General features: G+C 37.8%; 1 protein-coding gene across 2 annotated transcripts; it reads right to left on the bottom strand.

The window, feature by feature from the left end:
• Positions 1 to 21270: 21270 nt before the first annotated feature.
• LOC149779357 (progranulin-like) lies at positions 21271 to 39706 on the bottom strand. Of its 2 annotated transcripts, none has more exons than XM_089939972.1 (4): positions 39563 to 39706; positions 29932 to 30112; positions 21942 to 22103; positions 21271 to 21535 (listed from the first exon to the last, which is right to left on the bottom strand). In XM_089939972.1, exons 2-4 carry the CDS (start codon positions 30109 to 30111, stop codon positions 21464 to 21466), a joined length of 414 nt encoding a protein of 137 aa, XP_089796098.1. In that variant the 5' UTR covers position 30112; positions 39563 to 39706; the 3' UTR covers positions 21271 to 21463. The 2 variants fall into 2 exon arrangements, with proteins under 2 accessions (XP_089796098.1, XP_089796099.1); XM_089939973.1 differs by lacking the exon at positions 39563 to 39706 and adding an exon at positions 33905 to 34039.
• Between the last annotated feature and the right edge of the window lie 32383 nt (positions 39707 to 72089).

Consider the following 72089-nt stretch of genomic DNA (forward strand, 5'->3'; position numbering starts at 1 on the left):
ACTTTGACAGTGGAGGAAGAGGGAGCAGAGACAGCAGAGGTAGCCATAGTGTGAGAAATGTCTCTTGTGACACGAAAACAAACAAGACAAGAGTTTATATACTTTTTTCAAAACACGTTTATTGAATGTTTCAAACATGAATACGAAAGACAAAAAAATACATAAAAGCCAAAGGCTTAAGTACAAGGATAAAAGGCATATGATAACCAATAACGTGGAATAAACACAAGTGTCTGTACAACATGTTTTGGGTAATGTTCTGACCAGTTCTATAAGGGGGTAAGGTCACACAAGTGTCCTCCCGAAAGGGTCTTTCAGGCCTGTCCACGACAGTCCTGTCCTGGGTGACGGGTTCTTCTGGCACCGTCACTAACACAGGTTGAAAAGTCGCAAGGCTCACAATCGCATTCCACTTCAGAAGCCCCACACTTGAATTGTGCCTATCTAAACTTGTTTTGTGTTTCTCTGAAAGTATTCATCTTGTTCGCTCGGTCTTGGTAGTCACAATGAACTATCGATCTTGCCTAGGGTTCCTTTTTATATACAGACCAATACCGACGTGTCCATACGGTAAGGTGAAATGATTGGGAAGTCGCACTCGCTTCTGGTACACGATTTGATAGACTTTTTCCAAGGGTCGACTGACGATGTGGTGAGTGGGTAAACGTACAATCTTGTTGGGTTGATAGGTGGTCACTTTAAAGTTTCCATCCTCTCCCGATTGCAAGGCTTCTTTCAATACCCCAAAGTTGACCACACGAATGGTACGATAATTCAGAGTCAGTCCTTTCACTTTGCACGTCGTGTGCAATTCTCCTTGTGGGTCCCGGTATTCGTAGCCGTAATTTTTGGGACCACCACTGACGAAACTTAGAATCTTGTCGTCGGGATGTTCGTCTGTCCAGGCTCCTAAACGGTCTCCTTCGAAGTCAGGGTGCTGTTGACTCGGGTGATGGATGTAAATGCAACTGTCCATGTCAAAGTACAGGACACGTTCCCCTAACAGTTCTAAAGCTTCGTACAATTTTAAGCGAGCATGAGCTGTCACGTAAGCCGCAATGATGACATTTCCAAAGGGGTCGTCTTGTACAAAGTCCAGATCTTCTTCGTAATTGACCAAGATCAAATCCTCGCGAACGACGTCCACGTGTTTCATGTATTTAGTTTTGTCGTGAATCATCTGGAAGTAGCGGGAAGGTTCTGTCAAATATTCCGTCTTGGGTAAACAGGGTCGTTGTGCCATTTTACCCCACAAGCAATTTAACATCACTTTGGCAAACGACCGCCTGCCTTCGTTTTTCTCGATGTGGTCTAAAGAGATGCCTTCTTGTTCATATTATTTCTCTTTAAATGTCTTTTCGTCTTCGGATGTGTGACACCAGGAAGGATAGCCACTGGCTTCTTGTTTCAGTTTCAAAAAGGCATCCACGTAGTCGGCGAAAATGCCTTTCTGACTGGGGTCACCTTTGTGGTATTGTTGTGTCTTGGGAAAGTGGCAAATTTCGTACACTTCTAACAGTTGGTATCCCATGTCCAGAGCTTTGAACAATTCCATGCTGACCCAGGTTCCCGTCAAGGCCCGTTCTTCCTGGGTGTGCTGACAAGGTTGGTCTTGGTTGCACGTTTCGGCACAAGTACGGCACAAAGGAAATATCAGTTTCCTTTGGCAATGGTGAGGTAAGACGGGATGGTATAGGTTCGTGCGAGGCAAAACTTTACACTTGATCAAGCCTTCGTATTGTCGAATGTTTTTCAGGTCGATGTGTTCCGTTAACAATTGTGGGTGCCCTGCAGGAAAGCGACAATATTTGCACACGTAAGGATACAGCGAACACACGTCCAAATATTTGATTTCTTCTCCTTTCTCTTCGTCGGCTTGGTACAGCAAACAGGTGGCATTGGTCCTTCCTCCGTACAAACTATCCCTCGGGTTTAGGGGGTCCATCAGCTTGTAACTTTCCACGGCACGTTTAAACTCGGGATCGGTTTTCATACGGTGATCGTACTCGTGTTCCCACATTTCCACCACTTGGTATCCTTCCTGTTCTAACTTTAGGCGTCGCTGACAAGTGTCCTGGTACAAGTCTTCCATGATTCGTTGTAAAAACTGATTTTTAGTGCTACGATCAGGGTAACAGACGGGACATCCGTGAAATAAGCAACCGTTAAACTCGTACACGATCTTGGGGTTTTCTAAGTCCCAGCCATCGACCGAATACGTTCCGATGGTCTTTTCGCCTCCTCCGTTGCGGGCATGCTGAATCCATTTGTCTTCCTTGTCGCACAAGTAATGTAACCAACGTAGGGCTTTGACCGAGTATTGACGTTTGACATAGTGGGTCGTTTGAGGACTGATGACAGCCACGGTGTTTTCAGGCATGAATCGTTGTCGATACACTAAGGAACACGCTTTGGCAATGGTGCAAGCTTCTTTCAAAGGATCGACCCCTCCGTGTTCCATGAACAGTTCTCGAAATTTTCCACAGCAACGCCGTAAAATGTCCACGTCAGAACGACAATACTTTAGCATTTCTTCCTGAAAGTCGAAAGGGTCGGAGGCGTGAGTCTGGTACAAAGCGTAGAAAGCTTCTCGTTGTTCGGTACGCATGTTGTCGGGGTCGTAATAGTGAGCCTCAGGCAAATGGGGTAGAACGGCGTGTTGATTGGCTTCCGTATTGAAAAAGTGTAGAAAGTACCCTTTAGCCATTTCTGTCATTCCAAACGTTTTAAGCATTCGACTCAAAGGCATGGCCAAATAGCTCATCGAATCTTTAAACTGCACTTGTCCCACTTGCATGAAAATGATTTTGGCTCCGTTCAAAGTGACTTTAGGACGTTCGGTGCCTTGTTCCGTATAGTATCTCAAAAGAAACTGTCCATCGTATCCGGAGAAATTGTGAGCCATCACTGTGGCATGACGATGACAATCTCCGTAACGTTCGATGTCCTCTTGGCTCCACGTCTTGTCGATGGGACCTAAGACCCATTGGGCAAAATCGGCTAACGTGTTCGGTCCTCGAAAGAAATTTTCACGCCCTCCGGGAATCTTGCTGCAGTGAGGGCAATGACTGAAGATAGGTTCTTGAATGCACTTCTCGCACGCTCGATGAGCCACGCAGAAATTAGGAATGTGAATGCCAGTCTCTTGCATGCATTCGAAATCGAAAAAGATGAAATTGCCTTTCTTCTTGTGACCGTCCTCTTTCTCTGGTGGGGGTTGGTATTTTTGCACGTAGCATTCGTGTTCCAAGTCCACGATGTGGTGACAAATGTGACATTTTTTCTTTCCTGAACATACGTGTGCCTTGGCATTATTGGTACGTAGGCCTTGTCGACACGTAGGGCACAATCTCAGCAGTTGACAAGCACATTTCTGCTGTGAACCTTGCGTCTTCAGATGTTGTTGGTAACAGGCAGGGCTGACAAACCTGCGCAGACAAGCAGGACAATGTACTCTTTCTTGTCCTTCGCTCAGACAGGGTGGAGAGGCCAAACATCCTGGGCATTTCCATCCGCAATGTTTGTGTTGCTCTCGATTGTTATAGCCATAGTCACATTTCTCACAGTAATAACTGTATCCCAGGAATCCAGTGATAGTGGTAATGGTATCGAAATGGTCATCGTGATAATAGACATGAATGTATTTTTCGTCCTTAAAGTCTTTCCCTCGAAACAACAGAGGTCCGCGCATTTCTTGAGGGTACACTTTCAAGGTGTAGAGTGGAGCTAGGACATCTTGCAATTTCTGCATCTCAGGAATGCCACAGGGTGTGTCTTTGGACAGTCCGGCTTGTTGTAACAGGAGTTCTGCTTCGTTTCGTTGTTTGGCTCGGTCGGATCGTTGAATAGTTTTCCAGGCTCTTTTCCATTCTACCGTGTCGTTCTTGTTGGCATAGGTTCGTCCCACAACGATGGCTCGGGCTAAACACATCTGGTCTTGAGGATTGTGAATCTGGACGAGACTCTTTTTGGTGTTGCGAAGGTCGTTCACCAATAACACCTTATTGCGTTGTCCGGTCCCTGGAGGAGGAGAGACGTGGGCCATTTTCAGTGTGGCTTTACCATCGGTGATGTCAAACTGGTCATTAGATTGTTGTACGTGTTGAATCTTGTCCATGACTTTGGAAGGGGTTAGTTCTGCGGGTCTGCTAAACTCGATCCAAACAGGGGATTTCAAGCTGTCGTGATCTATGGATAGTGTCAAGCGATCGTCTTCTTTGGGTTGACATTGTCGCTTGAGTGCGGTGAGCAAAGAATCCCACATCTCGGTGATAAACCCTTCTGCTTTCTCCAATGGTACGTCGGACTTGAAATCTTTAAACTTCACTGTGTAGGTGTAAGCCGTGGTTCTAAATTTCCTAGAGGAGCGCTTTTCCGTCTCTCGAATGGAATAGTACTTTTCTGGGTTGACTAAGGGTGGTGAACTTTGTTTAGAGGGTTCGGATTCTGGTTAACTCATGTCCTCTTCAAAATCACTGGCATGAATTTTTGCCAAGACTTCAGCTCTGGTACGAGGCGATAGATCACGTTTCTGCCTCTTACTTTCTTCTTCTTTCTTCTCGAATGAATAGGATCGTTTCATCTTGAGTGCAAAACGTCAAATGACTCAAGTTTAAACACCATAGACTAATTTATAGTCATGGCAAACCAGCGTATATAAAAAGGGTGTGTGTCTTGTCCTTTCACTATTCATTTCACTCTCAAACCGAGCACAACGATGGAAGAGACTACCCAGATGGAACGTGTCATCAGAGCTTTGCGAGGGGTCATTAGAAAATTCTCTTCAGACCAGCCGACGGACTACTCTCCTTCCTTTCGAGATAAAAGTCAAGATACTTGCTATATCTGTCAGAAGAAAGGGCATTGGTCTTCAGAGTGTCCAGACCGTCAAAAAAGAACAAAAACAGGGGCTAGAAAAGACAAAAGTCAAGATACCTGTTATTATTGTCAAGAAAAAGGACATTGGTCTCCAGATTGCCCAAAAAAGAAACAAGAGGAGTCGGAAGAAAAGAGGGATTCTTCAGAAGAAGAGAGAGATTCTTCAGAGGAAGAAAGCAGCCAGGTGAATAAAAAGAAACAGGAGAAGAAAAGAAGAAGGGAAGAAAGTGAGGAGGAAGAGGAGGAAAAGACTGTGACGGTGAAGAAATTGAAAAAAGAGAGAGAGTAAAAAAAAGAAACAGAAGAAGTAAATGTAATTTATAAAGTGTTCTGTTGTGAATTGTGAATTGGATTGTAACTATGGAGAAAAGAATACATTAATTATATAAGGTAAGTGTCTTTGAGTTTTGATTTTAAAATAAGAAGCTACACTCACGCACTCATACACAGACATATACTATAAGGGTAAAATGGGGGGGGGGGTTGTTGATTTTTGAGTTATTGGCAAATTGAAAGGCTATCTCTTTTCGAGAGAAGTGGGTGGCCCTGAAAAGGGCTTTTTTTAGTGTAGGGGTGAGTTTAAGCAATCAACTTTAACTGCCTTAAGCCTTTGCCACGGCCGAGGCCTACTTCTGATGATGATGATTGGGTTGAAATCACTAAGGGTGGTACGATAGGCTTAGTCACAGGGTTGGCGTGTTTAGCTCGGGAAGGTCGTATTCTCTTCGGTCGTGATAAAGAAGTCTGATACATCATTTGTTTCAGACTTCTTAACTCCGCTAAAATGTCCAACAGTACCGTAGCCGTTTGATTTTCACCCTCTTGTTTCTTTGCTGCTACTTCTTCTTGTTGTTGTTTTTTTCTTACCTCTTCTTGTTGCTGTTGCTGTTGCTGTAGGAGAAAAGCTTCTTCCGCTTCCTTTTGTCGTTGCATAAATTTCTCCAATTCTTCTTTCTGTCTCTGTCTAAAATTCTCCACTTGCGGTAATGAAGAATGAGACGAAGGTTCCGGAACAAATTCTTGCGAGGTAAGAAAATCCGCAAAATCCCAATGTACCTCTTCTGAAAGTAAGTCCGGGTTCCCTTGGGCGGTCTCCACTGCTGGTGCACCCCAATGGATCGTTTTCTGAGTTTCCGTCATGTTGAATCACTGTCGCATAGATTGACAGCACACAGGCGCTAGCGAATCTATATAGACCACATGACGTCACAGACTGCTCTCTTCGGATTGGATGCGGACTGACTGAATTTTGTAACGCGTGTTCGGATTGGTGAATGAACTCAATCCGTTTCAATCCTTCCTCTACCTATAAATAAGCGCAGTTCACTGCATTGATTCACCTGTTCTCGTCGCCTCACGATGTGGACCACAGTTGAATCATCCACCCTTGTGTCTTCCATGATGTTTAGGACGGACATGCTCATGTATGTCCGGTCCAAGTGGACTGTTGTTGATAGGACAGATACTAGTCTATGGATGAGAAGAGTTTACATAGACAAGGATGCCTCAAGAGGGTACTTGTGTATGGACCTGCAGTTAGAAGGAGTTTAAGAAGAAGAAGATGTGACAGATGCCGTCTATGTTAATATTAATATTAACATAAACCCAAAGGCCCTTTTCAGGGCCACCCACATTTCTCGAAAAGAGATAGCCTTTCGATTGCCTACCCCTTTATAATTTTTTTTTTTAAAAAAAAATAAAAAAATCCCATGTTCAATTCCCCTTGTCCCTAGACAGACCCAAACTCTATTCCCCATGTTCAATTGCCTTTGTCCCTAGAATCGATATTTTTTTCCATTGTTCGAATGCCTTTGTCGCTAAAATCAATATTTCCTTTTTTTCCTTTCTCCAATGTTAAATTCCATTGTCGCTAATCTTACCCAGGGTTTTTTGCCCATGTTAAATTTCCACTGTCGCTAATCTTACCCAGGGTGGTTAATGTTAAATTTCCATTGTCGCTAATCTTACCCAGGGGGTGTTTTTAATGCTAATTCCCATTGTCGCTAATCTCACCCCTTTCACTACTCACCTTATACTTTTAATGTTGTAGGTCAGTTATAATTCGTACTTTTTATTGCGATTCATGATGCTTTGAGTAGAATAGAAAAATAGAAAAAGATGTTAGTGCATAAGTTGCAGTCGTAATGATCAGTTACCCGTCACACTGCCTGATGGGCTACACACCTGGGCAGCTCGTGGCACTGAGGTAGGTGATAGGTGCTGGTGTAGCATCGGCCCGCGCACTGACTGTACTCACCCCGATTAGGTTGTAAACCGTATACCACTCCTGCCCCCACTTCCCCACCTAGCCGAACTAAAAGTGGTGCCCATTAGCGTAGAGCCCAACGACAGTGCACGAGTATATATTAATTATTTAATTGATTTATTCTGTTTCTAAATTTAACCTTAGTGTTTTTTACTTATGTGCGCATCCTAGGTGTCCAGTCGGTCTAAGTATGGAAATATGGCTTATAATTTATTGATTTTGTCGATTTCCTTAAGGAAAATCAACATGGCATCAAAACGTTTGGTTGGGGTTTGGGTTAGACTGGTGAAGAAATTCAGGGTAGGTATATGAAGAATTACTTGATTTTATAATATTGATCAACTTTTTTCTTTGTTCGTCATATTTATGGCGTATGTTAAAAACATGCTTAAGGTCTTCATCATCAACGCAATTAGGGCACTTTGCTCCAGATCCACGATTAGCCAGGACATATTTCCCCATGCTGCTTGCAAGTAAGGTTTTCCTGTGTTGATTCAGTTAATGATCCGTTGATGATGCTTGATATTAGTTTTCGATGCTTTGATATTGCGACTCAGTGGGGTTTTTTTTAGTCGAGTACAGCGTACATCTTTTAAGGCATGTGTCCCATTGTGTTTGCCATTTGGAGACAATTTTTGCGGTTATCATGCTGTACAGCTGTACAGCTCAGGGACGCTGTAATCGATGTGGCTTAGTTAAAGTTTCCTTAGGGCGTTCTTTGCTGCTTGATCGGCCTTTTCGTTGCCTGGGATGTTAACGTGTGATGGAACCCACATGAATTCTACGGTTTGGCCTTGTCTTTCCATTTTGTTAATTATCAAGTAGGTTTCTTTGTGGAGGTTGTCACGTCCCTTAGAGTTGGCTGTTTCAAGTGTTTTGAGTACACTAAATGAGTCTTGGTCAGACTGGAGACTGTCTAGCTTTTAATGGTTCAAGCGCGGACGCGATAGAAAACATCCCTACGATGTTTAGAGTGAGAACGCTATGATAGTTTGATTTTGAGAGTGATGGATAGAAACAAGTCAAAGAGCATTTATCATCCAAAGAAACTGAAACAAACGACAGGCGCATTTTTTCAAAACACAGCAGAACTATCGATACAAACATAATTCATGATATGTTAAACAAAGTCATCACCAACTGAAGCAAGAATATACATTGAAAAGAACATTGAATGCTTTCAACAGTTTATCATTGCTTGCACGTGATGTTGCAAGTCTTAAGAGCGCGGTATTGAAAAACATATTGCTGTAATTAAATGGTTCATTTTGGGACTGATCATCGTTATGAAATATTTTTGGCCTCTGTATAATGTTTATCTTTCTATATATTTTACTGAAGTTCTGTGCGTCTAACTTCCAAATTCGTTTAGTGATAATTCCAACTCACCTTAGGGCGATTTTTCACTTGGTTCACATCTGTTCTCTCCTGTTTGAATACTAAGTAGGCAAATGATCAAATTGGGGCGGATATAGTTTATTTAATAATTATAAAATACATTTTGCATATCAAGGATGTATATTTATTTTCTTTTCGTGTTTAAAACCTCGCCGCAAACAGGATGCTTTTACTTTACAGATAGGTGGGACAATTAGGCAATTTCGGTACAACTCTACAATGAATTCATGCATATTTCAAATGGCACTTTATGTATTTTTCACGTACTTGTAGATTTGTTAGCATGGACTGGACGTGTCTGGTATGAATGTATCGAGAGTTTCCCAACACTATTGTCTCACGTGAATGAAAAAAAAAATACCAGGGACTATTATATGCACCAGATTTTCTTCTTAAAATTTGTCTAAGTAGTTGGTATTTGATGCTTGGGTCTAAGGGGAGATATCATGTTTCTGCCAAGTATAATTTGATAGCGGAGATCTCTCTCTACGAGTTTTCCACCGGGCAATCGAGGACATGGATTCTGGTGTGTGTATCTCCAGCTTTGGAAGAAAGATACACTCAAATCGCGAACAAGCACCAAGGCGTGTAAACGGGGACCTTCCAACAAATCATGAGTTTACGTTATTCTAGGCTAAAATAGCTGATAGAAGCAATATTTTACCATTTTCAAACCGAGGACGTACTCGGTTGGAGGTGTGTCCTCGGTACGTTTCTGTGTCATCTGAGGAATGTCCTCGGTTTACACCAAATACAAAACACACACACGCACAATATGTTTATTTTGTAAAAGCGAAAGGTGGGCCAAATCTATCATTTTTAAAATGATCCATGTTCTATCAATACTGTTCGCATGCTTTAACATAAATTATAATTCTGCAAAACAGATATAAAACACAATATGTATTAAATGCTGTACGTAGCAGCTACATTAAGAGACAAATCCTAAATGTATGTATGTATGTATGCATGCATGTATGTATGTATGTATGTATGTATGTATGTGTCGACCTCTCTGGTGGCATAGGTGGTTAGTGCGTCCACCTCGGATTCGGAAGATTTCGGGTTCGAACCCCATCTGAGTCGTATCAAAGACATAACAATGTTTTTGCAGCTGCCTGACTTGGCTTTCAGCATTAAGCGGTTCATTTTAGGACTGGTCGGCCTAGTTTCAGGTGCTACATAATGAAACATGTCTACGGCATGATGTCCCAGTGCTGCACATCAGTATGAACTTCGACAATGCAGATATCGTGGCGATATGAGTGAAGAATTGTTAAAACTACGTCACATATCTAAATCACAAACAGACACACATACATTTTTGTATTTGGTGGATATCGATAACTCGGGTATGGAACCGCTTACCGAGTATATTTGTTCTCGCAATGTTAGAGTGAAAATAAATACAGTCTGAGGCAGTAAATTAATATCAAATGGTAATGTATCAAGGAGGGAATTGTATTATCAATTCTAAAGAATATGAAATTTAGCAGTGCAAGCGAGGACACACACGTTAACACAAATATCCTTTATAATCCATGCAAACTATGGACGCACATAATTTGACAAAATCACGGAGACCATTGGTATATTATGACTAGCGAGGACATGTTTGCATATCTAGTCCAGTCTTAACAAACAAAATGACCGCTCCGGTGGCCTAGTGGTTAGAGCGTCAGCCTCGGATGCGGGAGGTCGTGAGTTCGATCCCGGTCCGAGTCATACCAAGGACTTACAAAAATGGTACTAACAGCTGCCTCGCTTGGCGCTCAGCATCAAGAGGTTAGTGTTAGGACTTGTCGACCTGGTGACAGGATGATGTGACTGGGTGGGACATGATGTTACATGTCTGCGGTTTGATGCCCCAGTGCTTGACATCAATATAAACTCTCATAATGCAGACAACGTAGCGATATGACTGAAAAATTATTAAAGCTACGTTACAAATCCAGATGACATTAACAACTTCATTGCAGGATTATTTCTAACACTATACAAATTAGATTTGGTAAGGATGTAACTTGTTGGTTATGGCTGCATCGCATATGGAGATCCGACGGGTATAACGAGATATTTTTGATGAAAAGTTTGAACATACCTTGACAGAATGCAATGAAACGGTGATACACCTAATTGTTTTCAAATTACATCATAACGAAATGATAAAATATTATGTATGTAAAGTTATTCTTATCTGTACGTCATGATTTTCATTATTTTGGAAACCATTAAAGTTGTATGTATTAACATTTCTTGAGATACTTATAAGTTATATATTAAATGTTTATTTCAGTAACATATCAAAATACTGACTTTGCAAAGGATAAGGCAGTTCTAGACGTGTATCTGTGAGGCAGATGATTCACACTATGTTTATATATTTGGCTAAGTTTTCATACTTTTTGCTTCATTAGCAACTATCGGCTGTACGGAACGTTGTAAACATTGCTTTCTAACTTTTTACAAACATGTTAACAACCATTCAATAGTAAAATATTTTAAAATATCCGAAAGCTCAACTTTCAGAGGAATCATAAACACCAAAATGCTAAGGTTTGATATATGCATATGTCATTTCATCAAAGGAGAGAAATGACTGAGATACCTTTTTTCAATAAAGGATAAAAATGTAAAATTTATCAGCCATTATGAACATATTGTAATATAATTTAATACACAATTTTTGAAACGATATTTTTTCCCCAGCAATATACTTACCCCATTACGGGCACTGTGCTGACGTGCTTTTAAACCCACTATAACTACTACATTACCAAAGATAAACGGCTGATGAATTTCAAATTGATTAAACTTATTTCCTGCTCTGACAAAGAGTAATGAACTGTTTAAATAATCCCATTTTAAAATGTTAAGACCTTTTCTATGACTGATAATATTAAACAAGCAACTATTAATAGAGATTACGAATATGTTATTATACATTTTGCAGAAATTATACACGCTAATGATTTCAGAAATAATAAAAAGTAATTAATAATAATAATAATAATAATAATCATAGTTAATGTGCTAATCTTGTCATTCACTAAGTGTTTATACTGCGATGATGTTTTACCCTGTAATACTCTAATTACAGGACTGCAGTCATTGTAGACGTTCTAACAATACAGCTATAAGTCGCTTATAGAAGCTGCATCAATATAAGTGAGCAAGACCCCTCAGTTTCAATACAGGTCAAGGGTAATGCGTATAATAAAAAATCGGATATCTGCAATACTTCAATAACTGGACTGATAGACGTTCGAACAATACAGTAAAACGTCGCTTCCAGAGGCTGTAGCAATATGAGTGTGTAAGACCGCTCAGTGACAATATAGATCAAGGGTACTGTCTGTGTGTTAAATTCAAGTGTAATGTGGATGATGAAATATTGGGTATATGTAGAGATTCAAAAATTCAGTGTTTTACTGCAGTCATGATTGACGTGCTAACAAAACCACGAACGGTCACTTTCACCGGATATTGCGACAATATAGATTTGTAAGACATCTTAATGTCAATACAGGTCAAGAGTACTGTAACTGATAAAAATTCAGATATACCTGCCTCTTTTACTATGTCTCATATATTTTTTTTATTCTTCCAACTTTGTTCATGAAAAATTCTTAAAACTTAAAGTTTTAAATCAATATTTTAGTCACGAGTGTATCTACTCTCGATGCAAATGCAGATTAAAGCTATCGCATCTAACTCAGAAGATGTATTACCTTTCTTGATAGTGATTGGACTGTATGTCAATTACTCTGAATCGAGGTGAGGTGGTAGTTTCTAAAACATCAAATCAAATGTTACTTTAATTTATATGTAAAGGCTACATCTGAAATTATGGAGAAAAAATGATTTTACATTTTAGATTTCATAGTAGCCAGGTTAAATGGATTGTAATTAACTTAATGTTATAATAGCCTTTTTGAACGTATTAATCCTTAACGTTCGTGAACATATACCACGCTGAATTTATATAAACGAAGACAAAATATTTATCTGTATTCTAACGAAACGAATTTGTATCACCTGAAATGGGATGGGAGGTTCTTATTAATATAAATATAGAAAAACTTGATTATTTTGTTGACATTAGTTCAATGTACTTATTCTTTGGCATCTACCTTCTTGGTCAGATTTCGGAAGATACGGGGAAGCATTTATTTTAAACGTCTGTATTTTCTTAGCTGTAGTTGTAATATGGACTATAAACATTTAAGAAGACATGTTTAAATAATTGTACTGTGAGAGTGGCGCGCTTCCTGCAGCACCCTTTCCTGTATTTCAATCCTCTCTTAATTTTTTTAATGAAAGTACTACTCACCGATTTCGTCATCAATTAATTTTATTTCCAAAGAATCGGGTTGCGTTCGCTCCCTGATAATAAATTTGGCAAGTTATTGAGGGGATACTCTTTTTCGTTTCATAGGTGGTTCGTCTGCCTGGATAGGAAGTGTTATACTTTTGTAAATACTAGATCTTACCATTATTTTTAATGAACATAAAAATAGTTTTAGGCAAGTCTTCAGGAAAGTTGTGGAAACTGACGCGTACTGTAGATTTGTAAAGTCAATGTTTCACAGCACTATTTGAGCTGTTATTGCATTTTGTCGTAGTCACTAAGAAAGTAATTAATACTTTTATTCTAATTTTTCATTGAAATTGGATCAAATTTGTGGAGAAATGAATGAAATATACAAGAAACATAATTAGTTCAGTGATACCTAAAATACTCAAACAGTATGCCATGCAGTGTACTGCTACTGGAATGTGGTCATGAGACTGGTCATTTGTAAGCATAAAGTGTTGGCAGATACAGAAGGAAATAATGTTGACTTGGCAGAGAAAAGTATAATTATTTGTTGACACTATTAAACTTGATATTTTATTTGCTTCAGATATGAATTCAGTTTTTACTGAAATAAATTAAATTATGATAGCATACTATTTTCATTGCTTGTACAGTTTATGAACAATATTAGTTAAAGCTCTCATCAACTCGTCGTGTGATGATACTAGAACAAAATTTGCTTGCAAAATATATTAGTCATATTCTACTCACTATGTTTGTGCTGCTTTCCTTGAAACTGTCCTTCATGTACTTAATATAAAAAAAAGTTGGTTACGAGAAGCCTACATGATCAAGCATCTACGGGCATTAAAACTTTACTCTTCTATCATGTCTAGTTTCTTTATTAAAATGTAGGATATGACAAGTTCGGCCTGTAGTATAGGTAAAGCTTTTAGAATCAAATTATGGCATGGAAAAAACTTAAACTGCATATGTATATATAATTTGGAATATAGATAGAAGAAAAGAGTAATGTTTTACTATGTTTCTACCTAAAGCATTTGGAATATAAACCGAAGAAAAGAGTAATGTTTTCCTAAAGTTTCTACCTCACTGGACAATAACAAACATACACCTCACACACACACACACACACACACACACACACACACATACACACACAGTGAGAGGAGTAGAACAATACAAAAGCACGCTTTGGTACAGACAAGGAAAACTATCCAGAATAACAATGGGAAATTTTATATAATTTACCTTTTGACTATCTGAAGATTATTAAATAAACGCTGACTACATTACGAAATCAAGTACTGGCTAGGAAAGGTGGATGCAGGTTTTAGAAACCGAAAGATTGAGAGATCAGCTATGCTTCAAATATGTTAACATTTTAAACGATTTACATTTTATTTGCATGCGTCGAAGGCATGGAAATGTAAGGGAAAACCAGCTGCAAAACGTCATAGAAGTTTTACCTATTTGAGACAGGCAAAGTCAATCTGATATTGTTTGCAAATTTGCAAAGTCTTGACAACATTGAAGTATATAAGCCAGTCCTCAGCCGCCCTTCATTTGCTCCCGGGTCCACAAATACGAACATGAATCAGGTTCTTAATGTCTAAATTATTAGAGGCAAAATGTACTGCCTCAAATCAAAGTAAACTTACCTAAATTGGTTATGCAAGCCTGAGCCAGACTATTTGAAGAAATGCACACATGAGCCAAAATTACTATCTGCTGACCATCCAAAGGATAATAGCGCTGCGGACTTCCGCTAGGAAAATGAGTTAGGACTTTCGTTAGAATAAAAATGTAGCCATGTGATTCGTGTGAGATTTACAGGGCCACAGCATGCAACAATGTGTCTCAAGATTTATATTTTAAGTTGATGAAAAGTGTATTGTGCAGTTTATTAAGTGCATTTGTATTACAAAAAAATAGTTAATGGTTAGTATGACAAAGAAATCATATATGCACGAGACAACAATTATGGTATGGGGCCCCGAGTGGCCGAGTAGACTAAAGCGCTCACCGTTCCAGATCACTGCCATCTCACCTTCTGTCTGCATAACTGTTTGAGGATGATAATTTCATTTTGTTCTTGAAGGCTATAGACTCAAATTTCAATTTTTGTTCTTAAAGACTAAAGACTCAGTATTGGGATATTCATGGATAGTGTTCCATGTAAACGCTTGTATGGTCATGGTGTCTTAGCTGTTTTCCCTCTTCGAACAAATATATCTGCAAAGTTGGTTAAACTCTTAGCAATGCACCCATTTTACGTCCGACATGTCTTAGGAGTCCAAGCATAGTAACTGACGTACAAGGTGATGGCTTTGTAGGTTCTACTAACGATGGACAGAAAAGAACAGTTCCAAAAAGCAAACATGACAGCGTCTTGACATTAAAGTGAACATACTTAGAATGCTGGTGAAATACCAGCCAGATGTTAACTGAAATGGTTGTAGTTAAATGTGTTATAGGGTCTCTATAAAGTCTGTTGAAACTGGAAATGACAATAAATTCACTAGTAAATTTATTAGTAACTTGATGATCCTATACAATTTCGCAGATTCAATATAAACTGCAAACTAATTACTGCGGTTTTTTTTTACTGTCTTGCTGAAGATCCTTCATTATTTAACTTCACGTTTAGAGCTTTCATAGGTCTGATATTGATGTCTTTTTCTGTGATTATGATGAAGCAGTGTTAGAACCATAATACCGTATAGTCACGGTAACTACTTTTATGATGAAGCAGTGTTAGAACCATAATACCGTATAGTCACGGCAACTACTTTTATGATGAAGCAGTGTTAGAACCATAATACCGTATAGTCACGGTAACTACTTTTATGATGAAGCAGTGTTAGAACCATAATACCGTATAGTCACGGTAACTACTTTTATGATGAAGCAGTGTTAGAACCATAATAGCGTATAGTCACGGTAACTACTTTTATGATGAAGCAGTGTTAGAACCATAATACCGTATAGTCACGGTAACTACTTTTATGATGAAGCAGTGTTAGAACCATAATAGCGTATAGTCACGGTAACTACTTTTATGATGAAGCAGTGTTAGAACCATAATAGCGTATAGTCACGGTAACTACTTTTATGATGAAGCAGTGTTAGAACCATAATAGCGTATAGTCACGGTAACTACTTTTATGATGAAGCAGTGTTAGAACCATAATACCGTATAGTCACGGTAACTACTTTTATGATGAAGCAGTGTTAGAACCATAATACCGTATAGTCACGGTAACTACTTTTATGATGAAGCAGTGTTAGAACCATAATACCGTATAGTCACGGCAACTACTTTTATGATGAAGCAGTGTTAGAACCATAATACCGTATAGTCACGGCAACTACTTTTATGATGAAGCAGTGTTAGAACCATAATACCGTATAGTCACGGTAACTACTTTTATGGCTACGAAGTGTAGTCATATCCATGTTCAGTAGAAAAATATACGAATGATTATATGAATATACAAGCTGCAGCTGTCCATTATTGGCAGATGAAAAATTAGGTTTGACCGTATAGGACAAACGTAAGTAATGTCCTGTTGATTTAACCCAAGAGAAGACTTGTGTAGAGTACTCTTATAATTCCAGCGAATTAAATGTTATGTCCAACCAGCTGCATATATGCCCATAAAAGATATGCAAGGAGAATTATCCATCTTTTGTTAAATTTTCTTTGGTTTGTGCAAATGTGAATTGGATGTGGATTGGTTGTGTGTAAGCTTTTCTTTGAAAACATTCAGTTCATTTACATCAAACTTTTAGTATCGATTGGTATTTTAAAGTACATGTATCACAAGATCAAGGTCTTTATAGGTTACTGCATTTGTATGGGAAAATATGAACGAGTTTTGGGATGGAATACTGCACGAACTTGTGAGTGCAGTATATCCTTCCGACAAAACGAGTTCATATTTTCCCATACAAATGCAGTAACCTTTTTATTATATGCTCATTTTTTTTATTCTACCTAAGGCTTAATTATATAAACAAAATACACTACAAGAAACAACGTAAATGAATGAATGCCGTATTCCAAACTAAATACACAAGCGCAGATTTGTCATTACACAATGACATCATTATTAATGCGCACATAACTCCGCCCATATAAATTTGAACTTAGTCGCGCGGTCGACATAACTTTCGAAAGAAAATGGCGTGTCTAGTTAAAATTGAAATTTGCAGTCATATTGTGAATTAATGCGTATTGCAACAACTTTTCCATTTGATCTGGAATGAAGATATTTTATTATTTTGTTTCGATTCGACGAAAGTTTGTGATTTTGGACTGGATTCATCTGTGCAAATTATACATGAAATACATCAGATTGAAGTGGCGCGGGAGAAGCGTGTTTACGTCTGCAAATGTGTTTCTGTTTCTGTCATTGAATGTTTGAAATCATAACGTGGGAAAAATATGAAGTCTTTCAATTGCAATTATCAAAAAGACGCTATGGAATTTAATGCTTATTTCATTTTGAGTGCAGTAAGGAGGATGCAATTGCACTTATCATCTAAATTACAGCACAATTTCGAAATGTGTAATCCAGATTGAAAACCTATGACATGGCTCATGTAATTCGGATTTGCAGAATTAAGAAAAAATATTTTGAGGAAATTCAGGATGTAAAACTGTAAGTATATTTTATTTTGCCATTCTTATCACCAGATAAAGAACACAGTATATGCCTTGTCACTTGTATGTTGTTTGTAAGGACCTAATCTTCCGTCTTTTATATAATGTAGCTAGCCTAAATCCGTAACATTGTATCAACGCAGAATGTGCCAAAACAGCTAGGGGGTTTTGCAGTCCACGAAACATGTTTTAGTTCATTCAGTAACAAATTTAAACAACCACAACGTAAAGAGCCTCTTACTCGAGTGTATATGATTTGTTTACACATCAAAAGTGCTGGCGTCTGCGTCATTGTTTGTTTACAATAGAAAGTAGTTCCTTTATTCAAGTGAATGCTATATGTGTATTGTCGCGCGCGTTCAGTATCGGGGAATATTGAACGATTCTGACAATGTAAAGTTAACGGGGAAAATAATGAGCATATAATAATATGCATGTTTCCACGTCAGTAGTTTGACAAAACCAATACGGTTATACTGCACATTATATTATGGTAATGTGCCATTTATAAACATACCAGAATTACATCTTTCTCTGTATGATAGAAGAGTTTTCGTAGTTATGTCTGTAATTCGATCGAACAATTTTAAAAAGATGAGTTTAATGCTAAATGCCCCCTCTCCCCTCCAATGTGAAACTAAAAAACTATTAAAAGCTAAAAAGGTGGGAAAATATCAGTGTTGCCATCATTCCAAATTAAAACACTCGCACAAGCAGATCCAAATGGTCATATTTAAATCATTCAATTTTATCATCAACAATTAATTTGAATTTTTTCTGGTGCTCCTGTTGGACTAGTGGCCTAAGCTCGTGCTTAGTGTGCTTAATGGGTAATCCTGCCGTGGAGAGTGTCACATCATTTGATGAACTGAAGTTTCAAGACATTATTGACATGAATAAACGTGTTAAGTAACTGTCACGTTGCCTGGCCGCGATTACGTAAGTCAAGAACAAAGGAATTGGTTAGAAGCCATGTATATATTTTAGACCCCGTGGCTATAGTGGTCCTGTTCGGAATTGTTACGAGAGCCCAGCTTGTTGGGTCTCAAAAATCACATGTGGACGTTGAAAGCTTTGTTCAAGAACAAAGGACCTTTATTGACGTCGTAAATCTCACCACGTTGACAGACGACCGGAGCGTTATCTGCTAAGTTGAATAGAACAGGGTAGAATCGATATCCAGTCGGAATTGAGAGAGGGTGTGGTCACCATTTCAACCCGAGTTTAACTGAATACGGTAGACTAGAAACCCCCAGTCACTGTGAAACATCGTGCTGAGAAGTTGTAGCAATAACTCCGGGAAGCCACTCGTGAATTGGCGGGAAAACTTAGGAAATTCTAAGGAAAGACAAAGCTTCGTAAAGGAAGCTTTTAGGGGACAGACTTCCGGTCTGGTTAGTTTAGAGTTTCTAGGAGAGAGACGGAATAGAGACTAGCGGAGCAATCGATTGTGAATCGAGTTCTAGTCAGAGAGCAGAGTCAAGGAGGAGGAGGAAAATGGAGTCGAGGAGGAGAAATTGGAGAAGAGCAGTCAAGGAGAAGGAGTTAGGAGGGAAGTCGGAAGGAGAGAAGGAATTGGCGATATAGGAGATACAGATGAGTAGAAAACAAGGAAAGGTGGAAAAGCAATCTCACACTATAAATCACAACATGCAATAGGCTATCACTTGGTCGAGAGGGAGAAGAGTGATTGGGAAATTATCATTTGAATATTGAATTGTATTAAATTGTTATTCTTTTGAATTTAACCGTTGTATTCTCAATAATTTAACTGTCGGCATTGCTGGCTGGTGGTTCGGAGCTTTACCTCTCTCTATCACTAATTTCACCTCCTACAACATCGAGCCTGGATGGGACTTCCATGGTAATTTAAATAATATATTGGGAGCACCCCACCCCAACCCTACCAAACCCCACAGTAACCATACGCTGATGCTTTTTGTTTTAAAGTAATGACCACTCCATGTATATGCAGATGTTCTCTTGCATACTCAGACATAAATGCATACCAACCACCTATTCAAACAAAGAGAATATGGTGTTAACCTTGTCCAATATGCACAGTTTGAGATTAATGCAAACAAATTCTTTTGCGCGACTTGTAACATATTACGTTTGAGGTGTGAGACCTTTACATTACACTACATCTACAACAGGCAATTCTCACCGTTGCGAACATTTCTTATACCCTTAGCAAAATATCAGCCTGTATCAATGGAACTAGTGTTAAGTTACGCAGGGTAATAGTGATTTTTGGTGCGCTGTGCGGTCACACGTTCACGTTTCTCGGTTAGTGATGATGGGGAACTCGGAAATCTAAAATAGCCTCAGTATAATTAGATGGTATTCGGATTTGAAGACTGAAGAAAGGTGAACTTATGATAAAGTAATTTTGTCTCCACATGTTTCTAAGATAATTTATTAAAAATAGTGGTGAACAAAGAAACAATACAGGGGTCGAATAATTCTTCAGTATTTTCAGTGTTTCGATTATTTCTGGTTCTTACAATCTAGTTTCAGATGAGAATAAAACATAGGCCTAATATTTGAATATATGAGATAACATTGTAACATACTAGTACAATTTAGATATGAACGGTAATTTTACATTGTGCAGTGACAGAATGTGTTATTGGAAACAATATCGATAACTAAAAATTATTGTATAATAGGTCAAGAGAGTTACAAAGAAGACAAACATGGTTAAATATGAATGCAAAGGAAGAGACAAAACAATCGAAACAGAAGAATCTTTGCGGCTAAAGAAAAACGACTCCACGCAAAGAAACCGTTACCCACCATTTTAATTTGACCAAGGAGTAATTTGCAATTAGAGAATGTAAGCAATGACATGTCTCATTGATGCAGTGGGTTTTTTTAAATAAAAATTATCCTCTCTCCCTCTCTTCAGCCTTCTTTCTCATTTCTTTTGTTCTGATATCCAATCAACTACTCGTGTGATTCTGTCTTTACTCCTACATCTACCAGGATTTGTTGATAGATCGTGATAAAAACTATCCCATATCATGGTGGAATGTGACGGAACGCCATCTCTATTCTCGTTATATCACCCTGAACAGGTCGAATAAGATATTTATCCCATACTCCATATATTTAATAGGCAGTTATTCACCGTTGCTCAGGTCAATATGAAGCTTTATGAAACATTAAACTCTATATTGACCGATGAGAAGCGGGGGGTTCGTAAGAATACTGGTCATGCAACTTTATATCCACAAAAACAAAGTCTATAATTTTAATGCATGAATTACATCACAAGTTATAAATTCAACTTATTTCAACAGTGTACTGAAATTGTCATTTGAACAGTATAAAGATTAAATATAATGAAGTATCGTAAATTACATGGCATAGTGTCTGTTACTTAAAATCGTGTCTCTCATGCCCCAGACCAGAATAATTATAATTAGTGATAACATTCATCTGCTTTTTATAATTGTCATTTATTTTCAGTAAATGCTGTTATTTCGGGGATTACAGATTAGGTATTTCACAAACGGAAAAATAAGGATATTAGCGAACTTCGTCTCATCATTTATGATGCCACAAAGTGATAAAATAAGACTGACATTGTAGTCTTGTAGTCGTTTCCAAAGTACATGCAAAAGAAGAAACATATTAGAAAGATTTGTAATACTGGAGTACGCATGTACTAATATAAAGACACTGAGAATATTGAGTCCGAAATAAATTAATATTTGAACAGCCAACACCGAATGGAAATTATATCGACTTTATTATTATTATTATTAAAATTGTTTCCACAGACGACATACCTTTAGATTTCTAAATTTGAAATATTATCATAACTTATCAAAAACTCTGAGTAGATGCAACATTAATGTTAGTGTGCTTGATAGTTAGTTCTCTGAATATCGTTGGAGCAAGGAACAAAAAAGATCGAAGTGCGTTAAATGCAAATGTCGAAAATACAAACAGTTCCTTGTGGACAGCAGTGCGCCTCGTCGCTGCAGCAAGAGCCCTGAAAGTAATATTAATAGTAGTAGTATAGATGGTGGTAGGAGTTGCTTATTAAACAAGGGTAGTTCATATTTGTAGGTATTTATATCGTTTAATAGTTGCAGTTTGTTGCTTTTATAATAGTCATTGCGTTCTTTGTTGGCGTTATAGTACAAAAAGACGTAGATGAGGAAGAAGTAGGTTTAGTCATGGTGTTGAATGATGTCATTGGTTATAACCAATTCGATGCAATATGATTGTGACCTCGCATACATACATATATAAGTACGTATATACATACATACCTGCATACATACATACATACATACATACATAGGGATAAAACCTTCTTAAATGTTATCGAACCGGTCTCTATTGATTCTACAAATTTAATTCCATAAACAATACGTATTTGTTGGCGGACTTACTCCGTCGTACGGACAGCATCCCCAGCCACTTCCAGTGGAACAGCAAGTCTCATCTCCTGGACAGGTGTATGATGGATCTGGACAGGGCGAGCTTACTGTGATATTGGCAGCCCTAAAAATGTTAGTTGGTTTTCTCTCTGGTACGCCATGTGTTCTCTGTTCCTAGTTATATACAGAATTAGGTTATTTAAGACAAAGAAGATTCACTAATAGCAGTAAGGCAGTCAATGTCTATCAAACTTTAAATCATCAAAATTTAGACGTATAATAGCAGGGAATTATCAATATAAAGGAACTTTTTGTATACAGCCAACTTAATAATTGTTATTTTTTTGTTATTGCTGCTTGTGTGGCTGTCTTTGATAATTGATATTTAAACAAGGCGATCATTTAGAACAAAACTTAAATAAATCAAGCCTTAGTAACAGTATTAAACGCAAGTCACGCTTGGTGAGTGTACGGGAGTGTGTTGAAGGGACAGCACCTCCGATGTAGGAAAATCGTCCCTATTCAGGGATAGCGTCTACTTTTGGTCCCAACATGCACCCAGCTTTCACCTGTGCCTCTAAGAAGCTGTGACATGCGCAGCAGCCACACCTTGATAAACCGTTTCGACTGGCGTATTAAACCAGGTGAGGGTAGCCGTCGGGTCTTAAACCCTCGGTGAGGTAGGGCTTGCCTACCAAAGGATTTGAAATTTGGATTCGGAGGAATGCGCGGAGGAAACCGATACCCTGTTCAACGGGCATGAAGGCGATTCGCAGCAACGAGTTGTTAACCGTGTAGAGCATGACGAGTACATAGGTAGTCCTGGTCGTCCAATGCATCCGATTTCATCTCCAGCCGTCTTGACCTTGTCTTATCACTGGATCCAGATGATCCTGGATGAGAGAGTGAGGTCGACGACGCGCAACGCTTCCTCACTTTAGTCTAAGTTATCGCGCACGTCACTTGCTCATCCTCAAAGTCCTGTGGCGCAAAGAGAGCGACGAAACGGCAGGTGTGAGTACACTGGCACCCGTATCTGCAAATCTGTACACTGGCAGCTTAGATCGTACAGTCGTTCTTCACTGACACAGAGCAGCAGTGGCATTCGTCAGCGCTCTGAGCGACTGAGCAGTCCATTTTTAGGATTCGCACTGCTCAACTCTATAGCATGAAGAAGGGTCTAGAAAAGGTGCCATGAAATTGTCTGCACCATCGTTCCCTGACAGCGGCTGACGGGGACCCTACATCAGCGTTGGAAACACTACAAAGAAAAGGATGAAGATGGATCCTCCAGCCTCGACGCATGGAACGTGTGTACATTTTTGACAGAAATGATGCTGACAGACCTCAGAGGATAACTACCCGTATTGGCAGAGAGTTAGCCAGATACAACGTCAACATTGCAGCCTTGTGTGAAACCCGACATGTGGGAGAAGGCAAACCTTGTGAAAGGGGCGCTCGCCACACCTTCTTTTGGAGCGGATGAGGAAGTGAGGAGCGACATGAGGCTGGAGTCGAATTTGAAGTGAAGTCAGTGTTTGTTAGCAATCTACTGTAGTTCCAACAGGCGTGAACGACAGGCTTATGACCATACAGATCCACCTGTCTAATGGAAGAAAGCATGCCACGATCGGCAGTGCTTATGTTCCAATCATCGACGATCCGGAAGAAGTAAAGAACATAGTTTATGAAAACATCACCCTATCATAATCTCTGTTCCAAAATCTGACAAGCTCATTATCCTTGGTGAGCTCAATGCAAGCGTTGGCTCTTACAACATATCTTGGGAAGAGGTTATTGGAAAGTATGGCATCGGCCGCTGAATTAACAATGATCTTCTATTGCTTCAGACCTGTGCAGAGCATGAAATGCTCATCACCAACACTGTCTTCAACATCCTTAAGTGCAACAGGATCATATGGATGCATCCCCGATCTAAGCACTGGCATCTCGTCGACTACGTGATAGGAAGAGAGACAGGCAGGATGTACGGGTGACCAAGACTAACCACCCCCTTGTAGTCTCCAAGCTAAACAGTCGTATCAAACGTAAGGGACGCTCGCAAGTCAAGATTATTAAAAAAAACGGCTGAATATCGCCAAGAAGAAGAACTCTAACTAAAAAGGACCTTTGTCAGCTCTTATGTTCCGTGTTTAGGCTCGAATAAACAGCAGCGCAAGAAGGAGAGAAAAATCAAGCTTTGAACAATATAACAAATTATTTATTTCCCTGGAAAAATACTGTAAAAATGCGGGGGGGGGGGGCGGCGGGAACAGCTTACGGTTTCAATAATCAAATACAAAAATAATCCAAGGATAATCCACGATTAATATTTTAGAAGTCCTAATAATAAAATGTTCTTATGAATTCAAGTTCGAGTTCCGACGAAGAATCCAAGATAGAAGGCGATGACGTATGCTGTAACCTGCACTGTGTTGAAGTCTACAGTTCCTTATAGAAACACAATAATTAATCCTCCGGTTTTTCGAAATCCAAATAAAATTTTAAGAAATGACTTTGTTCAAGAATTATGTATGAGTAGAAAATATTTCCAGAGAAACGAATTCATCATTTAGAATCCGAAAAATTGAAATAAAACTAAAAAACTCAAAAATTCAATACTGGTCACAACAGAAGAAAACAACTTGACATCAAGTGTTTAAAAGCCCCAAATGTCTGATCTCTCTCTCTCTCTCTCTCTCTCTCTCTCTCTCTCTCTCTCTCTCTCCATCACTATTAATACTAAGTATTTCGCAATTTTAGAAATGCCTATTTGCGAAATTGATTATCACGTGATCATATTTACATATAAAAATCACGTAACCCCTGTATGTCATTGATAAGAACCAATCATTTCGCTTCGAGAAAAAAAGTTGTTTATTTGACCCTCAATCAAGGCCAGGAACTAAGTTAAAAACTGAAACAGTGTTTCTATGATTAGGCATTTATGGAAAGATTCACGTCAAACTGAATTTTCTGGAAAATATCAAATTCCTAGTAAACAAAATTGCATTCCATTGACATGTAAAGAAAATAAAAAGATTCCACAACCCACAAACAATCAAATCAAATCAAACACAAATTAAATCAAATATAATTTAAATCAAATATACGTAATACAGCACTCTAGAAAACCGTCTTCAATCCACCCTCTCGACACCCAGAATGTGGAGGAAGCCTGGGCGACCCTTAGAGAGATTTTCTACAACACCGCTACAGATATATTAGGGCCCTCCTCCAGAAACAACAAATGGTTTTATGAGAATTGCGACAACAAGCCTCTACAAAGAGTACCTAATTAATGCAAAGGTCCGCCTCAAAGAAAGATTTCTTCAATAACATCCGTAGGACTGTTCAGAAGAAATTCAGACAAATGCTGGACTCTAGGCAGTGTAGCAATGCTGACGAGATCCAAAGCTACGCTGACAAGCAGTATATGAAGATTTATGATGCAATGAATTAAGTCTATAGCCCCTGGTCATCAGAATCATCCACTCTCCTCAGTGCGGACGTGAACACGATGATCACTGACAAATAGAAGGTTCTCGAAAGGTAGGCTAAGCACTTCAACTGCGTCTTGAAATGTCCAGCATATATCAATGATGAAACTATTAATCGTCTGCTCCAGCTGCCAGCGAATGACTCACTGTATGTTTCACCAACCCAGTTAGAGACCCAAAAAGCTATACGTCCGCTGTCTAGCCGAAGGTTCTTGTCTCAGACTCAATCGTAGAAGAGATATACAAGGAAGGCGGTGTAGCTATTCATCAATTCTTGCAGCTCATGTGGCAAAAAGAAATGATCCTACAGGATATCAAGGACGCTACTATTATACACTTGTATAAGCGGAAAGGAAATCATCAGACCTGTGACAAACACCTAGGTATATATTTGCTCTCCATCGCAGGCAATATACTCGCCAGGATTCTCCTCAACCGGCACATATTACACCTTGACCAAGGACTCCTACTAGAAAGCCATGGCAGATTTCTGAAGGAGCGTGGAACCATCGACATGGTGTTCGCTGCTAGACAGTTGCAGGAGAAGAGCCAGGAGCAGTATGCTGACCTTTTATCCACCTGTGTCGACCTGATCAAGGGCTTCGACACTGTTAGTAGATAGGGCCCGTGGAAAATCATGTCCAAGTAAGGATGCTAAAGGAAACTTCTTACCATGGTGCGAAATTTCCACGACGGCATGGAAGGTTGTGTCCGAGACAATGGTGAGACGTCTGAGCCCTTTCCTGTCTCAGAGTGAAGCAAGGCTGTGTACTGGCACCAACACTTTTCAATCTCGTGTTCTCAGCCGTGTTCATTTCAGACATGGTGACGTGGGAATCCGCATCAGATACCGTATTAGTGGCACAATGTTCAACCTCAGGAAGCTTTAAGCTAAAACTAAGGTAACGGCAGTCATCGTCAGAGATTTACTATTTGCTGATGACTGCGCCCACAACGCTGTCCCTGACGCTGACATGCAATGCAGCGTTGACAAGTTCTCTCATGCTTGTACAAACTTGGCCCTCACGATCAACACAAAGAAGACAGAAGTAATGTATCAGCTAGTCCCAGGAAACCTTATGATGAGCCAAGCATCACAGTCAACAGCCACATCATAATGAGCGCAGTTACCTGGTTCACTTATCTTGGCAGCACTCTGTCCCAGAACGTCGTAATCGATAACAAAGTTGATGCACGGATGGTAAAGGTAATCGCAGCCTTCGGTAGACTACACGCCAATGCCTGGAACAGAGGAGGCATTAGTCTACCGACAAAGCTGAAAGTGTACAAAAAGATAGAACTCCGTGGACAGTACAGAAGCGCCATGAGAGGAATATCCACACGATTTGTCTTAGAAGACGTCTCGACATCAAGTGGCAAGACAGAATCCCGGATACTGAGGTCCTTGTTCAAGCAAGCCTGTCCAATATCTACATCACCTTAATGCAGTCACAGTTGCGATGGGCAGGCCATGTAGCCCGCATTCCAGACCACCGGCTTCCAACAAATTCTTTTATGGCGAGCATGAACAAGGAAAACGCAACAAAGGAGGCCAGAAAAAAAGCTATATAAGGACACCCTGGAAATGTCATTGAAGAACATTGGCATTAGCCATGACATGTGGGAGCAGACTGCCGAGAATAGTGTCGTGTGTAGCTCTGTTATCAGGAAAGGTGCTGAAACTTTCGATGCCAACAGGACATCCGCAGCAGAACAACGGAGGCAGACTACAAAATCCCGAGCCAGTAACCGTACAAACTGCGTTGATGCCATTTCCTGTCCACATTGTCATAGAACAATCCGAGCGCACCCGCAGGCCATTCGTTCCTGCTATAAAAAGGATGACTAAAGTGTTCTCATCGACGCAATTGACGAACATATATATATATATATATATATATATATATATATATATATATATATATATATATATATATATATATATATATATATATATATATATATATATATATATATGTATGTATGTATGTGTGTGTGTGTGAGTCTGTGTGTGCGTGTGTGTGTGTGTGCGTACAGCAAATCTAGCCCAGAACTGTATTAACACAATTTATTTCATGCTTTTCAGAATATATGTTAAACAGTGCGGTACACATAGCATTGTTGTATATGACTTTATGTAGTCAGTGCTATATGCAAAGATTTGGTTTTATATTTCGGAAGGCTTTGCTCGTGAGCAAAAGAGTCTCAGAAAGAGCACATACTCCAACTGAAGGAGTAGGGTATTCTGATTAGATCCATTCAATCATGTGTGCTTGTATCTAGGATATATTTCTAATAATGCCACGGCCACTGTAATCACAGTGAGTAACAGGATACGCAGCACCGGGACAAACTTCGCGCAAGTTCCTATTTTTTAAGCCGTTTACATCTATTTAGGTTTTAATGGATTTAGGTTTTAATGGATTGCGAATTAGAAGAACGATTTACTTACCATCAAATTGAAGAACACTATAACGTGCAACACTGAGCTCCTCCGAAAATGAAGATTTGACATCGGAAGTTCTCCAATCAACATCGTCAATTGTACGCTTTGCAAAAACATATTAACATGCTCTTTTGAAAGAAGTGTTCTTAGTTTCAAATTACTTCCAAGAGATGTATTAGATTGACTTAAGTTAGTCATGAAAATTAAGAAGGTAAGTGGGCCACTTTGTTTGGAACTAATTTCTTACTCCTAACATACATACGTTACCTCAGTGTTAAACGGTGTATGGATAATATCCTAAACTGGATAGTAAATCGCCTGATAGGAGAGTCTCTTATTTCGCGACTATGACTGAAAGTGAGCATGGGACTGCGCGCATTAATGGGTAGATCTGAATAACTTTTGACTCCGTTTTCAATGTTAATCTTTGGGAAGAGAAACGACACAACGTCGCACACAAGTAATGCAAATAAGAAACAATCAGTGGCACAGAATAATAGTGAACCAGATTACCGGCAGAAATAATACCAGCGTACAGGTTTCGATACCGTAGTAGAGTAATGGAAAACGTAAAATAATATTTAAATTATTTTATGGATAAACAATAAATACTTTATATCGCTATAGTAAATAGTTCCACCGCGTCAATGAGCCATATGTATGCGTCATCATATTTGTTCCGACCAAAACCAGGCCTACAAGCTGTAAGGTATCACTGCTTGCATGACATTTCTTCAACGTGGATAATGACACGGAGAAAGTTCCTAAATATAAGCATGTCCCCTGAAATTTCCCCTGGAATGAATTAATATCAAAATCTGGATAGCATGTCAAATATATAATAATTATAAGATAGCAGTGAAGTTCATCCCCAATACACCATCCTTTTATAACAAGAATTCAAATTCACAAAATACATGAGTTCAGTGTATGGTAGGCTCTGTCTGTCAACAGGTTCACCAACATATTACTGCAGTTTAAAAATTTCGATAACGTTTTTACACACTATTAGAGTCTCAGAAATAAAACTAGAATTTCCGCACATTCGGCATGTTATCTACATTTTAAAATCAGTTAGTTACAAAGAGAAATTCAACGATATTTACCTCAAAGTTAGTCAGTACTACAGACTTTTTCGTCTCAGTATCCGTATTTGATAACGTATATTACATATTCTTAAATAATACAAATCATTCTCTGGAACCAAAATCTGAGGCAAATAATGGACCCATCAATTCGAGCGAGAGATTGACATCAAAGACATCTTTAAGCTAAATGTTATTTTAAGACACACACGACTCTTAGAAAAAACAATGACACTCGACTCGAAATCTGCCTATATACAGGTGTAAATCAGGAATGTGGTCCATGGGCACATTCACTGAGCAGTGGTTATCTAGTGCACTAGCTGGGATTAAATGGATGTTCATGTATTCTATTTTATCGACGATTTCGTGTTCCATTAGGCTATCCACCCGGACACCCCAAAAACGAGGATCGCACATACACGATGAAAATTTCATATATGATTATATAACATTTGCTAGAATGGTGCTGACAAATTCGAAAATAAATTCCAGAGAGTTAGGAAAAGGTATTAAGGTTAAACGTATTTCTTATAAGAGACAAAAGCTACATATTAATTTGAGTACTCCAGTAACCCTCACTGCAATCGATCGTAATCATATTCTAACATAGCTATGCATAGGACCTCTGGGATTATACATCAAACGATGTGAACACTATATATATTTTACATCTGGAATTTTAGAACTACAGGTGTGTGTGTGTGTGTGTGTGTGTGTGTGCACTTGCTACACGACTTATTTACTCAGGACTCTGTGCAATTCAACTTTGATACAGGTATCTTCAACAATGTCGCACAGATATTTAATCCATAAGTTTGCTTTCCTTTTATAATTAATCCTTTATTATGACCGTGTGTCTAGCATGGATAGTACTCCCTTTCCTTATTCTTGCAATGAACTCCTATTCGAAAACACGGATATACAGTACAAAATGATGCAATAAACTAAACATGATGTGCGTGAATTACCGGTGCATGTTGAAGACAACATCCAAACTTCCCGCCTTCGAGTTTGCAACATATATGATCAGCCGGGCACCTTGTAACCTCGTCAGAACACATCACAGTAGTCTGATGTTCCATATTTTCGACAAAGTGTGGATTTGCCAATATCATTCCTATGCACAGCACCAAACAAACAAGTAACATCCTATAAATAAATGAGGAAAAACATGCAGAGAGAAGGGCATAACAGATATGAATATTTAATATTTGACCTTTTTTTGACAGTTTTATCTATCCCACCACATATTATTTGGGACAACAGCAGTGAAGAAAGTCTTGCAGTCGAAAAAATGGCTACCCATATCCATCAGAACAGGTCTTTCACGAAGTACAAACATTAATTTACCAGACATGAGGAATTGACCAATTTAAACAATTAGACAACTAGAAGGATTTGTAGATATTGAATGTTTTCAAATTCATACATTTTTGAAAAGTTACAGTGCTTAGGGTAAAGCTACCCGAGAAACAATTGGAAACGTCTGTTACAACTTTCAGTTATAACAATATTTCTTATGCATTTTTTTTGCGGGGGGGGGGGAGGGGCGCACAGATATTGTTCCGTTTATAAGAATAAGCCAGTTCTTGATAGATGTGCTTGTCGTTTTCTTAAAATTAAATAAATCAGATAAAGTTAATTCAGCTGGGTATGTTTCATTAATATCACTATTCTTTATAACTAGGATATAAATAAAAGTTAAAGGAAGTTTTAACGAAATACGGTTTAAGAAAGCTATCACCATTCTTATTTAGTTCATTATTCGATAAAGTTAATCAACATGTTTGATACAGGTATTGATATGATTTAATACATTTGATTATTCTCTTAGAACCATAAATTGTATTACAAATGGTTATTATATAACAAGTGAAAGAATCATCTTATGTCTACAAAGTATATTGGTATATGAAGACATATGATGCCAATTTGCATTTGACAGTGCTACTAGTTCTTTAACTTTCATTTCATGTGACACATGCAAATTTCCTTGATTTTTTAATGAACCTGTCATTCTGATTAGGTTAGAGCAAATACTATTTTATATTTAAATATTCTTGTATAAAATTATATGTCCTCCTGTTGTAGATATATACATATCCACATATGACATTTATATTTCCTCTCTATCTATAGTTATTTTCTTTTTCCTCCCTTGCTTTTCTTTTGTTTCTTCTTGTTTATTAAAGAATATAGTCCAGACATTATGGAATGAGTATATGCAAACGTTTTCTGCACTCTTACAATGAGATAATCATTTCGAGATGCGTATGTATTAAGAAGAAACTATATATATATATATATATATATATATATATATATATATATATATATATATTTATTTATTTATTTATTTATTATAGTTCACCCGACAATATTAGATTGGTTTCTCTGAACCAGTCTATTATATCACAACTAGTATTACATGATACAATACTAATAAAGTTTAAGATACATATCAAAACATCACGCGTCATCAGGCAGCAAAACAAGTGAGATTTTATATCCACTAGACTATTAGGACACATCAAGCATTTTAACTCTCAAACTGCATATTGATTATCCACCTTTTGTAAACACAGGATGATATCCAGGACCCAACCTTGGGATTATTGACCCGAAATCAACCGATAATATGCTGACGATTGAAAGACACAATCGTACGAAAGATCGCCTGCACAGAATGACGCCGATACGTATTAAAACAACACCGTATTTTCGCCATCGTGGATGTACGGAAATGGGTACAGGATCATTTCTGAAAGGAAGCTTATTCCATATTAAGATAATATCAATGTATAGGTGAATTGCTGCAAATCGCGTACTCATCACAATCATTTGCCTTGACTTCTCATTTATCGTACTTCTGAGCTTAACACAGCGGTCATAATTCTAAACTGGCACGTAGCATTTAGATTGAACTAAACCAAGTATAATATTGTAAATGTCTAATCATATTATGAACATGTGCATATCTTAAGCATGTGCGCAAAATGAAATATATACATAGACCAACAGTTTCTGTGTAATTGTTTTGATACTGTTTACTGTAAAACAGCTGAATTTGAAAGGAATACAAGTACATATAAAGAAGAATAAGATCAAATAAATGGTACATGGCAGGATCAGGTAATGTATATGCGCATACAATAGTATGGTACATTTTATTCTCCAACGTCTAATTGTGCATAAGGGGATGCAGCAGATAAAATTTATTTAAAAAAACGATCACAAAAATTATTCAACAGAATCTATGTTTAAATGTACGCAGAAAATCTGAATCAGTTGGAGAAGAAAGCTTACTTTGCATTATAATCTAATGGGGTTAGCAACTTTGTCATAAAAAAGAACAAGCCATTGTTTGGAAGAATTAATGATGCTTTTTTGTTTTCTTGCGTGGAAGTTCTCTGAAGAATTCTGAGTCTACAAATTATAAAAGTACGAAAATACTCCAGTAGCATAAAATTTCATCAGATCATTTATTTATAGATGTAAGGAAACTACCACTCATATTATGCTTATAAGAGGCATCTCTATATGTAATGGCGCTCCATCCAATTTGTTAGGGATGCAAAATTAAATGCTCCATTGAAAACACACTCACTAATCTATCTTTCTATCTATATATCTATCTATCTATCTATCTATCTATCTATCTATCTATCTATCTATCTATGTGTGTGCGTGTGTGTATGTCTATAGGGGCCGCGTTGTACTGATTGGTCTAAAGCGCCCACTTTTACAGATCAATGAAATCTCACCACTGTCAGTGTGGGTTCGAGTTTCGCACTAGGCCAATGTTGGTATGTGAGAAAGCTTGTCAGTGGCTTCCTGTGGATAGGTTGGTCTTGCCAGGTTTTCTCCGGGTTCTGCCTCCGTAAGTTATACCGGCCGCCATGTATCCGTTGTTTTCACGTGACGTAACGAAACGAGCGTACTTCCATATCCGCCACTTTGATTCCTTACCCACGCAAACCGACACCTAACAACATTGTTCTTCCCACAAATGGTGAGGGCTGTCTCACTTTATGCAGACGGATATAATAATACATCAGATTATGTTGTACATGTCAACCGCACGAGACTTTAAGTAAAACATTGCAATTTCAACCATCGTTGTAATTCTTTCAAAAACAAATAGATCGATCAATAAACAGACTCATAAACAAATGGATATACAAAGAAGTAGAAACATAATGATTTTCAATTTACATAGGCTGAAATCAATTATTTGGTTAATGTTCAAGTTAAAGAGACAATCGTTAATATAAAATTTCATATTTCTATTTATATAAAAAAATTCAAGAATACTCGGTTTTGACAATCGGCACAAAGTCACGTTCCATTTGGCACATATTTTCTGTTAAATAAACTGAAAATATCATCCTAATTTTATCATCTCCACAAGTACAATATTTGACCGTACTAATTAAAACTGGTTTGTCAGCTGTCTTTGGCACTAACACTTGTTTTCGCAAAAAAACTATTTGTACACAAACGTTCTGGCATAATACTCATGCCATCAGATTTTAATTATGTAACTGATATTGTATCACGAACATCATTGTTCGGAAATACTCTTTGACGATGAGAATATTAGGGTCATCACACATAATATTTCAATAAAATCTCAATATTGTCTGTTTGTCAGAAATAACTGTATTTCTGTTTAATAGCAATATGCGTGATTACGGCTCAATTTCGCTATTTTGGTTTTCGATATAAGCCAGGGAACTTTCAGATTTAGCTTTGATTTTATTTCAAACATAATCCATGTATCGGTTCTATAAAGTAAATATCCTTATCGACAATTTAATCAGATTATTATCCTGAATATACGTGATGAGTAATTTTGACAAAGGTTTCTTAGGGACTCAGAAAGGTGCGCGCGCGTTGCATGGTGTTTCACAGATTCTTGCATGGCAAAAAGTTACTTACCTTGAATAAAAAATATGACCGACGCTTCAGTGTATCAGCTCGTAATTTCTCCTGGATTTCTATTGTATCTTTTTCTTTTGAATTAGCGCGTAGAGCCAAACTAAGTCGTATAGACAAAGGACCGGTTCACGTGATCGTAACATGCAAACAATGCCAAGTTGCATAGTTACGTCTTATCATACAACAAGTATAGTGGATGTCGTGCATGTCGTGACAAAGGATAAGATAATACTAACTGAGATCTCCAAGTTCAATATAAATTAATTTTACACAAAGACATTCCAGGATCAATAAAACTCTTTTTTTATCGTTAGACTGTGCACAATATTCTTTAGCAATACGAGAGTTTTGCACGAATCTGTATTGCCTTTAAAGACCAATTTGTACTATAAAAGATAATATTTATTCCATCCATTGGAAAAAACAAAATCAGAGGTTAAATGTCTTCAGACATAGAAATGGTTTGGCTGTTTTATGTCGTCTTAGTCATGTTTACTTTGTGCGACTGTAGCTTCATATAGAGGTATTCTGGAATAAGGATTTCAAAGATAATGTCCAACGTATAGACATCTTTAGCAAGCTGCGATATCCATGTGTAATGGCTCCGTTATGATATGCATGCATGTATTTTTAGACACATAAAACAATTCCTTCTACTAAAGAAATTGTATCCGTTTCTCACATATGCCGCAAAATACTATGACCAGAAAACCAAAACATGAACCTTTTATTTATTATTTGAACTACATTCAGTTCCACAGCTAAGACTGGCGTCTCTCCATTAACGTATCATGTTCAAAATTAAAACAAAGTTAATTCCTGCTATTTATCACCTTCCATGTAATATCTGGGGTCATTGGAGCATACGTGATCTAAGGCGCTCGACTTTACACGTCAATGACATCTTACCTCTGTCATCGTGGGTTTGACTCTCGCTAGGTCAACGTGGGTATGTGAAAAAGTTCGAAAGTAACTTCCTACGGTTCCGGTGTTCTTACTGGGGTTTTCCTGGGTTCTTCCTCCACCAGTTATGTATGTTTTCTGAAAACCGGCGTTAAATCGACAAAACCCCAAAGAATGGGTAAGAGGTACGTATTAACCATATGACTGCTGTACTGATTACAATCATAGACCTTTAGCTTACATTTCCATACAGCACACAACATGACGTCCGATAAGGCGATAAATTTACCAAATGTAAATGAACGTCATTGTACTACGCAATTGATCGGCATTATTTATGAAAGTCGAGGGTTTCAAATGAAGATAAATTCAATTTAACATGGTACTCCTTTCAAATGAAACTTTTGGCACCCTTCGGAGAAAATCAATCTTTTATAGGATACACACATATTGAAAGTAGAAAGTAGCTCTTTATCATTCCTTTTCTGTGATAGCATTTTGAAGTTCATGACAAAAATTGTGGCCGAAATACATTTACCATCTGCGTGTAGTTTAAGGTTACACGTGCAGTAACAGACGCTTAACAAGAGGATGTTGCAGACAACCGCCAACATTCAGCTGTTGTTTGGGTTTAACATTCGGTTAAAAAACTTCGACAGGCACATGCATGTAGTGAGTGTATTAATATCTGTTCTGAGTGGTGACATGGGTTCAACGCTTTCTGAAATGCCGCTTATTGTTATTAAACAGTCATGTCAATACATATGTCCACTATTCGTACCTGTGTCGTGTAAATTATTAACAATATAATGTCGACTCAAAGTCTTTTGCAGAGAGCTCAGGCAAATATTGGCACATGTATGATCGTTATTAACACAATCAGTTTACTCAGTAATGAAATCATACACAGAAATATCTACAAAATTTAAACTGGATGAACACGGAAATTGTGCTAGAGCAACAGTTTCAATGTTTCGAAACGATTAACGTCAACAAATTCTCACTCATCAAATTAGCAAAAATCCTGTCCTACTTTAGAACAATGAAATTATCCTCTTATATTCAGAGTGGTACATTATTGATAAGAACCGGTGTGACCGAGATTTAGAGAGGTCACAATTGAAATAATTATTATTAAACAGATAAGAACATATATGTTACGTATTTCACAAACAGAAAAAAAGGATATGAGCAAACTTTATCACATCTTTTATTATGTTAACAAAGTGAAAATTTAAGACTGATGACATTATAATCGTTTCAGAAATAAATGTAAAGGAATAAATCACATACAAATATGCAGTAGTGGTAGTATCACGCCAAAGAACAAAACCGTGATTTTTATAAAGCAGCAAATTACAGCTATCAAGCTATACAAATAGCTACAAGTATAAACTACTCTTATTTCATAAGCAACACAGTGTCTAATACACACCAGGATTTGTAACTCTCAAATTACAGCTTGATTATCCACCTCATATAGCTAAATGCTCATGATAATATCCAGGACCCCAACCTTGGGATCGTTACGAGTTTTGAGTGTCATTCGTCCGTCCATCCAGAATTGGATGAACACTATTACACATGTAGGTGCCACTCATAAGTATATTATAAGTCGAATTCACCTTTTTCATACATATATAAATGACCGGACTATATTTTCGGAAAATTTAGGTATTTTCATACTTTAAGACCCTTTTCGACCCAGAATTTTCCAGTGAGCATCCTATTAGCATGATTACTAAGAAACATAATTCCCTCTCCCAATTATTGGTATATATCTTTTCGTGCAGACATGGCTGATTCCAATTTGATTATAACGTCAAACTAAACTTTTCTCCAATCGCGTCAGTTTTCTGTGCACCTTTTACATAGATTCTTTCGCTTTTTATATATATTTGTGCATCCCTTGTATGCACAATTACACAAAACCCACTCCAACTAGGCAAATAAAATGTGACCAGTATATTGTTTCGTATATACATAACATGGTCCCATCATTGTGCCATTTACTACTTATTTGTCTTGTTTATTAGTACGTTTGTATTCCGTTCTAACTTAAATCATTTTATTATCAACACAATTACACAGAACATATTGATCTATGCACATTAAATTTAGCATGCTTCTTTAACATATGCAAATGAACGTAACATTCTAAGACTTGTACAATATTATATATGTTTGTATTCTATCCAATTGCGTCGCTGCCAGGTTAGAATAATACCTGCTTTGTGAAGTTCAGAATAACGGGATCACCCCATAATTACGGTAAATCAGGAGCCACGGTAAATGATTGTCATAAGTAAGAGGTATGCAACAGTTCACGAAACCATTGGTATTGACTTAATATTGAATATGCTTCCTTGCAAAAATTTCATCGTACCCATTTCCCTATATGCATCATTGGTAAAAAAGGTAGTGTCATTTTAAAAAATCTTTGCGTCACTCAGTGCAGTAGATATCTTGTACGATTGTTTCTTTAAATCATCAGCACATTATTGGCTCAATAATCATAACGATGACGTGGTTGGGATCCTAGATATCATCGTGTGCATAAGGGTTTTCAAGTTGGATAATCAAAATTAAGTAAAAGAGTTAAAATGATTAGTGTGTCAAAATATTTTAGCGGATATGAAATCTCGCTTTTTTTGCAGAGCATACCGTCTGATGTACCGTTATAATTTGATATATATTAAACTTTACTAGCATTGTACGGTCAAATGCTCATTGATCTATAATAGCCTGATTCATATAAACGTTTCTAGTGTTTAAGGATACACTGCTTGATTCACTGTTATAGTTTATATATATATATATATATATATATATATATATATATATATATATATATATATATATATATATATATATATATATAGTTCCTACTCAAAACATGTACATCTTGAAACGATTATGGCATTGTCAGACTGCGGATAACTTTTAATATAACTCACTGCCTAATTTTCTGGGCTATATTTATTAAGAAAAAGAGAAATAAAACAAATGCTAAGGAAAAATAGGAAAATAAATATAGATAGAGATGAGATATAAATGTTATATGTGGACATGTATGACAGGAGTACATATCTTTTTTATAGAAGAAGATTTAAATCTAAAAATTCTTTGTCCTAACCTAATCAGGGTGACAAGTACATATGGCAAAAAATCCAAAGAAAATTGCATGTGTTATATGAAATGAAAGTTACAGAACTAATAGCTCTGTCCAATGAAAATCGCCATCATGTGTCTTTAAACACCAGTAGACTTTGTAGACATAAGATGATTCTTTTACTTGTTGTATAATAGCCATTTGCAATACAATTTGTGGTTCTAGAAGAATAAGCCAACATATTAAATCACATAAATACCAATGTCAAACATGCTGATTAATCTTATTGAATAATGAATTCAGACAATAGCTTCTAAAACCGTATTTTGTTAAAACTTCCTTTAGCTTTTGTTTGTATCCTAGTATTAAAGAACATCGATATTAATGAAACATACCCAGGTGAATTAACTTTATCTGGTTTATTTAAGTTTACGAAAACGAAAAACACATCTATCCCAAAATGGTTCATTCTTACAGACCAAAATAATATCTGTCCCAAAAAGGAATACATAAGAAATATTTTTGGACCTGAAAGTTGACAGATTTTCCCATTTATTTCTCAGACAATTTTTCCTTAAGCCATGTAAGTTTTCAGAAATGTATAAATTTGAAAACATTTTTCATCTACAAATCCCTCTAGGTATCGGCGTTTTGTTTACAATGTTTTGTTTATTTTGTACTTTGGTCCATGTCAGATAAACTTGTAAAGGAGTGTTTTCTAGTTCGCTAACCTGTTCCGATGTATTTGAAACGTCTCAGTTCCTTTATACTTTGAAACTTGTTCCCTGTTCTTATTAATGACAGAAAGACAAATCCATTTGATTCGATTCATTAGCTGCTAAGATATTGCCAATTTAATAAGATGGTATTCGGTTATGAAGACTAGAATATGGTAAATAAATAAGAAATTAATTCACTCTTGATTTTCAGTGTTTTATTTATTTCTGGCTCTTACAATCCAGGATATATGACTGTCACGGTAGTCAGATGACTAATACGCTCATGAAACCTAATATATCTATTCTATCAAAAATAAATTTTTATCACAAAAAGTCGGCACCAAATTCCAGTTTTATAACTGTTTTCGTAGATATTAAGTGGCTTATAGATTTATAGGTTTAAAATCATTTTTCAGCACATGATAGGCAATATATGACGGCCAGTATCACTGGTGGAGAAGGAACACGGATAGACCCCGTGAAGAACCACTTAATCACGGGAAGCTACTGGCAAACTTTCGCACGCCACAATATGGCCGATCTGAGACTCCAACTCACGATGACACAGGTGAGATATCAGTGATGTGTAAAGGCGAGCGCCTTAGATCATTTTACCTCCAATGGTCTCGGATAATCCAGGAAAGGTGAAGAATAGCAGAAATTATTTTAATTTTTAAACTCCTACGTTAATCGAGAGAGGCCAGTCTTGTTTGTGGAACTGGATGCTTCGTCGTTATTGTTAGTCACGCATAAATAAAAGGTTCATGTTATAGTTTTCTCGTCATAGCATGTCGTGATACACCTTTAAGTAGAAAACCGATTTATGCGGTTTACAAATATATGCATACGCATCGTAAGCACAGTCTATGTTTAGCCTATCGTGTGCTGAAACATGGCGTTATTACATGGCAAAAGGTTACTTACCTTCAATTAAATGTCCGGAACAGGAATATATCAGTTAGACTTTTCTCCTGACGTCGTGTGCTTTGCGTCTTTTTTTTTTTTTTTTGTTGAAGAGCCAGCTATTTACGTCTTATTTACTTATGAACAAATCACGTGATCGGAAGGTGCAAATAACGCCACATTGTATAATCAAGCAATATCATGCAGTAAACATAGTGCGTGTCGAGGCAAAGAAAAAAAATCACACTGAGATCTCCAAGTTCGATATTAATTAATATTACAAAAAATCGTTTGAGGATTAATGAATCACCGTTTTATAGATGTAAAAGCAAATGTTCCTTAACACTTTGATCAATTTGCATATCTCTTTTTATGTTTTAAAGACCGATTTACACCAGCCAGTATTCTATTTAACTTATCCGTAAGAAACAAGAAAATCAGAGGTTAAAATGACTTGTTATGACACCGAACAGCAACACTGTTTTACGTGCAAACATTCATACAAAACACCATTTTATTTTATCCAAAGAACAAATAAGAATATATTTTGTAAACAGAGACTAGATCCATTTATTTAATGCAATATTGGTAAAGTTCCAATTACTAAATGCCTGTGTATAAACAAGTTCCTTCACTATAACAGTTACAATTATACAATGTAAAGTAACAGATGGCTTAATCATATAAGAATGTATGAGCGTTACTGCAAGACTTCTGTTATGCTTGTTTGAGTATTTCTGTTAAACAGGGATTGTAAGTGTCCTTTGTGTGACGTGATACCTGAAAAGGTAAAACAAAACTCTTTATTTTTTCCTTTCTTTCTTTCTCTCTTTCTTTCTTTATTTCGTTTTGTCTGTGCAAATATATTCGTTACATTCCCTAATTCTTTCTTTATGTCTCTGTTTATCTAGCCGACTTGTTTTTATACTTTGTAAGGAGCCCAGAGATTAATGGCACACATTATTGAAATATTTGATCACAACTGAAATATTTGTTCTTGGACTTTTTAATCACTATAGCACTACTAGTGATTCAACTTGTACTCATAATACATCAAAGTTATTTTTCACAACACTAAAAGAGCTCGCCATCATGTTTTTAAGATGTATATTTTATTCTATGATAATAGGAAACTTTTTGTTTACAGTAGTTTAATCGTTAATCAAAGAAGTCCATTTTTTACTTTAAAAATGGTTACGCATTTATGTAAATTTGACCAATCGCCTGGAGCTATAATACCGCTATTGTAATGTAGATTTGTAAACTTCTCTCTCTCTCTCTCTCTCTCTCTCTCTCTCTATATATATATATATATATATATATATATATATATATATATATATATATATATATATATGTAATGTGAAAAATATACATGATATACATGTGAACCGCAGTCTAGAAGCAGGAAATGCTGATTCATTACTTTAGCTGCATTTATTCCGCTTTTTGTGTGTTATGGATCAAAGAGAGGATCATAATAAGTCAGATTTACATTGTCTGTGAGCTAATCTAATCGTAATCAAGCGTGTGGGCCCAGATTAAGTCCTAGACAATAAGACCTTACATATTCCGTTTTCTCTTCAAGATCCAGAATAGACAATTCCCTTCACTTTTTGACCGCTTTTCTAAGAATCAGCAGCAGAGAGGGTGAACAGACCATAGAATTCCGACAAAACAAAATAAAACAAACAAATAAAATCATCTCGTAGAAAGGTCCAGATTTTTACAATTAACGTTTCCTTGAGATGTTTTATTTCTGTAATGGCCGATTATACTAATGAAACCTCAGTTCGAAATAGTAGCTGAAAAAAAATAAAGTACTCTACGTGTTTATTTATTTTTTTGTTTATTTTTTTTGACGACCAACGTTGGTAGGTACCCTCTCTGCTGCTATTAATTTATGTAAATTTACCACCATACCAAGTTTGATGAATATTTCTCAACGCGTTCTCGCTGTCGTTTCTCCTCATCTCTTTCATCTTTATTTGTTTCATCTTTATTTGTTCTATGTTTCAAGTAATATTCAAGTTCTGATGGTGGTTTTTCTATTTTTGGATTTATGTTCTTTCTGTGTTTATAATATATCATCAAACTTCTGTATCGATCTCCACCGCAATTTTTGCAAATCTGATATAATCCTCTAACGCCGTTGTTACATCCAACACAACTTCGTGGACCAGCATGAGGATTTTTCTTTATAAGATAATTATGTTTTTTGCAATATTCTCCACGGCATTTTTTTTCACATTTGTTAGTGGTTCCTTGACGCAACCACGCACAGTTGTTCATTATATGAATGATATCTTTTTAATTAACTTTACACCCCTTCTGCTGATATTAATTAAAAGATTGTTATATTAAAAAATAATGGTACATTCGGAATCTCATACTGCAAGAATAGCTCGAGAACGATTAGAAGCAATTAAAAAATTTCTTCCTGTCAGAGACTCATTCAGAAAAAATCTGCAAGCGCAGCAAGAAGCACAAGTTGAGTATGAAGAAGAAACTAAAAAACTGTTTAAGCCCGTCACTGCAGCTACTAAGAAAGTTACAACTGTCATCAAAGAGGATCTTCTTCCGGTATCAAAACAAACTGCAGCGCAGACTGAGGAGATAGCAAGAAGAACTAGACAGACAGGGGAGATTTTACAAAATCTTCCAACTAATATAGCTGTGGCTCAACCTCCACCTGTTGGTGAGGAAATACTTGAAGAAATTGGAAAACTTCGTACTGATCTCGCCGACGTGCAAACAAAACATGTATCTAAACCCAAACCAGCAGGAGAAAACTTAGAATTAATTGAAAGATTTAACGAAGGGGTTGTTGATGATATTAGAAATACTGAAAGAGAAAAATTACCTGAGATGATATTAAATAATATATTTGATAAATCTAGTATTTTAAAACCCCGTCATGAAAAAACAAATGATGATAATTTCATTAAATGGATATATCGCGTATATTACAACAAAAAACAAGCTAGAGGTCCAGAATACAAAAGTCTTGATAGAGAAGTAAAAAGACTTTATAGAGAGAGACTGGAACAACTAAAACAAGAACAACCCTCCCAGCGGAAACTTCCTCCACCTTTACGTAAAATAATTTCTGCGCCGGAAATGACATTTACACCGGTAGATTCACCACATGGATTTCGAAGAAGTGACTCACCTGACACACCCCGGGTCATCACTGAAGTACTTACTCCGGTAATGCAACCACCAGTATTTAAAACACCTCAAGATGAACCTAAAACAGGGTCTGGTTTATGTCCTGATAATATCATTAATGATGTGTCACGGTTAGAGGTTCTCATAGGAGGAAAACGTGCCGGAAATAATTCACCAGAAATAATTAATGAAGCAGCTGATATTTGTCGGCGATTATTTCAAGGTGGTATCATGGATATCGGAGTTTACCGAGAACTTATCGATGAACTTGTTGATGACTAGTTGTTAGATAAATGGTAAATAAAAATAAGATGATAATACATAATAATCATCGCAAACCTGTACAGGTCAGAGCGGTAAATTCACGATTACCAATCTACAGAGCTACTTACGGAGATGGACTTGGTGATGTTATTCAGGGATTATTTACAAGGATAGCTCCAAAAGTAGCACCCGTTGCAAAACAATTATCGATGAAGGCCATTGATATTGTTCGTGATAAAGCTTCTGGTGCAATTGTCAATGTTGCTGGTAAGGCGTTCTCGGCGATCAAAGAAAGACTAGCACGATTATTGCGACGAAAACGACAACCATCAGTAAAATGACCAAGTACTTAGGTGATGCCTGCAGATGTCAGTAAAATAATAAATCAAGCTGCAAATCAAAAACTAGCAGCGTTAGCAGATCAAGGACTCGGTGAATCTGGAAATAATATCTCAAGTTTGATATCCGGAAGTGGAATTTCCCGAACGCGGTAATCAACGTGTTAGACGAAAATAATTATAATAAAATGTTCAAGCGCGTATCCGACACATCATTTGACATGGAAGCACCCGTCCTTAAGGATGAATCGGTACGTGATTATCAGTTTTATTCTTATGACGCACGAGTACAAGATCAACATGGAAGAACTGAACTACAAGTTCATGACACAAGTAGATACTTTTTACCCGCTGATGCTTTTCTTGAGGTAGAAGGTACAATTATAAAAACGGATGATACTAATTACGATGGTGCAGTAAAAATTGGTTTTGTCAACAACGGGATCATGGCATTATTTAGTAGCGCCACATATATGATTGATGGAAAAATATTGAATCAATTCAGAATGATGTCGACGTTGCTACAACAATAATAGGATTAGCAAGATATTCTGATGATTATACAAGATCAGCAGGTCCCACAATGATGTTTGTGAAAGATAACACCAATCACTCTGAAAGCGATCCGTATAATATAAGACGACCAAGAAACAATGCCAATACCGGTGATGCTGATGTGGCGCCAGTGGTTCATGGTTCTAACGAAAATTTCAACCTGGGATTTGCAACGCGCAGAAAAATGTTGCTAGAAGCCGATAGAAGATTTTCATGTACAATTCCACAATCGCGTATTTTTGGATTTTGTAGAAATGTTAGAAAGGTCATTTATGGAGCTAGACACACGGTTGTTCTTGTAAGAAAGGATGATGATAAAGATGCTCTGTGGAGACCCGCTGGTGATGCTGGTAAAGTAGTATTATCGAAACTTTCACTGTGGATGCCGGTAATGACTCCAGCGATAGCAGAAGAACAAAAGTTGATTTCTTTCATGGACACTGGTGGTAAATTCTTGTTGTCATGGTTAACAACAAGCACGGATAGCATGCAAACTAACGTTAACGGTCAGTTTACATGGCATATAGCATCACAACAGGGTGCTTCTGCACCACGACATATTTTTATTGCCTTTCAGAACCATGATCGATTAGGCTACAAATTCGCTCTCATATGATATTTGATAAACTAGGTATCACAGATATTTCTTTACGGATAAACGGGCAACAAGAACCAGCAGAGAATATACAACTAAATTATGAACAGAATCGTATTGGACGTGCATATCATCGTTTAATGTCATTCATGGGACGTGATCAAAATGTTGATACTGGATTGCAAATATCGCAACATGATTTCAGAACTTTATATCCGATTTATTATTTTTCACTGGAACATCTTGATCTATCAAAACAATCTGTCGTTGATATATATCTCAAAGCAACATTAGTTACCGGTAATGTTGATTACAGAGCAATCGCAGTCATACTTAGCGATAAAGCCATGTTACTTGAAGGTGGTAGTGGTCGAATGAGAGTCGTTGATGCACCAGTGGAAAATCTTTAATTATTCAGAAAAATATTATTTATATAAAAATGTCGTATAGTCATGTTAATGTTACTCTGACTCCTGGTCAGGTAAAAAAGCTTCAATCAAAAACCGCCAACAAATGCGGAACTAAAATATCACTAAAACGAGATCAGATTAGTGGTGGTCCAAACAAATTATCGTTGACAAATAATCAGATTAAACATTTCAATAAAGCCCTGGAATCAAAAACTGGAGTTCAATTTCATCTTTCTCTGAGCGCCATCAAAGATATGGTTAAAATAGGTGGTATATTTCCACTTCTTGCGGCTATTCCAGCGCTAATAGCTGCTGCTGCTCCAGCCGTAGCAAAAGCAGCCGCGTTAGGTGCTGTTGGAACAGCTGCTGGAATGGGTCTAAAGAAAGCAACAGGAAATGGATACAAAAAAGGGACGCGGCTTAAGATTGCCAGGATCTCGTTGGGGGAGAGGTCTAAGGCTTCCACGTTAGACGTTCCAGCATCAAATTTTGATTTACTTGATGCTGCTAAAAAATTAAAAATAAAAGCCTTTAGAGGTGTTTTTATGCGAGATCAATTACTGAAACAACCAAACAAACTCGAAACAGGTATTATTAATCTAGACTCGAATTCAGGACCCGGTACTCATTGGGTATCATACGCGGTTGATCCACGTGGAATCGTTTATTTTGATTCGTACGGGTTAGCTCCACCCGTTGAATTTATCAAGTATGTTGCACCACTTCACGCAAGAACCTCTGGTTATAAAGTTTGGTATTCAACGCTACCCACACAAACAATGACAGATCCGCCAATATGCGGCCGTGAAGTAATTAATGTACTCGACGCTATATCAAAATCATCCAAACCACCACATGAAGTTGTGCATGATTATACAAGTAACCGATTCGTTGCGCGTAAAGCGTTTTAAACAACAGGTCTTATTATAATGGTTGATATTTACGGAAGAAGATCCTCACGCGTTAAGAAAAAGTTCGATGACGTTGATCTGTCGAAGTATGCGACTAAAGATGACCTCGCTGATATCATGAACCTGGCTGGAGTTGACCCAGATGAAGTTGTTATTTTTCAAGATCGATATGGTAAACTAAAAACGAGCAATATCAGATGGAATGATATAGTTCGACGAGTACTCGGTGCAGTTACGGATGATATTCCCGTGTTTACTGACAGCGGCAAAATCAGAGATTCAAGTGTATCATTAGCAACAATTAGAAATGAAATTGCAAGAAGCGTTGCTAATCGCGTGAAAAACACCGGCGACACAATGACGGATGAACTCAGCATGAACGGAAATAAAATAGTAGTTTTAAGAGATCCAACATCTGACGAAGACGCAGCAACAAAAAAATACGTCGACAACGTGGATGGAAAACTATCCACGCTGCGGGCCGAGTATGATGTTCACGTGGGCGCTTTTGCAAGATTTCGAAGAAATTTTCAAAAAACCGACGAATCCATAGATAAATTCTTTGGCACTCCGCACGCCATTGATATAAAACTCGTTGATATCAAAACTAACCTAGACACGATCAAACAAACACAGCAAGACATCGTAGCGGGAATTCCTGAGATCGTCAACAAAACCAATTTGATTAAAATCTCAGCTGGAATAACTCCCGGACATATCACAAACATCGTATACACGGTATCATCGGGTTTTGCAACATGGTCGCAGCAAAATAAAACTATCAACTATACCGCATCAGTAACTGGCGTGTACAGGTTGTCCGTGTTCAGTGCTGCAAAATTTGAAATATTTACAACGTTTCCATGGCGTCATTCAACGGATAGGTTTTCCGGGGTTGAATCTGTTATATTAAATAGCGGAACCGAAGAAATTTTTATCCTGGAAGCAGCTGATGAGAAATTAACCGCAACATCTTACTGGTGGTGTTTGGAATTTGTAGCTGAAACACCTCAATTGGTTACTGCATAAAAATATATGGATGGTGCACAAAACAGGTACAATCAAGCGCGTGAATGGCAGGCGGCGCTAAAAGATCAAGTCGATCAATATACAGTAAAAGTAAAAAAATATCGACGACGATTAGTTATCGTTGATGTGATTGTTTATTCAGTATCCGCTGTTGTTGCTGGAACCGGTGTCATATTATCAGCGCTGACAATGATGTCACCAGCAGCTGTAACTATTTGTATTTCAGCAGCAACAACTATTGCAGGTGTGCTTAATATCATCGCAAAAAAAAATATGTACTTGCACGAACGAAAAATTATCCGATTACATAATAAAATTACAAACAGCGACGGTAGCATACTCGAAATTATCCTTGTTGTTATCAGCGAGTCTCAGTGATGGAATTATATCTGATTTCGAATTTTCAATGATGACTAAAATATACGACGAAGGTATCGGTATTAAAGATACAAGTATTAATAATGAGAGAATTACTCCAGCAGATCGTGACCAACACAACTCCGCCAAAGATAACGATGATCTCGGTAAGTTCGTCTAATCCTGAATTTAGTGTTAATTTTCCTACTGCAATTCCAGTAAAAGAAATAGCACTAGCGCAATTACGGGTATATTACAGCTGGCCAAATATCAGATCAAAATCATTTCATGGTACACCAGCAAATAATTCGCTTGTATTTGCTAGTAAAAATGAAAACGATGGAACACCTGACTGGGTTGTTGTTGGAATACCAACTGGCAGTTATGAGGTCGAACAAATCAATGAGGAATTTCAGCGTAGAATAAAATCAATAACCGGAAAAGAAGCAAAAATATCAATTAATGTTTATGAACCGACCCTGTCCTCGACGATTGAAATACATTCTCCCGATTACGTCGTTGATATTTATCAATCTTCAATCAGATCCGTACTAGGTTGACCTGAAATTCCCCCGGTGTATGAAGGACTACCAGAACCAACTCGGGATGATTTTACATCATCGAAAAGTTTTCATCATAATATTAAAATGAATTATACAAGTTTCTGGTGGAACATAGAAAAACGTGTATGGGATAAACGGGATCAATTTCGTGTCGAGAAAACTGGTGAGTACTACTGGCTCTTACACAACGTTGATGGCGGTAATTCATTTTACGATTTGAATATCAATAATGTCATTCATATCGTAAATTCAGATCATGAAGAACAACTGGTTGATTTACGTATTCTTTTTCATGAATATTTGTCCGATTTGACATCTACGCGTGAAGAAATTATTAAACGAGTAGAAATTTTAAATAATATAGCTGATACTATTGAATATTTTCATAATAGAATCATAAACCTGGTTTTTGAATCATCGGGTTATAATAGAAGGTTTTTCGCAACCAAGTACAAAATATCCGAAGCTGACATTGTAACGTTTCAGTTTCCTGATTATAATCCAGATAAATTAAGAAAATCTGTCAATGATGTCATTGATGAGTTTTTTCCTAAAATACTCGATGCGTGGAAAAAACTAGCACCACATCCAACCGTTCTTAGATATGATAATAATCCACATGGCGGCGGCAGACACGTATCTCCGGGAATCGTTAATATAACATCGACATTCGTGGTCAATCTGGTTTGTGACGTAATCGAAGGCAGTTATCAAGTGGATCTCGGAAGATCAAATCAGGCTCAACAAGGATATATTTTATACACATTTATACCACAAGTTTCCCCCGGAAGTTTAATCGTGCAGGAACCAACTAATCCTGTGTATCTGCGGTGTCACAATAATATGTTAACACGAATAAATTTTAAGCTCACAGACCACCTTAATCGCTTAATTGACATACGTGGAGAAGAACTTATGATAAATCTGTATGTGAAATCTTAAATATTATGTAATGTACCACACGTGAGGGTTTTTATACATGACAAAGAAGTACTTGAAAACACGGATCAATTTAGTTATTGATGAACACGGACACGAGGATTTCTTAACAGTTAGATGAGCTCCGTCGAGAACATTTGCAACAGAGATTAGAGTCACTGCTGTATTAAATTCGATCAACTTAAAAAAAATAATATTTCAAAATAAATAAAATATTTTTTATTACTGATATGGTGATTGGTACAAAATAATCAGATTGTGTGTTTGGTACAAATTAATCAGCCTTGCAAAAAAATTTATTCTGAAATATGTTTTTATTCAGAAATTTTTTTTTTCTGAAAATTTGATCATTTTACATAATTCTAGCCCATCAATTTCTGATCAAAGATCTGCACGTGGTCAGCGTTGACAGGGACCCAGTTACCAAAACTTTCATTTTCATTTTCACCAGAATTATTACTTTGGATCGTCTCACCAGTAACGGGGTTACTCGCTAACATAATTTTTCTTAATAGTCTTATGCGAGTACTAATTGTTTTCTTTTCCTCGTACTCGTGGGATAACAGCGATCTAATTCTTTCTACTGCGGCAGAGAGAGGAACGAATTCCTTCACCTGATTATCTTCTACGGTAGCTAGCGACTGAAACATTGCCGCCTGAATCCGTTTCATGAGCTTGTATTCAGATGATAGTATGTGTGTTCCTTGGTTTTTACGTTCTTGTAAAATCTCAAAATCAGAAACTATTTTTTTCAGGATTTAGTTCATCGGATATATTAATTCCATCTTTTTTCAATTTTTTAATAGCAACAATTACATCATTGATATTTTCATGGTTCATTATGTAATATATAAATCTTTAAAATAAAAAAAAAAATATTTCCCCTCGAGTCTTTAGCAAGTTCAAGGGGGGTGGACAGCACAAACATATACGCTCAGCAAAATCCCACCCACAATAATCAATCCCGTGGGTGATACGAAAATATGTATCAACCACCGGTCGATATGATGGTTGAATTTTGCTGAGCGGGGGTTTTGCGGTTCCCCAATTATTATAAAAATTGCAACTATGCGCACCACCGACAAGTTGTCAGCCATGGGGATTCGATCCTGGACCGCGAGCGTCACAGTCCAATACGATACTGATTGAGCCATCGAATCTTGTTGCAAACATATGTTTCGGAAGTTAATATATAGCTAAGGAACCAATTTCAAATATACTTGATCAAAATACAATTCTGAATTCAAGAAATACGTTTTCACCAAACAAGTTAGATTTATAAAGCTGGATTAAGGAATTTCCTATTTACCATACCACGCCATCTATGATAGATCATCTAACTGTTAGATGTTTTCATCCTTCCTATGACTATTACGAGATTTTCAGTCCTCTCTATATCTGTTCTATGGAGAAATATATATTACGAGATTTCCCACTCCTAAATCTGTATCCATGAACATGGTCAAGGGAGTATTTAGTTGTTAATATTACTCGATAAAAAAGTAACCACACATACGCACACAAATACATAATCACACATACGTATACAAATATATATCATGTATATTTTGCTCTGAACAAGGAAAATGCAACTGATTTTTAATTCCAAACACTATATACACGTATTTCTGTAATCGAGTAAATACATGCAGGATCCCTGTACTGTAGATCGAAAATTAACCCGCCACGATCGATACAGACTAGACGCTGGATTCTACACTCAGTAAGCTGGAATATAAATGTCGGTTTTCTGTAGTTTAGATGTAATGTATATGCTGTATATGTGCTGTGTTGTTCTAAATGTTTCACGAATAGAACAGAAAAATACACGAACTGCATATTTTTGTAAGTTAGAAACCGTAGATAATTATCACCATATACCGAGGACCATAAAATTACCTCCCTTTCATGAGTCAAAAAATAAGTAGTGTATGGGGGAAATTCTGTGACATAAATAAAAAAATTAATTCGAGGTGGTAATGATAATTATTGATATCGGAAGGTGATTCTCTGTTTATATTTTTTCGAGAAAGCGGTTTTATATATATTTTCTGCTACTTTTTGTAATATCAAAATATTTCGCAGATGAATGCATCAAACGAAATATAATTACTTCGCCAGTTTCTGTGTTTGTGGAATTTACCGCCCTCTTTCCGATTGTTTTACATCTTCCTGTATTACCACATGCAGAGTTCACGCTTTGCGTGACAACACGAAGGTTGGATAAATAATTGTGTTGAGGATCCCCATCAATATGATCAATAACAAGACCGTCATTGATCATCCCATTATGACATTCATACGTGAATCTATGACACAGATAATGTTTCTTTCCTCCCTCGTATGCGAACATTAGATAACCATGATTATTAATATAACCAACTGGTTTTTTTAACCTGCAGTGTCTGATGACACCATTAATATCTGATTCATAGTTTGTTATTGTGGGATGTGGGACAAATTTATTTACTCCATATATACAATAATATTATTTGTTTAAATCATTGTTTGTCTGAAATCTTGATATATAATCCTCCAGGGATTTTATAGCGTTTTCACCATTATTATCTTTTTTGTCATAATATCTTTTAAGTTTTCTGAACCGTTTTCCACCGCACTTTCCACATAATCCTGTTTTTCCTCGCACTCCAATACCACACCGCATGGTTTTGGTCCTAGCCTTCCTCGTCGTATTTTTGTGAGTGCATCCAACAAAATTCCTTTCTGCAGGATTTGTTGCATCGATTTACTGAGCCGATCATCAACCATCTGCACTGAGACATTGTATATATATAATTGTTTTTATTTAAATATTTGTTTTAATTATATGAATGAGTTTGAGAGATTATCCCAAACTAGGCCTGTTAAATATAAATTCAACCTCGACAGATTATCTCCATACTTGCCAGTGCGAGATTTGGTTGATCCGAAAAATAAAAGTCTGATCTCGAAAATTCACGACGCCAAGAAAGAATTTTACACGGATGGTGCATCTCATACATGGTCAACGTTCAAGATTATACGCAATACTGTCAAGGACGCCACAATGAATGACAAGCGAGCGGCAACTATCATTAACTACATCGCTGAATACGAGGGCAATAAAAAATATTTCTTCAGAGTAAAATTTATTGTATTAACAGAAACAGGTAGTTGGATTATCCGTGACAAATATGATCCTGTCCTTGGTAATAATAAAACTGTCATATTAAGTAAAAATTCCAGACCGGGTCTACTGACGGGTATTGACAAACCGTATTATGAGCGAGCGTATCCTGTAACAGCGGTTATTTATGGAATCTATGAGATAAATAAAAAACCCAACGTTCATAAACTGGCACCAATGAAATTTTCAAGGTTAAATTGTGTAGCCGAACGAGTAATAGAACACTTTACAAACGCGATGCGTGGAAATAGATTAACTGATTTAAGGTGTGAAAAAATAAACTCGTGGGCTGATTCAGTTAAGGATACCGGTGCTACAATAAAAGATGTTGCTGAACTCGGAAAAATATTAAAATTTCCAATAGCAGTATCAACAATAACGGGAGAGGTACTGTACGAATCGAAATATAAATCGAATGAGCTCCAATAAATATTATTGATCATAACGCGCATGCATGGACTAGCGCAGTAACAATATTTCCACGTGATCGAACTGTTAGATTTTACCCCTCAGATATGAGTATGTTTGATTTTATTAACGAAATAAGTAAAAACGATCCTGTATCGGTATGGTTATTTAAAAGTAATGAGGAAGGTGAATTTGATCAGTTTGTCAGACCAAATGGTGAAATATATCGAACAGAATCCCTCCATAACGAGATGAAAAATCTCGCGGAGAAGTTTTTAGACTGCAAGCACGCGGAAAATACTGACAAATTACTAACTAATTGTTTTACCGTTCCATCTGTTGCGGCTCATTTTGCTAGAGAAAAAAATTCATGGAAACCAACACGATTTGATTTACTCGAGGACGTACGCGCAAGTTGCGTCGAATACGGACATGGCGGATTATGGAATACCAAATATAATTACAATGATGTTATTTCGGTTGATATGGTTGCATGTTATCCGGGAAGTTTTCTAGGATACGGAGATTGTTCTGTATACTTTAAAAGATTTGGTCACCCAACAAACGAGATGACGCGAGTGCCAATTAATGGACCATTACCTGATTTTGATCTGACTGGATTCGCTTGTGTTGAATCATTCGAGTTTAACGAAAATCTTCACAAGATTTGTTATGTTTGGTTTGGTAGACATTTTTGTGAAAAACGTTGGGCACCTATAGTTTTATTACGATATATGCTAGATTGTGCGATACTGACATCGTTGGTGGTCAGTGAGGCGATTATATCATATCATGCACAGACCAAAGTTTGGTTGCCCATGTCAGATTCTATCAATCTCGATGAAGTTATTAGCGAGTTTAAGGAAAAATATCATGATGTTTCCGAAGATGATATTCCTAAAATTCTCGAGATTAAACTCAAAACCGCAAAAGATCTCGGTAGAAAAATTATAGGTAAATTTACTCAAGGTGGTGCATATGATCATAAAAGACATCACGCACGATTAATTCTAGATGATGCCGAGTACGATTTTATAATTGCTGATACAACAGCGAGAAATATATTTGTAAATCGAGAAAGTGTTTATTTATCCGACGGAACAAAATTGGGTACGATCGTCAGTTACATAAATGACGTCTCCCCACAGTATACTCATCTAAGATCTTCCATGTTGGCTTATGCTTCCATAAATTTATTATCGATGATTAATAGATTTCCTGAGACCGCAGTCAGAGTCGCAACAGATTCGTTTTATATTTCAAGTAAATATTTAGAATCTGTTATGAAATTTACAAGTAATGATGAACGATGGGGTTCGTGGAGAATAAAAAAAGAATTATTACACAATTACACAGAATCAGCAGATGTTCCAATGAGAGATTTTTATCGTAAGGGTAATAAAATATCAGAAATGTCGAAAGCGCCATCATTGAGTGATCCAATAACTAGATATAAGACAGTATATCTCAATGGACCTGGTGGATGCGGCAAAACGACTCGAGCAATTAATGTTTTTAGAAATTCAGATATGATCGTGCTGACACCCACACATAGACTTGCACGCGAGATGAAAGAGCGGCAAGTACAATCGTGCACGTATCATAGTTTCTTTCGATGGCGCGGGGATACATGGACTCCTGAACGCATGGGAGAAAAATATATACCTAAAATAATTATTTGGGACGAGATATGTACGGTGTCATTGGATACATTAAAAACGTTTCTTGATTGGTTGTTGACGAAAAATACCGCTATAATAATGTGTGGCGATCATGGTCAACCGCCGCCTTTTGTTGGACCATCTCCACATGATTGGTTAAAAAATTTCGTTTATTATTACGAAGAAATAGATGATGATCTTAGAGCTCTCGATGCAAATTTAAAGGAGTTTAAAAAATTAATCAGATTACAATCAAACAAAAGTCAGTGTGAAATAATACGTGGAGTGATCTCAGAGACCTCAATGAGTGATTTTTTAAATTTATGGAGACCCAACGATTTGATCGTAGCAAGCAGAAAAATAATCAGAGACGATTTACAACAGCAGTTATTTCAACTACATAAAGAAAAATACTCAGAATTACCCATACCGTTGTGCTATAGACCATCAGATACACGAAAACAGAATATTAATGTTGATATTCCAGGAGAGACTGAAAAACAGAATCTCGTATTAAATGATATTGTCGCCGTTGATATCAGTGTGGTCGAAGATGCATTACGCGCTGACAAATCTCCATGGGTGTTGGGATACGCCATGACGATCCACTCATCTCAGGGATTAACTATTTCTGACACACGAGTCTGGATTGTAGACGATCGTATCGAGTGGTCAAATTTAGATTATTTAGCGGTATCGAGGGTCAGAAAAATATCTCAATTACGTAGAATTATTATTCCTGAAATCGTTGATAAATTTAACATCATCGATGATGATATAATAAGAAAAAAATTAATCGGATACAAACAATCTGATAAAAAAATAAACGTGACTTTGATCTTGATGTCGAATTTATTATTGAGTTAAAACAGCAGCAGAATAATCATTGCACAAGTTGCAATTGTATAATGCTGTGGAGGTATTCGAATAATGATTCAAGACAATTTACCGTAGATAGAAAAGATAATAGTCGCGGTCATACACGAGAAAATACCATGTCGACCTGTCTTGAGTGTAATCGACGTCGGGGTGCTGGCACTAGTGCTAGTTAAGTGATCGCGGTGGTAGTTGTGTATCCTCGGGAATTATTTGTAATTGTTCACGTACAAATCCACGTCGAGGAGCAGCCGAATCTAATCTGTAGATTGCAGGTCTACCTGAGGATCTTGTCACGGTGGATATTTTGTGTGTGGTAACACTCCAAATAGGATCAGTCGCTCTCGCTTTACCACCTTCAAGTTCACCAGGCTCATATAAATATCTAACTGTAACATCACCCAATATTTTCTGTTTTTCAACATCTTTTCGTTGTGTTGGTATATTTTTTTTTGTAATTGCATTAATGGGTTTCATGTTGGTTGTTCGTGTAATCTCATTATTTAATGCAGGTATCACGCTTGGTAATCTTGCAACCCACTCGCGAGATCTCGTATCCTGAATAAATTCCCTCGCGTATTGATATCCAAATAACCGCTCAGCGAGTGTTCGATTAAATCGCTCAACAATTGCCTGATCACGGTAAATTGCAGTATGACCTCGTCGTATTTTGGTATTATGTTGTTTCATCAACGATGATACTGGACCAAGAAATTCCTTACCAGGATCAACCTGTAGTAGCTGTGGCCATCGTAATGGTCCTCGTTGATAAATTCGTTCAAACGCATCGGCTACTTCAGATGATGTTTTCGCTGATAGCGGCTCTGCTTCTTTATATCTACTTGCAACATCAACTACAGTTAACGCGTATTTGTATGTTTTTCTACGCACAGTATCATGCGGTAAAAACAGAATATCAGCTTGATGAACTTCATTAGGAACACTGACATCGAAATACGCGTCCTGAATTCGTTTCGGTGGTGGTAGATAAATTTGCCATATTGCTTGTTTGGATAACCACGTTTTAGCAGTAGAATGTTTAACTGCTGCTGCATCAGCAAGTTTACCAATTGCTGCTTTGCCTCTCCAGTATCCTCTTGGTGAATAACAAATCGATTCCATTATTAATTACCAGCCCCAAGCGCTAATTTACCTTTCATCGCGGATCTTACTAACCAATTAGCTAATGATTCTCTAATATTTTTATTTCTTGTGGAATTTAACGCGTGAATTAATTTCACATCCTCAATATGTCTAACTTGTATGTAGATTTTTACTTTTATAAGCTACATCATGAGCGTGACAAGCTCGATCAATAGCGTTTATTGGTTCCTCGCCTGGTTTTGGTTGATCTTGATTATCGAGCCTGATATCAAGTCTGGTACCAGGACCGCAATAATTATATCCTGGTAGATGTTTTTCTCCGCTGTATTTAGCCCATGGAGCACCTGGAAAGTTTGACATCATTTTAGCAATATCACCACCGCGCTTATTAGGTAAAAACGAAAATTTCTTTCTACCGCATACAGAAAATTTTCCACCATACGCTATTTTTTTATTTTTTGTTGTAACCGTAGCTAAATCAGTAGTTGGAGTTTTAACTCTACAGCGTAAGCAATATAAATTCATGACATAATATATATGGATATAATTGATTTCTCAGCAACAAGAAAACGAGAGCCAGTTAAACACCACCCTGCGTTACCAAATTCCATCAGAATGATTATCATAGGACCATCTGGATCGGGTAAGACGCAGTTATTACTTAATCTGATAATGAGATGGTTGAAATGGGATAAATTGTATTTAGTAGCACCATCCGCTGATGATCAACGATGTTATGATGTACTTAAAGATTTCAATGAAAACGCGCGATTACTGGATGAAGGTAATGATGTTATAGAGTTTATAACCGATATTAATGAAGCACCATCCGTAGATGTTTTAGACGGATTTATTAATAATTTAGTTGTATACGACGATGTGATGCTGGATAAACAATCAAATCCAGCCAGAATATTTTCCCGAGGTAGACATAAAAATACAGACGTGATCTATGTTACTCAACGATACACACAAATTCCGAAGGTGATTAGAGACAACTGTAACATTTTAGTTGTGTTTAATGGCGTAGACACACACACACTTAGAAATATTCATCAAACTTGGTGTGGTGGTGACATGGATATAATTAAATTCAGAAATTTCTTTTCACGAGCGCAAGCTACTCCGCACGGATTTATAACAATAAATTTACATGATCCAAGAACAAGATATCGTGTGGGTCTTGATAAAATATTTGGATAAATTAATAAATTTAATTAAAAAGATATCATTCATATAATGAACAACTGTGCGTGGCTGCGTCAAGGAACCACTAACAAATGTGATAAAAAATGCCGTGGAGAATATTGCAAAACACATAATTATCTTATAAAGAAAAATCCTCATGCTGGTCCACGAAGTTGTGTTGGATGTAACAACGGCGTTAGAGGATTATATCAGATTTGCAAAAATTGCGGTGGAGATCGATACATAAGTTTGATGATATATTATAAACACAGAAAGAACATAAATCCAAAAATAGAAAAACCACCATCAGAACTTGAATATTACTTGAAACATAGAACAAATAAAGATGAAACAAATAAAGATGAAAGAGATGAGGAGAAACGACAGCGAGAACGCGTTGAGAAATATTCATCAAACTTGGTATGGTGGTAAATTTACATAAATTAATAGCAGCAGAGAGGGTACCTACCAACGTTGGTCGTCAAAAAAATAAACAAAAAAATAAATAAACATGTAGAGTACTTTATTTTTTTCAGCTACTATTTCGAACTGAGGTTTTATTAGTATAATCGGCCATTACAGAAATAAAACATCTCAAGGAAACGTTAATTTGTAAAAATCTGGACCTTTCTACGAGATGATTTTATTTGTTTGTTTTATTTTGTTTTGTCGGAATTCTATGGTCTGTTCACCCTCTCTGCTGCTGAATCGCAGCATTTTGTGCAAGGCAAACAATGTCAAGATTACGGAATGCTGTTATTGGTGTCACGTGAAGGCATACGATTCATCAACAGATTGTATTCTTTAATAGACTGCAACGATTACACGGTCGTTTGCGTGAAGACAGACGGACACTGTAGACTGATTCCAGTCTATCGGGTGACGCGGGTCTACCATGATTACTTTTATATACTTGGTAGTCACTATACAGGCGTATAACAATTAATATTGTTATAATATCCGCCCCCAACGTAAGAAAAATGAATCGCATATCATTGGAGAAATGAATAAAGACTGCATACCAAAAAGTTCAATGATTAGGAAATATAACTTTTAATGTAAATATTTCAGCCATCTTATCTTGCTGTAAGAAAAAAATGAAGACTTGTCTGTTATTATACAGTGATTGTAAAACTATTCATTATTAATCCCTATTTCAAATAATCGAGATTTATAAACAGTTACACCATAAACATGTACGTTATATTCTGAAGCCTCACCCATAGTCAAAGCTATTTCGTTAAATTTATCGACTGTGACAAGTTTCCACACTACTTCTTGGCTTGCATTCCGCAAGTCAGGAGATTCTCAAGATAACCTCGGTTTAATTAAATGCACATGCTGCTGATCAGTTTGTTGTTCAAGCTGTTCAAGTACACATCACTTCACTGAACGATGAATATACGAATTTGTTGACTAACGTCTGTCTGTCATCGGTACCTAATATTTTGTCAACTACGATGAGAATTGTAACTTTGTAGCACAAGTAACTATTATTCAGATCGATACGATATAATAGTAGTGAAGTGGGATACACTAGTCTCGATGGGAGAATACATTACAGTCCCTCCCCCCCCCCACCGTGACACGCTAGCCTCAAGGTTTCTTCTGTCACATCCTGGGACACTCTAGCCTCAAGAGAAATTGAACATTGGGAATATTAGGCCTGTATAGCGTCAAAGGAAAGCGAACGTTACTTACTTACTTATACTGAATTAACGACGTTTTCGCCCAACAAGGGCATGTACGTAGGTTTTATTCCTGCTCTGCAGGATATTTAATTACTCCTGGGGGAATGAATAAGTGCCTCATCCCCCAGGCATTTATGTGTTCACAGAACACTGTTTAATTCAGCCGTCAGGTCGTAGGACTATTGTTTTAAGTCCCTAACGACCTGAATGAAGGGCTATCATCAGTATGAATGAACCCAACACGCACTCATGCTAAGTAATGAGTTTCAGTCTGTTGTTAACTGTGCCAGGTGTCTGCCAAAGCAGTATGTGACGCCAGTAGCGATTGGTCGCCACTATGACGTCACATTGGGACACCTGGCTTTAGAGGGTGGACATTGGTCCACATCTCCGTTCATGTACGAATGTCCGAGACAGCCAGGAGGCAAGAAACTCGGCAAGCAGGCCACGCATGCTGTGTACCCCCCAAAAAAGCCAGCTCGTACTTATTTCAAATCTAGTCCAGTTTTACTAATGGACGATTAAAAAATGCCAATAATATGTAAGCAATCTGTGCAATCAACTAAATCCAACGAGTTAATAAATTTCCTATAAACAAAAATAGTTTGAATTGAATGTACAAAGTGTATTATTTTTCCTCTAAATTAAATTAATACCAATCAGGTCAAGTCTAAATTTTAATATCACGCAGTATAATCTTCCAGTCTGGTATGTACAATTTTGACGGTGGTATTGAAATGATCCAATTAGGTTCAAAAATAGAGATATTGTCTAAAGCGGTTTCCAGCAAAATGGAAACTGCATGACACCCTACGGCAATTTGTTATGTAGCTCGATCTCTTCAATATCGAGTGATCACGGGGTACTAAGAATTAAGGCAGCACTTGATTTAAAGCGCTGCTATTGCTCAGTCCCATTTCATCGGCGGTTCCACTTTTGAGAAGGCCTCTCGTGAGGGATCCAAACCGCGACCGGACTGCTTCTTCCCACCTGGTAGTAATGGCTTGAATACTTGAAGTGTAAGGTCTTACTTTTACATCAACAGTAAACTCCACTATTATTCAATAGCTAAGACCGCTGTCATGTAGAGATCTTCCTTTGTTCTTCCACAATTCTGCGGGTCCCTGTGTCCGCTCGTGTCGCATGATATTTCATGTACCTAATGCAGCTCGACAAAGTACCAGCTGAGGCTCTGAAGAAAAGACCCCTGAATGACGCTGTAAGAAATCAGAGTACATCCATCCCGAAGAAGTAGCTTTCCAGTGAAGTAATTAGGCCATACTCATTGCTGTCCTGGGCAAACAACTTAGTCCTTGTATGGCTGGTGGCTCAACATTTCATCATTCTTAGTGGCTAATTGCTAGCCGCCACGTGGACGCTCAAAAGTAGAGCTGTACGGTGTTCACCGATCGACGTCTTCTTGTGGAATGAATGGAATAGAATGGAATGATGGCGCGAACGACTGACTGACTGACTAATTGAATTAACGTTGTTTTCTCCCGTTAGGGCATGTACGACGAGTTTATGCCAACAAAGCTATCTGATTAATTAATCCTGGGGGAAGGAATTAGTGCCTCATCTGCCAGGAATTTATGTATTCAAAGATCTTTATTAATTAGGCCGTCAGATCTTGGGACTAGTAAGTCCCTAACGACCTGAATGAAGGGCCGTCATCAGTGGGAATGAACCCAACACGCACTCATGTTTAAAAATGAATTTCAGCCTGCCACAACTGAGCAGGGGTGTCAACAAAGACAGTATGTGACGCCAGTAGCGATTGGTCGCCACTATGACGTCACATCGGGACACCAAACTTTAGACGGATGAAAATTGTTCCACATCTGCGTCCATGTACGAATGTCCGAGAAAAGCAGGAGGCAAGGGACTCGGCAAGCAAGCCATGGATTTTGTGTACTCCCAGAAAAAGATGCTCGTGCTTATTTTAGATCTAGTCCAGTTAGACAAATGGACAATAAAATGCCAATAATTTGTAAGCCACCTGTGCAATTATTCAAATCAGCTTAAGTCAAAAACTTTGAAAATGATTCATTAATAAGTTTTCCGAGCATGTACCTCTGATTTATACCTACACGGTAGGCTACTTAATTGCTCCTAGGGGAAGGAATTAGAACCACTTCCCCAAGGCATTTATGTGCTCAAGGAGCACTTTTTAATTGAAGCTGTCAGGCAGGGGGACTATTACAGGCCCCAACTGTCTGAATGGAGCGCTTGAAGGCGAGAGGGAATGGACCCAGCACATACTCAATTTATTCAGTCTGTACTACCTAGCAGCATAAAGTATGTATGAGTGGGAATGGACCCATCACACACTCATACGTATTATACTCAATTTTCAGTAGCACTAAGGGCTTGCACAACACGCTGATTGTTTCTGATGTCCGGCCGTGGCAACGGGCGAGAGGATTGAAAGGGTGGATCCAAAGTCACAGATGGGTGCTCTTAGACTCCAGTGTATCGGGTCTAAATTGTCGTCCTACACAATTTGGAATGAAAAACTCTGTGCTATTTTAAGTTAGAGTTTTGCTAAAGAGTGGTACCTTAGGTGACATTTTTTAGTAACGTTTGCCGCCTTATGTGGCTGGTCCTGATGGTCTTGGACTTTTGAGACCACCTTATATGTTGAACAAAGTTTTAGGGTCCTACGTCTCTGAATTATTGTGGTTTTATTTGCAGCTTTGTGCTGCTGGGTCTAATGGTTTTTCGTATTTAGAACACCTTATAGGAGCTAATTTGGGGTCTTACTTTCCTAAGGTTATTTATTTGTTTGTCACTTTGTGCGACGGGCCCTGGTGGTCTTGGGTGTTTGACCACCTTATATGCTTTAATTTAGGGACTGAAAATGCTCGTGCTATAAAAATGACGATCAGCTTCAGCTAGCTAGAGTGACATATTCTCAGAGGTATGAATGGTGTTAACGTACATGCGGGGCTGTCAGGTAGGGTTTAGAGAAGGAGGGTAAAGAAGGGGTTACAAAGATAGTAAAACGGAGAAGTAAGTGTAGAAAAGTATATATAAAAATTGTTTTACCCCTATTTACGTTCCTAGTTGCACATGATTTATAAGGCGTTATTTTAATTCAGACTAAATACATTTTGTTAATACAAATACCTTTGCTGAGTATTTGGATCTCCATGACGTGTCAAAGGCATCTGGTCTTATTTGTGTCCTAATGTTTGTTTAGTTAGACTGTCCCATAGTTATAATGAATTGTGTGGAGTTAATTTACTTACTTAGTGATATATTTAACTGTTTTACTTTCCTAGCTTTATTAGTTTGTTAAGACCGACGTCTTTGCCGAGTTTTCGGGTCCCTTGTGGGCCTTTTCAAAGGCGTCAGGTCTTATTTGGTTCCCTAGTATTGTGGATGGTTTAATAGTATGGTTTGTGTTATCAATTATTCATGTGTGAAACTGGTATTTGATATTATTTAAGTGTCTAGTTTTAACCTTTGCCGAGTATTCAGGTCACTTATGACTTTTCAAAGGTGTCACTGTCTCTCTTTGTTTCCTAGTTATCATTCTGTAGTTCTATATTTTATTTTGTAGCCCAGATTCATGTATAAAGTTTATTATATTTAGATATGTGAGGTAAAGGTTGGGGTTGGTTTTCATTAAAATCTGGATATGTGACCGGAGATCCCATCTTATTTTGCTCCATTTTTAGTTTGGTTCTTTCTTTCTTTAGTTTCTGGCAGGTGTTGAATATATGTTAGGTATTTTGGAACCCAGCAGTGGCAGCCGTTTGGGTTGAGCTGTTGGAGTCCTATGTATTGCCCAAAGCTGCTGACCAATTTGTTTTTTCCGGTATAGATTCTATTATGGCTTTTTTATCAGTGTTGTTGATTTTGGGTGGTTTCTTATTCCTGTTAATGTCTGTAGGATAGAATATAGTTTCCTACCTTTGGTGTTTTGGTTCCAGCATTCCTGCCATTTGCTATCGATAAATGTTTCGTTATACTTTGAAGTTCGCTGACACTGTAATTCATGGTTATATGAATTGGTTCTTTTAGTTTTTGTTTCGCTATTTGGTCAGCTGGTTCGTTTCCTTGAATGTCGATGTCGGATGGTATCCACATGAATTTGATTTGTTGTTTATTGTTATATAATTCTTTGATTGATAAATATATTTGCCTGACGAAATTTTCTCTTGATTCAGTATAATTGTTTAGTATAGATGAACTGACGCTCAGCGAGTCACTTATTATCACTGCTTTAGGTATGTTGTTGTCTTTAATTCACCTGAGGACTTCTAGGATGGCTCACAATTCCGCTGTGTAAAAGAGCAGTGTTCAGTTAGCCTTTTTCCCATTTTAATGTTCCGTTCGGGTATTACTACTGCTGCTGCTGTTCTGGGATGGCTCTGATATTTTGGACCCATCAGTGTATATTTTAACCGAATTAGGATATTTTGTCATAATGTCCGTTGTGATATTTGTTTTAAGTTTGAGTTCCTGTTCCATTTTATTGGCTAATTCCGAGATTTGTGTGGTGATTGATGGTTTGATATTAGTCCATGGCGTTGTGTCATAGTTTGTTGCTATTTCGGCCTGATAATCGTCAATTGGTAGTCGTTTAATCAATTGGTGTATACGTTTTCCTGCAAGGATGGTAGACACTCGTTTACTACTGAATGGCTTGTTGTATTTATTGATGGCGATAAGGGTGGGGTGCGTGTTATGGTGGATAGTTACTCTAGCTGCATATCTTAGGGTTAACTTCTGCCTTCTTATGTGTAGGGGCAGTTCTCCAGTTAGTATTTGGAGTTCAGCTATGGATACTGACGGGAGAGGCAGGTGCAGGTGATTAGCGCTTTTCTTTATTGCAGATCTAATTTTTTTAGATGTCTATGTGGAGCCGAATTATATATTTGACAACCGTAGTCCAATTTGAGGCGCGAACGACGAACACTTTGACTTTATATGTCAAGCACGGACGTGAAGGAAAACATCCATTACACTCACTTCACATATTATCTACTATCCACACAGGGGATGAAGAAACAACAAACCCAAATATACTATCCCCACATGAGAAGAGGAAAAACAACAAACCCAAAATATACTATCAGCACGGGAACAAGAAAAACAAACCCAAATATACTATCCACACAAGGGAAGGAGACAGAAACTACTATATACTATCCACAAACCCCCTAATATTCTATCCACACACGGAAAGGAGAAAAACTATTATACTATCCACACACGGAAAATAGAAAATAAACCTGAAGAATATGCTATAAAAAAACCGATATTTACTATTCACACACGGGAAGGAAAAAACCAAACCCCTTAATATACTATCCACACACGGAAAGGAGAAAAAAACAAGCCCAAATATACTATCCACACAAGGAAAGGAGAGAAAAAACACCAAAATATACTATCAGAAACCCCAATATTTACAATCCACACACGGGAAGGAGAAAAAACGCAATATCTACTATCCACACAAACGAACGTGAACGCTTACAAACCCCAAAATCTACTATCCACACAAACGTACTCTAGCTTATGCACACACACACGCATACACTATCACATCAGTAAAGGAGTGAGTGTTTATAATCAGACTCCACACTCATACCAATCGGCGACTTGAATAGTCTCTTTTATAGAGATTTGGGTAGCCCTGAGAATGGCTGTTTTTTTTTTTTAAAACTCCAAATACACCTTTCTTAATGCTGACACCTCCCTGGCCGGGCACCACAATCTATTTTTGTTCCCATTTTCCGAACAGTAAAGGCGTCGTTTGCCGTATTCATCGTTTGGAAAATCATTTGTGACGTTTGTAGGAAGAGTATAGATATAGATAGCAAGATGAATCTCCTAATCTATTTTAGGGGAGAAGTTATTTAAGTGAATGATATTTGGTGTTTCTATGCTAATAATAATTGTTTCCGCCTTGTGCGGGTGGCCTGATGATTGGGTTTTTAGTCACCTTATAGTTCATTATTTTGGGGTCATAATTATTAATTATATATTTGGTGCCACCTTGTGTGGCTGTCCCTGATGGCTTGGTTTTTTAGCCACTTTATAGATATAATTTTGGGTTGTTATTTTAATTTTCTACATAATTTATGATCCATTTGTTGCCGCATTGTGCAGTGGACATTGATGGCTGGGATATAAGCCACCTTAGTAGTGAAAGGGGTGAGATTAGCGACAATGGGAATTAGCATTAAAAACACCCCCTGGGTAAGATTAGCGACAATGGAAATTTAACATTAACCACCCTGGGTAAGATTAGCGACAATGGAAATTTAACATGGGCAAAAAACCCTGGGTAAGATTAGCGACAATGGAATTTAACATTGGAGAAAGGAAAAAAAAGGAAATATTGATTTTAGCGACAAAGGCATTCGAACAACGGAAAAAAAATATCGATTCTAGGGACAAAGGCAATTGAACATGGGGAATAGAGTTTGGGTCTGTCTAGGGACAAGGGGAATTGAACATGGGAATAGAGTTTGGGTTTGTCTAGGGACAAAGGGGAATTGAACATGTTAGAAAAAAAAAATACTTTAGGGACAAGGGGAATTGAACATGGGATTTTTTTTTTTTAAAATTTTTTTATAAAGGGGTAGGCAATTGAAAAGTCATTCTCTTTTCGAGAAATATGGGTGGCCCTGAAAAGGGCCTTTGGGTTTTTTCTTCTTCTTCTTCTAGCTCCTTAACTTCTTCCACCATGCTCTTATTTTTTCCATCATTCCTTTCTTCTTCTTCTTCTCTGTTTCCGGCATCCAGTCCGGGTGACCCATGGCCCGGAACTTCTCTTGGATTTTCATCCAGTTTGCGTTTAGTTTTTCTAGTTCTTCCTTTTTCTTTCTATTTTCTTCTTCTTTTCTTTCCTTTGACCACTTTTCTTTGATCTTCTTGACCTCTTCAGTCAGCACATTCCTCATTACTACTTCCGCTTTCTTAAACTTGTCTAAGCCCCACTTCACAAAAGACCAATCTGTCCATTCTACAATGTCTTCTAAAAAGCACCTTACACTCGTCACATAAACTATGGCTTCTTTCAACTTGCCCACTTTCACATACGGTGCGTTAATTAAACCTCTGATTCTCTTCTCCTCATCCTCTATCATTTCTTTTACAATATTTACCGCTAAGTGGAGGCTGGTCACTTGTCTTGAGACGAAGTCTTTTGTCACTGCATGCCTCCATTCCTGTTCAAGCCTTTCTGCTACACTCAATCCATCCACCATCCAATACCAACTTCCCATAAGGTTGTTATATAAAGCTGAAGCTGCTGGCATCTTCTTGTTTGCTTATTCCGTAGAATGGGCTCCAATGGCGAACACTGTTAGTTTTATACTGAAAGCGCGGACGTGAAGGAAAACATCCCCTAAACCATAAAATTGATCTTACCTAGATCATGACCAAACAACGCGCGGACGTGAAGGAAAACATCCCCTACTTTTCTCATTTCATGTAATATACTATCCACATAAGTGAAGCAACAATAAACAAACCCCAAATCTACTATTTACACACGCAAATCATTAAATCAAAATCCATAATCTACTATCCACACAATCGTACGTGAACCGTTACAAAACCCAAACTATACTCTCCACATACGCTAAGAAACATTCAAGAAACCCATAATCTACTATTCACACCAACGTACGTGAGCAGTTACAAACACAAACACAAACACACAAACACATACACATACCCTCGCACTATTAAAAAAGAGTTAGTGTTTATTATCACACTACTCTACCTACACACATTGGCAAATTGATGGTTATTTCTTTTCTTGAGTATTGGGTAGCCCTGAAAAGGACTGTTTTTGGAACTTCAGAGGCACCTGGCTAATGGTGGCACCTTCCGGGTCTGGCACCACAGACACAACGCCTACTCCAATCATTGGTCCAATTGACTGAAGTGGTTGGAAGAGCTGACGAGGGTTGAGTGGCTTCACTATCCCACTCCTCCGTTTGCCGAATAGTGAACACTTCTTGTTCCCTTTGTCTTCTTTGTCTTCTATTCCTCACTCGAGGATGAACAATTGGTCTCCTTACCTCTTGTGGGTCCTGTACTTGTTCTTGTTGTGGTTGTAACTGTGGTGCAGTCATTGCCTGTGGAGGTTCCATCACCCAGGGCTTCACCTCACATTTCTGTATCATGAACACGTGAGACCCTATCCCTCTCTTTTTTTCTTCCTCTTCTTTCAGTTTTCTTTCTTCTTCCTCCTGTTCTATCCTGGCTTCTTCCACAAGGGCCTCTGCAGCCAGCTCATTCAGGAGGCATCTGGCATACTCCAGATGCATCTGAAGTTCCATTAATTTAGTCAGTCTGCTGCTCATTCTACTCATTTTTCTAGTGTTGATCAATCAACAAGGGTAGCTGGTCTGACGAGTGACCTTTAATTTATACTAAAAGCGCGGACGTGAAGGAAAACATCCCCCTAAGACGCAAAATTGATATAACCTAGATCATCACTTAAAACGCGCGGACTTAAAAGAAACACTTAGTCACTTTTTTATACTGCTCATCACTATTCTAAAAAAATTTTTTATTAATTACTTCAATATACTATCCACATACGCAAAGCAATCCAACCCCAAATCTACTCTCCCACACCTCAAACACCAAAAAAAATCATTTTAATCTACTATCCACACCAACGTACGTGAGCACTTACCAACACACAATCTTATACACAAACACATACACTCGCACTATGAAAAAAAGAGTTAGTGTTTATATTCACACTACTCTACCTACTCACATTGGCAAATGGATAGTTATTTCTTTTCTAGAGTATTGGGGTAGCCCTGAAAAGGGCTGTTTTTTTTTTGCTATGGCAATCTTTTTTTAGTTTCTAAGAATGCGATGTCCTCTGAGGATAGACTTTCTGGCGATAGGTCTGCTTCTTCGGAAAGAGAAGAAGAACTCTTTGGTGTCGATACGACAATCGACAAAGCCTCTGTCAGGTTCAGGTTGCTGTTGCTGCTGCTGTTGCTGTTGTTGTTGCTGTTGCTGCTGCTGTCTCTGAAGTCTGTACTTCTCTGTCCATTCTTCTTTCTCCCTGTTCACTTCTTCTCTGAAGAGCTCTTCTATCAGGTCTTCAGTAACTTTTAACATTCTCACATTCTCTATCTCTTCTGGTTTCGGTATCAGACTGTGTCTGACCCTATGCAAATTCACGTAGGCTTCGTTTAGCTTAGCTAGTTTGGAGCACATCTTCGTAGGAGGATGAGTCGACAATGGATGGTTAGACTGGAAACAACCCGGTTCTTAAAGTCAAAGCGCGGACGTGAAGGAAAACATCCCTCCACGGTTTTCGAGCCGCAATGTTCAATGAGTGTCATGAGAGGGATAGTAAGAAGTCAAAGAGCATGAATCAAACATTCTTATAGCAAACAAATCACAAAGGCATTTTTTTTCAAAACACAACATTTTTTATTCAAAAATCACTTAGCACTAACCAACAACTCTAACATTTTTTAACAATAATCCAACAATATAACATCAAACATTTTTTCAAATGACAAACATTTTTTTTCAATTTACACTCTTCTTTAAACAGGGTTGGCAAAGTTGTGAATGAAATTGTGATTTCCACTGTTGCAAGTCATTGAGTCATGGATGGACACTACGTTTCCTAGCTTAAGACAACAAAATAAGCATACTAGTCACAAAATCAACGATTTACTTTCTCATCGTTTCTAGAAAAATCACGATCAAAATAAGTCACTAAATGTTCTTTTGCTGATAATAAGTGATCAATTTCGATCTCGACTTTCTCTTTGAATTTGTCAAAGAGGGCTTTGATGTAATGGATGTCTCGAGTCGTTAATGGAGGACAGAAATGTTCACGCAAGTCTTTATACCACCAACGTAACACGTCTTTTTTAAACAGACTCCAAGCTTCGTCCAGATATTCGTTGAATTTTTCTTCTTGACTGATGTTTTGACATCCATAGTAATCATGCTTCATCCATGTCGTAATTGTGTCTGCCAGGTATGTAGCACAGTAGGAGACCAATTGCTGTTCTTGTTCTGGACATCTCGACTTGATCACGATGTCCTTTTTGTCTTTGTGTTGGGATTCTCCTTCCACGGTCTCCTCACATTCCATCTTCAAAGCGTCTCCACTAGGTAAAGAGGGAGAACAGTCTTCCATAGCTTCTCATAGTCTAGAATGACTTCTCTCAAACTGTTGATTTCTATCGTATTATCGAATTCTGCATACAGGATGACGTTCACTGTCTCTGACAGATGACTTGCAAACTGAATTTCCACACGAATCTGGCCGGATTTTATAGGGTGGAAATGTCCCTCGTCGCTGCCTTGGTCTGGAGTGAAATCGAAAGCCCACAAAGCATAGCCTACTGCGTAATCGTCGTACGTAATCCCGTGAGTGTTGTTGGTTCCTAACTGGCCCGTGGCTTCGTACAGGGACATGTACGATCTCAAGTAATTTTTGTTGGCAAAGTCAGGTTCGAAAGGTCGGGTACACAAGGTCTTGCCATCGCGACTGACTTCGATTTTCTTCACGTTGAAGTGTTGAAAGTTGAAAGGATTTTCAGCGAAGGCTCCGTTGAAGGCTGAATTCGAGACCATACCAAGGATTAAACGTTTGGGTAACTGTCCTTGGAACGGATGATCTTCGATCATGGAATGCTGTCCAGCGGGAATGGTGAACGTTTTCACTTCCACACGTCGTATGGGATACTTGGCGGTCGTTCTGCTCAACGTTTGACTGATGTCGTTACCTACTTTGGGTAACACTTCCACGCGTCGTACGTAGAGTTTGGCCTCCTCGATTTTGCTTTTAGGATTGCCATTCTTAGTAGCATCACTAACAGCCAACAAATGGAAAGCGGCACTGCTGAGATTCAGTCTCAAGCGGATATTGACTCCGTTCAGCAAATATTTCTCTTGCAACCACATGTCCAAATGCAAACGATTCATCAGTTCTAAACTCTTTCCACCTAGGATTTTGCTTCGTCTTTCCACAAAGCCGTCATTGTCACCTGAGTCAGCTATCTTAAACTTGTCCGCTTCGTCAAGTTCCCACAGCACGCAGGCATTGAGATGAGTATTCTTGGCATCTATTCCGTACGTCAAGAGATTTTCCAGGTAGGCACGATAAGGGTATGAATCCATGCTGCTGCTGACTAGTTTGTTATTCAAGTACAAGTCCACTGAGCTGAACAAGGAATGCATGAAATTGTTGACGGGAGCTACAATCTCAGTGTTTCCTACTTCACCATTTTCCTTATCTAGAACTTTGACTTTCAAGTACAAGTAACTGCTATTCAGATCGATGTAATCTTCGGGTTGTCCTTTGATTTCAAACTCAATGGGAGCGGAATCGGCCAATGAGGAGACGGGGTGAAATTCCACCCATTGGGATTCTTCCATGGTCATCATGGTAGGGGGCATGGCAAACAGGTCCAGTTCCGTCTTGGAACAAGCGCAAGACTGTCGGTGCATCATTTTTTTTTTTGTTCTGTTCTTTCTCAATAAACGAAAACGTCTAAGTCTCGAACGGTTCTTCTTTTCTTGATCTTTCTCGCTTGAAGTCTGGTGAAAGGGTGTTTTCTTCGTCGTCTCTTGCGTGCAGGGCATTTATAGGTGTTTCTCGGTGACCCAAAATGTCTTTGCCCGTTTGCAGCAAGACATTTTTGCCTGCCCTCATGAAGGCTTCTTTAGGGTTTTGTTTGTCGATGATGACATTTTGGAGAAATTCTTTGCCTTGCGTCAGTGCCGCATCTTTCAAGGCATGCAATCCGCGTGTCACCATCGGTTTCAACACTGGGGCCACCGAACGAAAGGCCGATTTTAACATATCTCCTAAACCGTGTCCTCGCTGTCGTGCAACCCCTCGGTACACTGGATACATGACTTACTTACGAGTCGTGAGAGAACAGTTTTCGAAAATGTAGTTTCACCGTGACTTTTCCTTTGGTGAATGGAATATTTTGTCCCAAATCTCCTTTTATAGCAATGTTGACCGTGTCCAAATACGACTTGCTGACAGGTAAATAATGAGGATGGACAAATTCCCGGTGGACGTGATAAGTGTTTCCACCTTCCTGGTTCAGTTCTACCGGGGCACGAAATAACTTGGCAAAAGAATCGTTGTCGTAAACGATGGGTAATTCCTTTTTGTTGAGTATGACCTTTCTCATGTCCATGTCTCCGCCCAACATGTCAAACAATTCAGGACAAAATAAGAAAGACAGGATTTTACCCCCCTCAGGAAATTTCATCAGGAAGCGACGAGCTGTTTTGTGGTATTCCATGGTGACACTTTTTTGACACTCTCCAAAGCTCTCAAAAACACGGCATTAAACCTGGAGCTTATGGTGCTGACCAAACGTTGACCACTAAAATAATAGCCTGGGGGAATGAACAATTGGTAGGTCCACGTTTTAGTTTTGTCATTATAGGTTTTGTGATCATATTTGACATTGGGGGGATTCAAGTGCTGTTGCAGTTGCTCGTCATGAACTTCCACCTTAAAATAATTTTGATTGGGAAGGACATTGTGGACTTGGGTCGGGTGAATGATTTCCACTAAAGCCACTTCCCAATGGGCTTCGTGATCTAACGGGATGGCTTGAGGTAATTTGGACGTGTAACAGCACAACGTGTTGTTGGGAAACACCTCCATGGAACTGTCACTGGGTAAGGTTAAGTAAAATTGGTTTTGGTGACTCAGAATTCCAGAGTTCTGTGGCTGTCCGGGGGGTTACTGGAAGTCAGAGGAGTGTCTCCGCCCAAAATGGGGTTCTGATTGTGGTTGTTGTTGGAGTGGTGACTGGCACTGGCACTGGACACAAGGTTCCCGTGGTTCCCGTTGGAAGAGAATTTCAGGGAGGGATTGGGAAGCAGGTAACCGATGCAACTGCTCAATAAAATCGTCCACAATTGTTTGTCTCCTTGTTGCAAACTCAAATTGGCAATGGCTGCCCCGATGACACAATACACCACGAAGATTTGGCAGAAAAAGACGATTTGCGTTTTAGGCACACGTTCTCCGCACCACACCCACAAGGGTTGTTTTTGTAAATCTTGCACAGAAGAATTAGGTGAAGGAGGAGTGGTCGACGTAGCTGCGTCTGTGTGAAAGGGCATGACGGTCACTTCTTTTTATAGTCGATGACTTGCGAAGCGTCGATCCAAGAATCGAAACTGGGTGGATATCCTTTCCAACGTACTTTGACTTCTTTGACACGTCGTTTGCCCACTTTACGGGTTCTGCGTTCGAGAATGCTTTCGATGTCGTACACGTCGTCTTCTTTTTTGGTGACACGTTGTAACTCGGGCAAATAAAA

The sequence above is a fragment of the Sinohyriopsis cumingii genome, chromosome 17 (genome assembly GCF_028554795.1).
Source record: "Sinohyriopsis cumingii isolate HCF-2022 chromosome 17, ASM2855479v2, whole genome shotgun sequence".
In the NCBI taxonomy this organism is placed as follows: Eukaryota; Metazoa; Mollusca; class Bivalvia; order Unionida; family Unionidae; genus Sinohyriopsis; species Sinohyriopsis cumingii.

Coding starts and splice junctions, on each gene's coding strand:
- LOC149779357 (XM_089939972.1), bottom strand. CDS start 30,111: ATGTTACTTGTTTGTTTGGTGCTGTGCATAGGAATGATATTGGCAAAT. Junction 22,104..29,931: donor GTTGTCTTCAACATGCACCG/GTAATTCACGCA, acceptor GTATATAACTAG/GAACAGAGAACACATGGCGT. Junction 21,536..21,941: donor GATGCTGTCCGTACGACGGA/GTAAGTCCGCCA, acceptor TATTACTTTCAG/GGCTCTTGCTGCAGCGACGA.